We start from the raw sequence: 72,089 nt of genomic DNA on the forward strand, positions 1-72,089 counted from the left end.
AGTAAGTGATGCTTATCTATCTCAAACAGAAAAGGGTGAATAACAGAAGGGGCTTGCTCCGGTACAAACCCCCCCCCCCCAAACTTGTAGAGCCCATCCAAGCCCATATCCAAAACCATGTATAGGTATACAGATCCACGCATAGGCGTGATGTAGTCTTCAATCTCTGTCCCGCACATAGCCCTGAGCCGCCCAACCTCGCCGCTGTCGACCGTCGTGCTTCTTAACTGCGGTCTGCCCGCATCGTCATCTCCCATCGCCGCCGGTCGCACAAGCAGCCAGACATGTCCGGCAACAAGTCCGGCAGCAAGTCCGGCAATTTTTTTTTGCTCATACTTATCCGACAACAAGTCTGGCAACTCCCACTAGCCCACATTAAAATTTCGTCGCCCGGAACTATCGCCGGACATGTATCCGGACTGTCCGTCGCGTCAACGCGCCGCCGCCATGCCGTGCCGCCGCCCTGCGCGCATTCGACCCTTGCCGGCACACAGCTACACGGCTATTCTGAGGTACGTGCTGGCCGGATCCACCTCGGAGTGCATAGTGCCTGGCCAGCACCACCACCGCCACCAGTCCGCCGCCGCGACCATCGCCAGCGATAAACTGGTGTACGTATGTACTAGTATACATACATATGATAGAAAGGCGTATAATTTAGTTGGGCTATACGGGTTTTGTAGTATTAATTATGAAGGGGTATCGGGCAATCTCAGCCGTTCTTGTGTTTGAGTTTGCCTAAGTTTGGGTTGAGTTTGAGGGGAGGGGGTTGTACCGGAGCAAACGCCGTAACAGAATCTTGATAGAGTTCTAAGTTGAAACCACATATTAACATTGATTTTCCCTGGAGCTATACAGATTGATCGATCCTTGAGCTTTACCCAGCGAAGAAAGTTAAGATCTGGTTCTCCAAATCCTCAGGGATGTACTTTACATATTGTGTGAAATTCCGGCCTTAGCCCTTCTGCCTTGGTATACCTGAAAGGTCTGCTGGAATGAGCTTCTTTGAGATAGAAATCCTCAACTCCCTTGTAGATCAGAAGACGCGAGATTAAAGAAGCCCAACAAAGGGGAGCATAACTAATCTTCGGCAAGCTAAGTACAACTAGTGTTGAATATTGTTATAAAGGCGACAAGCAAATAACGAAGAACGAAACAAGAACACACGCAGGGGACACAAGATTTAACGTGGAAAACCCCTTCCAACACAGAAAGGGAAAAACCACGGGCGCCAGCCAGCAAAACTTCACTATATCGGGAGGTGTTTACAAACGCCGTGGGTTATCTTATAATCTGATAAACCCTAGCCGGCGGCTTACAAGATGTATATATAGGCGGTGCCAACGATCCGTACCGTACGCTTCGGCCCAAGCCTCCGGCGACGGGCCTCGCTCCGCTCGTCAGAAGTTAGCCTCCCTTTAGTATATGAATTTGGATCACAATGCAACAAATATATAAGTAAATGACCATATGACTCGAATAAACAATATATAGACAAAGCATGATCATAAAATAGTAATTAAATTAATCATGCAAACTTACATAAAAGATAAACAGATTATATCTAAACATGATAAAACGATGACATCTCGAAGCGCTAGAGCAAAAACTCTAGCAAGATCTGAAGGAGATAAGACAATGTCACAAACAATGCAGTATGAGCCGCGGCAGCAGCAGAATTCGCATTGATGATGTCACCCATGTTGCCGAAGAGGTACGTTATCGATGTTACAGAAGAAGTAATCGTCCGGGAAGGAGTCGTAAGATGACGTGATGTTGTCAGTAGTTACGTCAGAGCACTCCCCATAAACTTGGTCGTGAGAGAGGTAGGGTTTCGGAGGCCTACTGTCATTTCCATCGATGTACGCTGGTAGATGGGATGGGGAAGACGTTGGAGAGTGTGCAAGGCTCGCTTCTGTTAATGAATCATGAATTAATAAATGATTAATTTCCCGAATAGAAAAATATAACCAACATGCATAGGTATGAGATTGGCATGTCGTGACGAGGCGGGTGGAGGGAGGAGGGGTGTGTAAGGACTTACTCTCTTCTTGCACCTTAGTGAGAATAGAAAATCTCACCTTAGAAATTACTCCAACTCTTTCCCAACTAAAAATATGAAACTAAACTTTAGTCCATCTAGTACAGCCATGCATAATTGAGCCATATGAGAATTTTGGAATTTTATATTGGACTATAGGACAAGTCCCAAGTGCCAAATTCCTACAACTAGAGCCAGTAGGTTCAACTTGTGCCTGAGTAAATTACAGATTAATGTGTATACGGTAGTATCCGCTCAAAAAGAAAAGTGTATACGGCAGGTCAGGTATACACCATAACCATAGTATTATGTGCTCTCAAATTTATTTTGCTAAATTTATTGTTTACATATTTTAATGTATCAAGAAACATAGAAAAAACTTTGTAGTACTAGAGTTTTCTCGGCCTATAGAGTTGCTAGGTCATGTGTTGTTCCATTTAGGACAATGGCGGAGCCATATACGGAGGAAGAAAGGTGCTAACTTATCTATCTATTATTATATACTAAAAGCAAAATACAGGTTTTAAATAGAGACACGAGGTTAATCCACATGTACTGAATTAATTTGATTCATCGATCTTAATTACAACGGTTAAAATTTAAAGCGAGAAAGAATTACGTAAATAAGAGTTACATACAACCTGTCACGTATGTGCAATAAAAAAAACTGCCGATTGGCCTGAGTCTGCTCCACAACATGTACGTCCTGATTGAACCTACCATGTAAAACATGTACGTTTCAAAAATTAAAACTGCAAAACATTGTCACGCTAAAAAGACAACTTCATGGGATACATGAGATACAGACTGGATAGAATAAATGAAAGAAAAGAGATTGCATATATACACCGTTTGACACATTAGCATGTTAATTTTCATAGGACTCTAGACATACCCGTTGATTAAAACTTAGATTTCTCTAGAAAATAGAAGTTACCTAACAGTCTAATTTTGTTTGACACGTTGACATGTTAATGTTCAGATGACTCTATAAATGCCCGTTGAACAAAAACAAATAAAAACTAGCGTGGTCGCTAGGTGCGTCCATTAAGCACGAAAAAAAAATTCATCATGCCAAGTGCGTCCATTCAACGAAATGGAAAAAATCAACGTCTGGTGCATCCTTTCAGATTTCCCAGAGATGGTGCGACCAATCCTGATAATATCTCGAGAGATCAAGGCAAAACCGCGAGATGATTTTTGAGATGCCGATTTCTAGAGATCTGTAATTTGTCACAAGACGATTGAAGATGGCGCAAGAAGAATCTTATGAAATCTCACACGGAGATGGATAGGAAAATTGTGTCCGGTGTAGGAAAAGAAAACTAGAATCTGTCCAGCTGATCAAAGGAATTACACATAAACGATATTTAATTAGAGAAAAAAGGCTGAATTTTAGTGACGAAATAAGAAAATTACTTTAAAAGTCAATGATAAAATAGTTATGAATGTCCGTTAATCTTTTTCAGCTTATATTACTTTGGGCACAAAAAAAGAACATATATACGACAGTTATTTCAAAGGTTGTTTTTTTTCTCACATTTGCATGTGCTGCTCTTTTGCGAGAGAATAATACTGAATTTCGATGTTGATAGAAGGGTTTAGTTTAACAAGTACAAATTTTATTGGGAAGAAAAAAATTAAGAGTGTCTGATGATTTTTTTAGCTAATAAGAAGCACGGTCGCAGTAGATTGAAAATATGATGATAAAAAAATGCTAATATGAAGTTGTACAGTACATATATACTCAATCCACATATACACTCCTTTCATATAAGTAGCAAAATAATTCGGGCAATGCTTCGCATGTAGCTGGATATGTCATTGTTCCAAACTATTGAGGATAAGACAGAAACTTATATTCTTAAAAAAGATAAGCTCAAAATTACCATGTTAATAACTACTATATTATAGGGCAACCAACTTCTTTTTTCTTAAAATTTTGAGGTCTGCTGTGAATTAATCTGTGTATACTTTTGATGCTCTCTAAGATTTTTGAGAGTGGGAAACACCTATGCAGTTCTTTTCCTTTTCTTCAACGGGTGGCTGTACCATTTTTACACATAGTCAAAGCCGGTGAGCCGCTTAACTCTGCATCGGTTCTCGATTCCCCACCCCTCCTATCTTCTCTCTGTCCGGGCCTGCTCCTCTCGGCCTCTCCCAAATAGGCACATCCAGAGCCGCCGCCGTCGGCTCAGTCATCGGGGCAGTTGACGCTGACCTAGCCGCCTCAGGAGATCGGGAGGGAATTGGGTGGCGGCGCCGTACACGGCATGGAGGCGGGACATCGAGCAGGCAGCGCAGAGGAGGTGACGCCCATGTCGACCACGGGTCTGGAGGTCACTAGCGGCTATGCGGCGCGTCGGTATCGCCTAGCCGCTCCTTATCCATCGACATGTCCTCTCTCTCTCCGTGCATCACCTCCTCTGCCCAGTCACCTCCGTTGCTTCTCGAGCTTCTCCATGGATGTTGGCAAGGACGAGCACATGCGGGAAACAGCATGCCGCCCGTGTGGGTCGCTGAGATCGGCGCCACCACTCTTCATCGCACGATGGTCGCTGCACAGGGGGTAGCGACCCGCCACTAATGGTGGCAAGGATGAGCACATGCGGGGAAATGGCAGGCCGCCGTGTGGGTGCTGAAGATTGATGCCGCCTCTCTTCAGCGTGCGATGATGGTGGTCGGAGCTTCGCCGTCTCCAGCTCCGGCTCAAATTCGCCACGCACGGAAGCCATCCGAGTTCAGCCCCCTCCACCCCACCCCTCTTCTTCGCGCACAAATCTGGGAGGGCCGAATTCGTCTTCTGGACTAGCTCAAATTCGTCACGCACGGAAGCCATCCGAGTTCAGCCTCCTCCACCCCACCCCTCTTCTTCGCGCACAAATCTGGGAGGGCTGAATTCGTCTTCTGGACTACAGGTATGGCCAGGTACGGCCCGATCCCCACCCACGCACAAAAATGTTAGTCTTCCATTTGGTCATGATTATGTATCATAACGCTCTTCTTCTTTTTTTTTCAGAAATTTGGAGTTAGCAGCCAACGTTGGCTGAATGCGGAAATTCATTGGCATCCTCTCTCGGTCTCCTCCTTCATACAAGAAATTTGATTTCCCTGGAAGATTTTGTTAGTTTTACTCATATGCAATTGTAAAGATTTTCTGGTCAATATTATATGATATATGGCTCAAATGTCGACTGACTTACATAGTTAACATCTGCACATGGATGCAAATTCATTTGATATAACTCAGATTTAGCTGGCAGAATCACGGAGTACCAATATATCTTGCTATATTTTTAAAATAATATGTGGCATTCAGTTGAGATGGAGGAGCATGGAGATGGCTCCTATTTTTTTCACCCACTAAAAAAATCAGTTTTAAACGTGCTTTGTTGATTGTTTTCTTCCTCTGGATGTTTATTGTCTATAGGTCACATACTGTAGAAGATAAAAATAACCTTTTAGGTAATTTCTCCTTCTATTGACAATTAAAGTTATTAATTTTGTGGTGGTGATCATAATCACTTAATAATCAAAATACATGCCTCTTGCATTATTGTCGTTGTCAACATGAGCACTATTCTTTTTTTTTCCTGTGTACTTATCTGCAGATGTTGAGGTGTGACCCCGAGTGCTTAGGTTTAAGTGGAAGATTTTTACGCCGTCGTTGACAAGGTTTCAGTGATTGACTAGGTGTGTTGCAGGTGTGCTCCGATCCTGTTCACCTTGCTTCTATTTTTTAGGAATTCGTAGATATCATAGGTTATCCCGAGCGCTTCACTGAATAGCTCCTCTGTTTGACACCCTCATATGAATCCTATTGCAGAGTAATATTTATTGTCTGTGTCTTTGCATAAGAACTGGATTATTTCTTCCTATTTTTAGATTTATTTTTTGAGTGGTGTGGCTGAATAGTCCCTTCTTGATAGCTGGCCATTCAAGCTTCATGTCCAATTTCTTGTCTTTCTCTTTATATGTGATGGTCCATTTTTAGTTGAGCCATATGTCATTCTTGTGGTCCAATTGCATGTTATACAATGAACATTCCGAGTATGAAGGCTAAATGGAGTATCCCATATTTTTCAGATAATTGATCATATTGTTGTGCACGTGTTTCATTGGAGTTGTGGTTCCCAAATTGAATCATACATGCAGGCATTGCCTTCCAATTTTGTATCATTATCTATCCAGTTAGCGTCCACTTATTTTGCACTTGGTGAAAATCACATAGATAAAAGTTGGTTTATGCACGCCTACTGATTTTGTATATTCAGCGGTTGGTTATCTCAAGGAAATATGGCTTAGTTTAAGGTTCCCGATTTTGATTTATTTAGTGTTCCAGTAGCCCTATTTAATCCATGTAAGGTAAGCATGCATTTATTTATTTATTTAGTGTTCGTCGAGGTGTGATTCTTACTAAAGATAACCTTGTAAAGCGCAACTGGCAAGGCTGTACGAAATGTGTGTTTTGTCACGAGGAAGAGACAATAAAACACCTTTTATTCAACTGTCGAGTTGCTAGATCTATATGGTCAATCATTCAGATAGGTTCTACCTTATACCCTCCCCGTAGCATTGCAAACATTTTTGGCAATTGGCTTAATGGGGTGGATTCTAGGTACAAAACGATTATCAGAGTGGGAGCGATTGCGGTTGCATGGTCTCTTTGGCTATGTAGAAATGACAAGGTTTTTAATGACAAAAATTCTACTCTTATGCAGGTAATCTACCGGTGTACGGCTTTGCTCCGTTCATGGTCACCACTTCAGCGTTTGGAGGATCGCGACCTCTTTATGGAGGTGTCTACACGATTGGAGAACACGGCCACGGAGTTTATATCCCAACATGGGTGGCTGCATAGTCGGAGGATTGAAGCCAACGGAGCGTCATAGTAGTTGGCTTTTATCTTTTTTTGTATCGCTCTTTGATGGATCCTAGACTACTGAACGGCTGTGTGCATCCTGGTTATGCAGAGGCTGGGTGTAATGCTTAAAACTTTTTGAGTAATAAAGCGCCCTTTATCGAAAAAGCATGCATGTATATGTAGTTTTGCATCCAAAGAAAATGTGAGCCCATTACAAAAATAGATCTGGTTGTGCCCCCTAATTATCTTTTCTTATTTCCTTTTGTATATCTATACAAGTAGTGTCCTGATAGTACCAACTTGGGAAATAAACTGGTGCATGTACAACAATTTTTTTACAAATAGGTGGCTTGCTGAGTTACAGTTATCTATTTTGAATATTATTTTCGTGCTCGGATTTGGTTTTGTAGATTGACTGATTGAGTTAGATTTACAGTATGCAACATGTAAGTTTTTCCTACAGGTACTCTCCTCTATTTTGGAGCAGTCCTCTCCATTCAATGTTGTCATTTTGAAAAAAAAATTATCCATCTTGCACAAATAATGTCTTTTTCACATTGTTTCGCTTACAACTCACTGTTAAGCTTTGGGACCAGGACATCTGTTCTATAGCTACTGCCTGCCATTATTTACAGGAAATGTAGGTTTGTCGTTTCTTTCTACCAAATGCAAGAGATACTGTATTATTGGATTTTCATAATGATTCTTCTCCGGCCACTGTACTTAGCTGGTGTTCTTTTTAGTTTCTAGCTGCATTTGAAAGTAAGAAACGGATAGAACAGCGCAACCATTTTAAATTTTAGTTTACACTATAATTGGAGAAAGTGGAGATTCTAGGATTCTTGGTGATGAAATAATGTTGTAGTGATCAAGGTTGGTTTTTGACTCCAGATTGCTACTTCTAAATATATTTGATCACCAATACGGTTGTAAATATAGCTCTACGTATGGAAAGATCCTCAAGGAAGTTATACATGCTTAATCAGTACTCTAGCTATTTCCTTTACATATGCATTCTAGATTATCTATTTTAATTTGTTTACTCAGCTTTTATATTGATACGTGAGTCCTCTATGCTGCACAAGGATATAAATATGCCAATTGGGAGGTGTATATATCTTATTATATTCGGATTCCATTTAATGAAAATCACCATAACACCAGCTACTCTGTTTTTCTGCAGGTTATCCACTCCTCATCAAACTCTTTGTTGTGCTGATCAAACTTAGTTATACTAGCAAGCAACAGCCTCAGCTTTTGTCATTCCTAATTGAAAGGTGAACGAGCCATCGTCTCCTACATGTCTTCTGTGTATTTGTGTACATGCAACTTTGCATGTTTCTGTTTTCTTGCCATATGTTATTTGGTCGCTGACAAAATTTGTGTTTTTCTACGCAGGTAGGATTTGGTTCAGGGTCTTGCCTGTCCCGGTTGAACTGTTGACCTGGAAGGCTGACGACCCTGAATATCATAAGCGAGCCAACATGGCAGTGAAGTGGACTTGCTTGGTACCAACGACGCTAGGTATCTTCTCCATCTCAAGTACTCTATCCCAATATGGATTGTTGCATGCTAATTCTTCAGAATGAACAAAGGTAGACAGTACCATTACTGTGTTTATTTTGCAGTTTATCATTTTTACCTCTTAATTCGCAACTTTACTGCAGGAAAAATGCCATTTTCTTCGCATTGTACATAACAAGATCTTCCCCTCTGACCTCAGGCTAACTGTTGACCTGCTGCTCCCGGGCAGTTTTATCTAGCTATGGCATGCCATGATATATCCAGAGCTGCTAACAGTTTGTGCTTACTTAGTTCAGTAGCTTTGATGTTTATATTATGGAGTTTGCCTGCTGTTTTCGTATTGAGTAATAAAGTTGCCCATAGCTGTAGGAGATGCATTTTTCATTGATAAGCAAGTTGAGTGTTTTTTTACTGGTTGTGTAGCTCCATATGCGACGACTATGTCCAGATCATGCTTCAACTACCTTCACATTAAGACCACGACGCAGGTGCCTGCCTTAGACATTATAATGGAATACACCACATTTTTACTATTTGCATGTTTTTATTTTGCTTTTAGAATTTTTGGTCACCGTCTTTTGTACTTTCCACTTTTCATGTGTAGTAGTTTTTTTTTTGCTTCAATTGACAGCCAATTGACAAGCATATACACCACTTAAAACTCTCCAGATGAGTTCACAAATTATCCTCTCTTTTGTTCCTTATGTGGGCTACCTACTTAACATGCATACACTATCCGAAATCTCAGATATGTATTGATGGAAATGGCCTTCGATTCATTGGCTGCTATATTTTCCGCCCTAGGCTGTAATCTTGCAAAGAAAATTCTTTCGCTTGCAGACCATGACATGCAGTTTTCCAAGCCCCTGGATGGTGTCTGGAAGCTTCACAACCTTTTGTTTGCTCTTGCGAATTACAAATCATGTCGTCTTCTTGCTCCATTGATACTGCCAGTGTGTTAGAGATCACTTGACCAATAGTATATGCTGCACATGTTTGCCGCTTGCAAATATTCTGGATTTTAAAACAACGACCTACATTCATGAAGCGCATGCTAACATGTTCTATTATATTGTATTGCATGGCTAAGCATGTGCCTGGATATGGTTATTTACCTCATGCACCTACATCCAACTTTGTATTAACTATCTTTCAAACTTAATAATATTTCCGATTATGGTATAATTTTAGTGGAAATTTTCATATACCGGTGACAACTTTCGCGATGTACTGATCATGTTCTTCAAGTAGAGGCCACTTAGAAGGAGAAAACTTAGCTTACCGTGGCCAGTTCTTGGGAGGAACGTAGGAACCTACAAAAATTTATGAACTTGATTATTCTCGGAGCTTTAGACTGAAACCATTTGTACTTTTTAAGTGTTCAAACCTTAATAGCTTGTGTTTGACATTCTTTTATGGTTATTTAGCACGACAACATTGGCAATGTGGTACGGGTTGCTAAAAGCTCTCACAATTTTGTGTTGTGCATGGTATGAATTTCTCACAAGTCTACAAGAATTTTGAAATAATCTTTGTTTTATAGTTCTTACTCTAAATCTACTAAGCAAGCATTCTTCTATCAGTTATACATGCATTTTAGATTGAACTGCTTGACAACAAATTGTTTCACTTAATCCTTCTTTTTTGCATTACTTCCTCTGCATCGAACAGAGCAAGCGTCGACAATACCCAGCTGTTACTATTCAGACAACACTATTAGATATAAGCAATCCCTTGGTCATGGCATCCACTACATATGCATTTAACATTCAGCTATTTCGCAGGACAATTTTGTATAGAAGTTGTACTTTTTTTAATTTTTGCAATATTTATTAATAGAATTATAGTTTAAGTTGCATCTTACTATCCATTCACTGGCTGCAGCGGAACACATAAGAAGAAAAGGGCAATAGCCTGGTCAAACTCAAGATTTATTTGAATCAAATAGGATAAATATTTGTAGACCAAATTAGCATTGCTTTTATAATGTTTACAATTAGCAATGTGGTGTATGCTCCAAGATACATACTGGCTTAACATGCCAAGAATTCAGAGGTATTTTTAGACCTATTACCATCAAAGATACACATCTTCTGCAGACATCGAAATCAACTAAAGGACATGACGTGGTGTTTGTGGAAATAGGATTATCAGTTTCATGCCTTGGATCTTCCGTGAGTTTTATCACATTGCATATCATCCATTTACTATCAGACCTCCACATCACATCCTTAATTTAACATGATTTAAAACATCCCTTATTATTTAACTTAAGGCTAGCGCGGCGTGCCGCCGCGCCTATCCTTGCTAGTCTACATAATATGGATACAAATTCAGCATAAGACGTTCATGGAAGTGAAATTTTAAATCCCACTGTTTTCCAAACAAATTATTCACGTGTGTTACTTCATATTTGAGCTTTCCGATATCAGTACAAACTAAAGCCATGGAGAGAGATATAATTCTCTTAAATCTCATAGTGCCTAAAAAGTTGGTTGGCATTGCTGTTTATCCTGGATCAGCACCGGTCAGTTCTCTAGCAACATTATCTATAACAGAAATAATACATTGTAGTTAAAATGCATGTAAGATTTCACTTTTGGTAGGTAAGACCATACATAAACTATATTCAGGCTTGGACAAATTTTAAAACTCATGCTGAAGGAGTAAGCTAAAACAACAACCGATGATAAAAACAGGTAGAAGAAGGAAAACTGAAGTGTGAGCACAAACAAATCTGTGCTTTCGGTTCAAGCAATGAGTAGCACCGTACAATTAATATGCTCGATATTTTCTTTAGGTTAAAACACGTTAAATACGGAAAATTACTCTTGAGTAATTCCGATCAGTGTAAATCCCTATGTATGGATATGCCAGGTCCCAGATTTTCAACCATACAGTGGCTTGGGCCAAGGGATTCTCCAAAAACTAAATACTAGGAGTTTTTTCTACTATCACACTTCCTTTGAAAGGCAAATTTTCAAGTTGTGAAAATCTTCAAGACTATATCTATGTCTAAAATGCCATATATTTCAAAATGAACGATACAAATTTCATGTATATTTATATGATTGGAGTAAAGAGAGGAAGAAATTTGTGGATGAGCAAAAAAAATGAAAATTTCATTATTTAGTTACCCTACCTATAATGTTGTGTGTTTTAGATGTCATATATCTTATCAGAAAATTTGTTGATCTGATATTTATTCATTACACACTATATATATCATGCATAAGATCAACAAAATGGAAATTCAGGGATGCACACAACAAATAAATTAAAAAGGAAAATAATAGCAGAAACATTAGTCAGTGATCTTAAACTTAAAACCCTCTTTCGACAACATCCTAACGATACAATGGTCTTCCAAAGCAACATTTTCTAATATGAATTGCACACACGTCCTCTGTTGTTGGATCCATCTACTGAATTATATATAGGACATCCACTCATATGATATGGTTATATAACCGTTTTATCTTTTTTATGATGCTCTCGCAATTGCGAGGGCCACTGTGCTAGTTTGCATACAAAAACATAAACATATATCAAAAAATCAATTTGCTTTTGGGCCCCTGATGGATGCCATCATCCGTATTAATTTCAAAGTATATTTTCCCGGTCACTAAATTTTGCTGAATGCATTTTGTTCTTTTCTGTTTGAGATGGGTATACAAAAGAGAAGAAGGGTCTTCTGCGAAGCGGAGGCAGAAAAATCGAGGCGTCGCGGCCTCGTGAATAGCTTGAGCGACTCGTAGACAATGGCTATGGGTGCTGCACGAGGTTTTACCTATTTGTGCAATTCTCAATAAAAAAAAACCCGTATTTGAGCTGAACGCCTAGTAGATGTTAGCTTGGGAAAGGATGCTCACCAGGCCTAGCTCCATCGCTGATTTAGGAAAAACAAATAGAGAAATTTCTAATAAAAATTATATGAATGTATATATGTGTTCTTGTTCTTTTTTGTGTTCCCTGTACTGGTTTTTTTTTTTTGAGAACACAGTACAACGTAGACGCTCACAAACACGCACATACAAACACCCCTATGAATGCACGCACGCACACACCCTACTCTTATGAGCACCTCCGAGGGACTGAGCCGGTATTTATCCCTCTTGTTTTTGTTTTTCCAACCGGGCTTTCCACCCCTTTCCATTGCATTCAACGGAAATACCAAGTTCGAATTACAATACAACCAAGAAAAGGGGGTAGGAGAAAGGAAGCGAGTTGGCCCAATATCGTGGATAACATCCACTATGGGGCAAAAACCTGATATCACAAACCGAAACTCTGTCACAAGTATTCCCAGGAAAAACACACAAACCTAAGGAAGATTTAACAGGTCCCAAAGACAACAGGAGACTAACAGACACAAAAGTCATCACTAGTTTTGCGATACTCCAGGGGCTTCAACAGACCAAAACAGCTTCAGGTGGCGTTGATTAGCAGCATCTGCCTGTTGCCAGCAGCGAATGGAGCAGAGAAGGCGATCGTCGCGGAGTGCATCAGCTTTTTAGCGCCTCCAGTCAGCTGCTCCTTGTCCACCTCCTTTTGAAGACCTGCCCAGTACAATAACATCGAAATAGTGTAGAAGATGTCTCACTAGGTGATCTGAAAATATGCTTCTCGAAAGTAACTTTATTCCTAACAGATCAAATCGCCCAACAAGCAGCAGCAATAAGAACCACATAGAAACGTTCCATGCGAGGGATGAACGAATGAAACCAGGCCATAGCTTGCCAAAACGAATTTGGCACACAACGAGCACCAATAGACATTCCCCGAATTCCCCACACAATGAATTCCCTCTTGTTTTTGTGGATAACATATGACTGTTTCGTAGAATTTTCGCTATTAATTGTTATCGCACAAAATCATGTCCAAAATTAAGGGACGATGTAGTTGCACACAAGCTCGCTTAGAACTTTCTCTTGAATATAACAGCAGCTTCTTATTATATGATCTAGCTATCTCAATCTTGGTAAATCCAAGAAGAGAGCAAGCTGCATGAACAGAACATCAGCTTCTTATTGTATGATCTAGCACTATCTCAAACTTGGTAAATCCAAGAAGAGAGCAAGCTGCATATATATACGCCACTCGGTGAACTCGCAAAGCTAGCCGACCCTGGGGACCTCGGCAACAGTGTCAACGAAGAGGCGTACACGATCGATGCGGTAGTCCAAGGTGACCGGTGACCCCGCCGGCACCACGACGATCTGCGGCTCAGGCTTGTCCTTCAAAATCACATTCGTCGCCTCCTCCACGGACATCCCCACCACCTCCGGCCACGATGTCTTGTTGCCACCAGTGGCAGTGCTCCCTTGGACAGGGCTGCACATGTCGGAACTCATCTTTGCTGATTAACTCCTAAATCAAAATAAATTATAAAAATAGTCAAACGAGAGCACTTTGAAGAATCTCGGTAATCAAATTAAATAATGAGAAGTCCCACACTAACCTGGTAATGAAACCGAGGACCAACTCGTCTGATTGAAGATGTTGAACTCATCAGCTTAATCTGAATATATAGGCCATCAAGCTGTAGGTTACTTAATGTGTACACAATGTAAGTGAATACGTGCTAGATTCACATGGGTGGTGGCAACGTGACGGAAAGATATCACATTTTTCTTTAGTTAGTACTACGTGCCTACACATCACCAGATAAGGTGATGCTTATCTATCTCAAGCAGAAAAAGGGTGAATGGGTTTTAGCACGGCAAAGACTTTGTCGTGTTTCGGAGAAGATACACACGCCAAAGGTCAGTTTCTGCGTCAATTTGTGCTGCGAGACCTATGTCGTGTGCAGACACACGGCAAAATCTTTGCCATGTTCCGAAACTCGATTTCCGGTCGTGAGATTGATGGTGGCAATGTGGCAAAAGATACCCTTTTGTCCTTAGTTAGTACTACGTGCCTAGACATCACCAGATAAGGTGATGCTTATCTATCTCAAGCAGAAAAAGGGTGAATGGTTTTTGTGGGTAACATTTGGATAGTTTTGTACTACATTCATGACTATTTCGCAAAATTGTTTCTATTAATTGTTATTGTTTCTATTAATTGTTATCACACAAAATCCTGTCCAAAAACCAAGTTCGAATTACAATACAACTAAGAAAAGGGGGTAGGAGAAAGGAAGCGAGTTGGCGCAAGATCGTGAAAACCCACCGTGGATAACATCCACTATGGGGCAAAAACCTGATATCACAAACCGAAACTCCATCACAAGTATTCCCGGAAAAACACACAAACCTAAGGAAGATTTAACAGTCCCAAAGACAACAGGAGACTAACAGACACAAAAGCCATCACTAGTTTTGGGATACTCCAGGGGCTTCAACAGACCAAAACAGCTTCAGGGGGCGTTGATTAGCAGCATCTGTCTGTTGCCAGAAGCAGCGGATGGAGCAGAGAAGGCGATCGTCGCGGAGTGCATCGGCTTTTTAGCGCCTCCAGTCAGCTGCTCCTTGTCCACCTCCTTTTGAAGACCTGCCCAGTACAATAACATCGAAATAGTGTAGAAGATGATCTCACTAGGTGATCTGAAAATATGCTTCTCGAAAGTAACTTTATTCCTAACGTACCAAATCGCCCAACAAGCAAGCAGCAATAAGAACCACATAGAAACGTTCCATGCGAGGGATGAACGAATGAAACCAGGCCATAGCTTGCCAAAACGAATTTGGCACACAACGAGCACCAATAGACATTCCCCGAATTCCCCACACAATGAATTCCCTCTTGTTTTTGTGGATAACATATGACTCGTTTCATAGAATTTTCGCTATTAATTGTTATCGCACGTAATCCTGTCCAAAAATTAAGGGACGATGTAGTTGCACACAAGCTCGCTTAGAACTTTCTCTTGAATATAACAACGAGCTTCTTATTATATGATCTAGCTATCTCAATCTTGGTAAATCCAAGAAGAGAGCAAGCTGCATGAACAGAACATCGGCTTCTTATTGTATGATCTAGCACTATCTCAAACTTGGTAAATCCAAGAAGAGAGCAAGCTGCATATATATACGCCAGCTCGGTGAACTCGCAAAGCTAGCCGACCTCGGGGACCTCGGCATACGATGTCAACGAAGAGGCGTACACGATCGATGCGGTAGTCCAAGGTGACCGGTGACCCCGCCGGCACCACGACGATCCGCGCCTCGAGGCTTGTCCTTCAAAATCACCTTCGTCGCCTCCTCCACGGACATCCCCACCACCTCCGGCCACGATGTCTTGTTGCCACCGGTGGCAGTGCTCCCTTGGACAGGGCTGCACATGTCGGAACTCATCTTTGCTGATTAACTCCTAAATCAAAATAAATTATAAAAATAGTCAAACGAGAGCACTTTGAAGAATCTGGTAATCAAATTAAATAATGAGAAGTCCCACACTAACCTGGTAATGAAACCGAGGACCAACTCGTCTGATTGAAGATGTTGAACTCATCAGCTTAATCTGAATATATAGGCCATCAAGCTGTAGGTTACTTAATGTGTACACAATGTAAGTGAATACGTGCTAGATTCACATGGGTGGTGGCAACGTGACGGAAAGATATCACATTTGTCTTTAGTTAGTACTACGTGCCTACACATCACCAGATAAGGTGATGCTTATCTATCTCAAGCAGAAAAAGGGTGAATGGATTTTAGCACGGCAAAGACTTTGTCGTGTTTCGGAGAACATACACACGCCAAAGGTCGGTTACGCGTCAATTTGTGCTGCGAGACCTATGTCGTGTGCAGAAACACGGCAAAATCTTTGCCATGTTCCGAAACTCGATTTCCGGTCGTGAGATTGATGGTGGCAATGTGGCAAAAGATACCCTTTTGTCCTTAGTTAGTACTACGTGCCTAGACATCACCAGATAAGGTGATGCTTATCTATCTCAAGCGTAAAAAGGGTGAATGGTTTTTGTGGGTAACATTTGGATAGTTTTGTACTACATTCATGACTATTTCGCAAAATTGTTTCTATTAATTGTTATTGTTTATATTAATTGTTATCACACAAAATCCTGTCCAAAAACCAAGTTCGAATTACAATACAACTAAGAAAAGGGGGTAGGAGAAAGGAAGCGAGTTGGCGCAGTATCAGAAAACCCACCGTGGATAACATCCACTATGGGGCAAAAACCCGATATCACAAACCGAAACTCCGTCACAAGTATTCCCAGGAAAAACACACAAACCTAAGGAAGATTTAACGAGTCCCAAAGACAACAGGAGACTAACGAGACACAAAAGTCATCACTAGTTTTGCGATACTCCAGGGGCTTCAACAGACCAAAACAGCCTTCGAGTGGCGTTGATTAGCAAGCATCCGCCTGTTGCCGTAAGCGAGCGAATGGAGCAGAGAAGGCGATCGTCGCGGAGTGCATCAGCTTTTAGCGCCTCCAGATCAGCTGCTCCTTGTCCACCTCCTTTTGAAGACCTGCCCAGTACAATAACATCGAAATAGTGTAGAAGATGATCTCACTAGGTGATCTGAAAATATGCTTCTCGAAAGTAACTTTATTCCTAACGGACCAAATCGCCCAACAAGCAGCGAGCAATAAGAACCACATAGAAACGTTCCATGTGAGGGATGAACGAATGAAACCAGGCCATAGCTTGCCAAAACGAATTTGGCACACAACGAGCACCAATAGACATTCCCCGAATTCCCCACACAATGAATTCCCTCTTGTTTTTGTGGATAACATATGATCTGTTTCGTAGAATTTTCGCTATTAATTGTTATCGCACAAAATCATGTCCAAAATTAAGGGACGATGTAGTTGCACACAAGCTCGCTTAGAACTTTCTCTTGAATATAACGACAGCTTCTTATTATATGATCTAGCTATCTCAATCTTGGTAAATCCAAGAAGAGAGCAAGCTGCATGAACAGAACATCGGCTTCTTATTGTATGATCTAGCACTATCTCAAACTTGGTAAATCCAAGAAGAGAGCAAGCTGCATATATATACGCCAGCTGGTGAACTCGCAAAGCTAGCCGACCCTGGGGACCTCGGCAACAGTGTCAACGAAGAGGCGTACACGATCGATGTGGTAGTCCAAGGTGACCGGTGACCCCGCCGGCACCACGACGATCTGCGCCTCAGGCTTGTCCTTCAAAATTACATTCGTCGCCTCCTCCACGGACATCCCCACCACCTCCGGCCACGATGTCTTGTTGCCACCGGTGCAGTGCTCCCTTGGACAGTGGCTGCACATGTCGGAACTCATCTTTGCTGATTAACTCCTAAATCAAAATAAATTATAAAAATAGTCAAACGAGAGCACTTTGAAGAATCTGGTAATCAAATTAAATAATGAGAAGTCCCACACTAACCTGGTAATGAAACCGAGGACCAACTCGTCCGATTGAAGATGTTGAACTCATCAGCCTTAATCTGAATATATAGGCCATCAAGCTGTAGGTTACTTAATGTGTACACAATGTAAGTGAATACGTGCTAGATTCACATGGGTGGTGGCAACGTGACGGAAAGATATCACATTTGTCTTTAGTTAGTACTACGTGCCTACACATCACCAGATAAGGTGATGCTTATCTATCTCAAGCAGAAAAAGGGTGAATGGGTTTTAGCACGGCAAAGACTTTGTCGTGTTTCGGAGAAGATACACACGCCAAAGGTCGGTCTCGCGTCAATTTGTGCTGCGAGACCTATGTCGTGTGCGTGACACACGGCAAAATCTTTGCCATGTTCCGAAACTCGATTTCCGGTCGTGAGATTGATGGTGGCAATGTGGCAAAAGATACCCTTTTGTCCTTAGTTAGTACTACGTGCCTAGACATCACCAGATAAGGTGATGCTTATCTATCTCAAGCAGAAAAAGGGTGAATGGTTTTTGTGGGTAACATTTGGATAGTTTTGTACTACATTCATGACTATTTCGCAATTTTTTTTCTATTAATTGTTATTGTTTCTATTAATTGTTATCACACAAAATCCTGTCCAAAAACCAAGTTCGAATTACAATACAACTAAGAAAAGGGGGTAGGAGAAAGGAAGTGAGTTGGCGCAGTATCAGAAAACCCACTGTGGATAACATCCACTATGGGGCAAAAACCTGATATCACAAACCGAAACTCCATCACAAGTATTCCCAGGAAAAACACACAAACCTAAGGAAGATTTAACAGGTCCCAAAGACAACAGGAGACTAACAGACACAAAAGCCATCACTAGTTTTGGGATACTCCAGGGCTTCAACGGACCAAAACAGCTTCAGGGGCGTTGATTAGCAAGCATCCGTCTCGTTGCCAGAAGCAGCGGATGGAGCAGAGAAGGCGATCGTCGCGGAGTGCATCAGCTTTTTAGCGCCTCCAGTCAGCTGCTCCTTGTCCACCTCCTTTTGAAGACCTGCCCAGTACAATAACATCGAAATAGTGTAGAAGATGATCTCACTAGGTGATCTGAAAATATGCTTCTCGAAAGTAACTTTATTCCTAACAGACCAAATCGCCCAACAAGCAGCAGCAATAAGAACCACATAGAAACGTTCCATGCGAGGGATGAACGAATGAAACCAGGCCATAGCTTGCCAAAACGAATTTGGCACACAACTAGCACCAATAGACATTCCCCGAATTCCCCACACAATGAATTCCCTCTTGTTTTTGTGGATAACATATGACGGTTTCGTAGAATTTTCGCTATTAATTGTTATCGCACAGAATCCTGTCCAAAAATTAAGGGACGATGTAGTTGCACACAAGCTCGCTTAGAACTTTCTCTTGAATATAACAGCAGCTTCTTATTATATGATCTAACTATCTCAATCTTGGTAAATCCAAGAAGAGAGCAAGCTGCATGAACAGAACATCAGCTTCTTATTGTATGATCTAGCACTATCTCAAACTTGGTAAATCCAAGAAGAGAGCAAGCTGCATATATATACGCCAGCTGGTGAACTCGCAAAGCTAGCCGACCCTGGGGACCTCGGCAACAGTGTCAACAAAGAGGCGTACACGATCGATGCGGTAGTCCAAGGTGACCGGTGACCCCGCCGGCACGACGACGATCTGCGCCTCAGGCTTGTCCTTCAAAATCACCTTCGTCGCCTCCTCCACGGACATCCCCACCACCTCCGGCCACGATGTCTTGTTGCCACCAGTGGCAGTGCTCCCTTGGACAGGGCTGCACATGTCGGAACTCATCTTTGCTGATTAACTCCTAAATCAAAATAAATTATAAAAATAGTCAAACGAGAGCACTTTGAAGAATCTGGTAATCAAATTAAATAATGAGAAGTCCCACACTAACCTGGTAATGAAACCGAGGACCAACTCGTCTGATTGAAGATGTTGAACTCATCAGCTTAATCTGAATATATAGGCCATCAAGTTGTAGGTTACTTAATGTGTACACAATGTAAGTGAATACGTGCTAGATTCACATGGGTGGTGGCAACGTGACGGAAAGATATCACATTTGTCTTTAGTTAGTACTACGTGCCTACACATCACCAGATAAGGTGATGCTTATCTATCTCAAGCAGAAAAAGGGTGAATGGGTTTTAGCACGGCAAAGACTTTGTCGTGTTTCGGAGAAAATACACACGCCAAAGGTCAGTTCGCGTCAATTTGTGCTGCGAGACCTATGTCGTGTGCAGAAACACGGCAAAATCTTTGCCATGTTCCGAAACTCGATTTCCGGTCGTGAGATTGATGGTGGCAATGTGGCAAAAGATACCCTTTTGTCCTTAGTTAGTACTACGTGCCTAGACATCACCAGATAAGGTGATGCTTATCTATCTCAAGCAGAAAAAGGGTGAATGGTTTTTGTGGGTAACATTTGGATAGTTTTGTACTACATTCATGACTATTTCGCAAAATTGTTTCTATTAATTGTTATTGTTTCTATTAATTGTTATCACACAAAATCCTGTCCAAAAACCAAGTTCGAATTACAATACAACTAAGAAAAGGGGGTAGGAGAAAGGAAGCGAGTTGGCGCAAGATCGAGAAAACCCACCGTGGATAACATCCACTATGGGGCAAAAACCTAATATCACAAACCGAAACTCCGTCACAAGTATTCCCGTGAAAAACACACAAACCTAAGGAAGATTTAACAGGTCCCAAAGACAACAGGAGACTAACGGACACAAAAGCCATCACTAGTTTTGGGATACTCCAGGGGCTTCAACAGACCAAAACAGCTTCAGGGGGCGTTGATTAGCAGCATCTGCCTGTTGCCAGAAGCAGCGGATGGAGCAGAGAAGGCGATCGTCGCGGAGTGCATCAGCTTTTTAGAGCCTCCAGTCAGCTGCTCCTTGTCCACCTCCTTTTGAAGACCTGCCCAGTACAATAACATCGAAATCGTGTAGAAGATGATCTCACTAGGTGATCTGAAAATATGCTTCTCGAAAGTAACTTTATTCCTAACAGACCAAATCGCCCAACAAGCAGCAGCAATAAGAACCACATAGAAACGTTCCATGCGAGGGATGAACGAATGAAACCAGGCCATAGCTTGCCAAAACGAATTTGGCACACAACGAGCACCAATAGACATTCCCCGAATTCCCCACACAATGAATTCCCTCTTGTTTTTGTGGATAACATATGACTGTTTCGTAGAATTTTCGCTATTAATTGTTATCGCATAGAATCCTGTCCAAAAATTAAGGGACGATGTAGTTGCACACAAGCTCGCTTAGAACTTTCTCTTGAATATAACATCAGCTTCTTATTATATGATCTAGCTATCTCAATCTTGGTAAATCCAAGAAGAGAGCAAGCTGCATGAACAGAACATCAGCTTCTTATTGTATGATCTAGCACTATCTCAAACTTGGTAAATCCAAGAAGAGAGCAAGCTGCATATATATACGCCAGCTGGTGAACTCGCAAAGCTAGCCGACCCTGGGGACCTCGGCAACAGTGTCAACGAAGAGGCGTACACGATCGATGCGGTAGTCCAAGGTGACCGGTGACCCCGCCGGCACCACGACGATCTGCGCCTCAGGCTTGTCCTTCAAAATCACCTTCGTCGCCTCCTCCACGGACATCCCCACCACCTCCGGCCACGATGTCTTGTTGCCACCAGTGGCAGTGCTCCCTTGGACAGGGCTGCACATGTCGGAACTCATCTTTGCTGATTAACTCCTAAATCAAAATAAATTATAAAAATAGTCAAACGAGAGCACTTTGAAGAATCTGGTAATCAAATTAAATAATGAGAAGTCCCACACTAACCTGGTAATGAAACCGAGGACCAACTCGTCTGATTGAAGATGTTGAACTCATCAGCTTAATCTGAATATATAGGCCATCCAGCTGTAGGTTACTTAATGTGTACACAATGTAAATGAATACGTGCTAGATTCACATGGGTGGTGGCAACGTGACGGAAAGATAGCACATTTGTCTTTAGTTAGTACTACGTGCCTACACATCACCAGATAAGGTGATGCTTATCTATCTCAAGTAGAAAAAGGGTGAATGGGTTTTAGCACGGCAAAGACTTTGTCGTGTTTCAGAGAAGATACACACGCCAAAGGTCGGTTCGCGTCAATTTGTGCTGCGAGACCTATGTCGTGTGCAGACACACGGCAAAATCTTTGCCATGTTCCGAAACTCGATTTCCGGTCGTGAGATTGATGGTGGCAATGTGGCAAAAGATACCCTTTTGTCCTTAGTTAGTACTACGTGCCTAGACATCACCAGATAAGGTGATGCTTATCTATCTCAAGCAGAAAAAGGGTGAATGGTTTTTGTGGGTAACATTTGGATAGTTTTGTACTACATTCATGACTATTTCGCAAAATTGTTTCTATTAATTGTTATTGTTTCTATTAATTGTTATCACACAAAATCCTGTCCAAAAACCAAGTTCGAATTACAATACAACTAAGAAAAGGGGGTAGGAGAAAGGAAGCGAGTTGGCGCAGTATCAGAAAACCCACTGTGGATAACATCCACTATGGGGCAAAAACCTGATATCACAAATCGAAACTCCGTCACAAGTATTCCTAGGAAAAACACACAAACCTAAGGAAGATTTAACAGGTCCCAAAGACAACAGGAGACTAACAGACACAAAAGCCATCACTAGTTTTGGGATACTCCAGGGGCTTCAACAGACCAAAACAGCTTCAGGGGGCGTTGATTAGCAGCATCTGCCTGTTGCCAGAAGCAGCGGATGGAGCAGAGAAGGCGATCGTCGCGGAGTGCATCAGCATTTTAGCGCCTCCAGTCAGCTGCTCCTTGTACACCTCCTTTTGAAGACCTGCCCAGTACAATAACATCGAAATAGTGTAGAAGATGATCTCACTAGGTGATCTGAAAATATGCTTCTCGAAAGTAACTTTATTCCTAACGGATCAAATCGCCCAACAAGCAAGCAAGCAATAAGAACCACATAGAAACGTTCCATGCGAGGGATGAACGAATGAAACCAGTGCCATAGCTTGCCAAAACGAATTTGGCACACAACGAGCACCAATAGACATTCCCCGAATTCCCCACACAATGAATTCCCTCTTATTTTTGTGGATAACATATGATCTGTTTCGTAGAATTTTCGCTATTAATTGTTATCGCACGTAATCCTGTCCAAAAATTAAGGGATGATGTAGTTGCACACAAGCTCGCTTAGAACTTTCTCTTGAATATAACAATGAGCTTCTTATTATATGATCTAGCTATCTCAATCTTGGTAAATCCAAGAAGAGAGCAAGCTGCATGAATAGAACATCAGCTTCTTATTGTATGATCTAGCACTATCTCAAACTTGGTAAATCCAAGAAGAGAGCAAGCTGCATATATATACGCCAACTAGGTGAACTCGCAAAGCTAGCCGACCCTGGGGACCTCGGCAACAGTGTCAACGAAGAGGCGTACACGATCGATGCGGTAGTCCAAGGTGACCGGTGACCCCGCCGGCACCACGACGATCTGCGCCTCAGGCTTGTCCTTCAAAATCACCTTCGTCGCCTCCTCCACGGACATCCCCACCACCTCCGGCCACGATGTCTTGTTGCCACCAGTGGCAGTGCTCCCTTGGACAGGGCTGCACATGTCGGAACTCATCTTTGCTGATTAACTTCTAAATCAAAATAAATTATAAAAATAGTCAAACGAGAGCACTTTGAAGAATCTGGTAATCAAATTAAATAATGAGAAGTCCCACACTAACCTGGTAATGAAACCGAGGACCAACTCGTCTGATTGAAGATGTTGAACTCATCAGCTTAATCTGAATATATAGGCCATCAAGCTGTAGGTTACTTAATGTGTACACAATGTAAGTGAATACGTGCTAGATTCACATGGGTGGTGGCAACGTGATGGAAAGATATCACATTTGTCTTTAGTTAGTACTACGTGCCTACACATCACCAGATAAGGTGATGCTTATCTATCTCAAGCAGAAAAAGGGTGAATGGGTTTTAGCACGGCAAAGACTTTGTCGTGTTTTGGAGAACATACACACGCCAAAGGTCGGTTTCGCGTCAATTTGTGCTGCGAGACCTATGTCGTGTGCGTAAACACGGCAAAATCTTTGCCATGTTCCGAAACTCGATTTCCGGTCGTGAGATTGATGGTGGCAATGTGGCAAAAGATACCCTTTTGTCCTTAGTTAGTACTACGTGCCTAGACATCACCAGATAAGGTGATGCTTATCTATCTCAAGCAGAAAAAGGGTGAATGGTTTTTGTGGGTAACATTTGGATAGTTTTGTACTACATTCATGACTATTTCGCAAAAAAATTTCTATTAATTGTTATTGTTTCTATTAATTGTTATCACACAAAATCCTGTCCAAAAACCAAGTTCGAATTACAATACAACTAAGAAAAGGGGGTAGGAGAAAGGAAGCGAGTTGGCGCAAGATCGAAAAACCCACTCGTGGATAACATCCACTATGGGGCAAAAACCCGATATCACAAACCGAAACTCCGTCACAAGTATTCCCAGGAAAAACACACAAACCTAAGGAAGATTTAACGAGTCCCAAAGACAACAGGAGACTAACGGACACAAAAGCCATCACTAGTTTTGGGATACTCCGGGGCTTCAACAGCACCAAAACAGCTTCATGGGGCGTTGATTAGCAAGCATCCGCTCGTTGCCGTAAGCGGCGGATGGAGCGAGAGAAGGCGATCGTCGCGGAGTGCATCAGCATTTTAGCGCCTCCAGTCAGCTGCTCCTTGTACACCTCCTTTTGAAGACCTGCCCAGTACAATAACATCGAAATAGTGTAGAAGATGATCTCACTAGGTGATCTGAAAATATGCTTCTCGAAAGTAACTTTATTCCTAACAGATCAAATCTCCCAACAAGCAAGCAAGAATAAGAACCACATAGAAACGTTCCATGCGAGGGATGAACGAATGAAACCAGGCCATAGCTTGCCAAAACGAATTTGGCACACAACGAGCACCAATAGACATTCCCCGAATTCCCCACACAATGAATTCCCTCTTGTTTTTGTGGATAACATATGACTGTTTCGTAGAATTTTCGCTATTAATTGTTATCGCACATAATCCTGTCCAAAAATTAAGGGACGATGTAGTTGCACACAAGCTCGCTTAGAACTTTCTCTTGAATATAACAGCAGCTTCTTATTATATGATATAGCTATCTCAATCTTGGTAAATCCAAGAAGAGAGCAAGCTGCATGAATAGAACATCAGCTTCTTATTGTATGATCTAGCACTATCTCAAACTTGGTAAATCCAAGAAGAGAGCAAGCTGCATATATATACGCCAGCTGGTGAACTCGCAAAGCTAGCCGACCCTGGGGACCTCGGCAACAGTGTCAACAAAGAGGCGTACACGATCGATGCGGTAGTCCAAGGTGACCGGTGACCCCGCCGGCACCACGACGATCTGCGCCTCAGGCTTGTCCTTCAAAATCACCTTCGTCGCCTCCTCCACGGACATCCCCACCACCTCCGGCCACGATGTCTTGTTGCCACTGGGGCGGTGCTCCCTTGGACAGAGGCTGCACATGTCGGAACTCATCTTTGCCGATTAACTCCTAAATCAAAATAATTATAAAAATAGTCAAACGAGAGCACTTTGAAGAATCCGGTAATCAAATTAAATAATGAGAAGTCCCACACTAACCTCGGTAATGAAACCGAGGACCAACTCGTCTGATTGAAGATGTTGAACTCATCAGCTTAATCCGAATATATAGGCCATCAAGCTGTAGGTTACTTAATGTGTACACAATGTAAGTGAATACGTGCTAGATTCACATGGGTGGTGGCAACGTGATGGAAAGATATCACATTTGTCTTTAGTTAGTACTACGTGCCTACACATCACCAGATAAGGTGATGCTTATCTATCTCAAGCGTAAAAAGGGTGAATGGGTTTTAGCACGGCAAAGACTTTGTCGTGTTTCGGAGAACATACACACGCCAAAGGTCGGTTTCGCGTCAATTTGTGCTGCGAGACCTATGTCGTGTGCGAGACACACGGCAAAATCTTTGCCATGTTCCGAAACTCGATTTCCGGTCGTGAGATTGATGGTGGCAATGTGGCAAAAGATACCCTTTTGTCCTTAGTTAGTACTACGTGCCTAGACATCACCGGATAAGGTGATGCTTATCTATCTCAAGCGTAAAAAGGGTGAATGGTTTTTGTGGGTAACATTTGGATAGTTTTGTACTACATTCATGACTATTTCGCAAAATTGTTTCTATTAATTGTTATTGTTTCTATTAATTGTTATCACACAAAATCCTGTCCAAAAACCAAGTTCGAATTACAATACAACTAAGAAAAGGGGGTAGGAGAAAGGAAGCGAGTTGGCGCGAGTATCGAGAAAACCCACTCGTGGATAACATCCACTATGGGGCAAAAACCTGATATCACAAACCGAAACTCCGTCACAAGTATTCCCAGGAAAAATACACAAACCTAAGGAAGATTTAACAGGTCCCAAAGACAACAGGAGACTAACAGACACAAAAGCCATCACTAGTTTTGGGATACTCCAGGGGCTTCAACAGACCAAAACAGCTTCAGGGTGCGTTGGTTAGCAGCATCTGCCTGTTGCCAGAAGCAGCGGATGGAGCAGAGAAGGCGATCGTCGCGGAGTGCATCAGCTTTTTAGAGCCTCCAGTCAGCTGCTCCTTGTCCACCTCCTTTTGAAGACCTGCCCAGTACAATAACATCGAAATCGTGTAGAAGATGATCTCACTAGGTGATCTGAAAATATGCTTCTTGAAAGTAACTTTATTCCTAACGTACCAAATCGCCCAACAAGCAACGAGCAATAAGAACCACATAGAAACGTTCCATGCGAGGGATGAACGAATGAAACCAGGCCATAGCTTGCCAAAACGAATTTGGCACACAACGAGCACCAATAGACATTCCCGAATTCCCCACACAATGAATTCCCTCTTGTTTTTGTGGATAACATATGATCTGTTTCGTAGAATTTTCGCTATTAATTGTTATCGCACGTAATCCTGTCCAAAAATTAAGGGACGATGTAGTTGCACACAAGCTCGCTTAGAACTTTCTCTTGAATATAACAACGAGCTTCTTATTATATGATCTAGCTATCTCAATCTTGGTAAATCCAAGAAGAGAGCAAGCTGCATGAACAGAACATCAGCTTCTTATTGTATGATCTAGCACTATCTCAAACTTGGTAAATCCAAGAAGAGAGCAAGCTGCATATATATACGCCAGCAGGTGAACTCGCAAAGCTAGCCGACCCTGGGGACCTCGGCAACAGTGTCAACGAAGAGGCGTACACGATCGATGCGGTAGTCCAAGGTGACCGGTGACCCCGCCGGCACCACGACGATCCGCGCCTCGAGCTTGTCCTTCAAAATCACCTTCGTCGCCTCCTCCACGGACATCCCCACCACCTCCGGCCACGATGTCTTGTTGCCACCAGTGGCAGTGCTCCCTTGGACAGGGCTGCACATGTCGGAACTCATCTTTGCTAATTAACTCCTAAATCAAAATAAATTATAAAAATAGTCAAACGAGAGCACTTTGAAGAATCCGGTAATCAAATTAAATAATGAGAAGTCCCACACTAACCCGGTAATGAAACCGAGGACCAACTCGTCCGATTGAAGATGTTGAACTCATCGGCTTAATCTGAATATATAGGCCATCCAAGTTCGTAGGTTACTTAATGTGTACACAATGTAAGTGAATACGTGCTAGATTCACATGGGTGGTGGCAACGTGACGGAAAGATATCACATTTGTCTTTAGTTAGTACTACGTGCCTACACATCACCGGATAAGGTGATGCTTATCTATCTCAAGCAGTAAAAAGGGTGAATGGATTTTAGCACGGCAAAGACTTTGTCGTGTTTCGGAGAAGATACACACGCCAAAGGTCGGTTCTGCGTCAATTTGTGCTGCGAGACCTATGTCGTGTGCAGACACACGGCAAAATCTTTGCCATGTTCCGAAACTCGATTTCCGGTCGTGAGATTGATGGTGGCAATGTGGCAAAAAATACCCTTTTGTCCTTAGTTAGTACTACGTGCCTAGACATCACCAGATAAGGTGATGCTTATCTATCTCAAGCAGAAAAAGGGTGAATGGTTTTTGTGGGTAACATTTGGATAGTTTTATACTACATTCATGACTATTTCGCAAAATTGTTTCTATTAATTGTTATTGTTTCTATTAATTGTTATCACACAAAATCCTATCCAAAAACCAAGTTCGAATTACAATACAACTAAGAAAAGGGGGTAGGAGAAAGGAAGCGAGTTGGCGCAGTATCAGAAAACCCACTGTGGATAACATCCACTATGGGGCAAAAACCTGATATCACAAACCGAAACTCCGTCACAAGTATTCCCAGGAAAAACACACAAACATAAGGAAGATTTAACAGGTCCCAAAGACAACAGGAGACTAACGAGACACAAAAGCCATCACTAGTTTTGGGATACTCCGGGGGCTTCAATGCGACCAAAACAGCCTTCGGGGCGTTGATTAGCAGCATCCGCTCTGTTGCCGTAAGCGGCGGATGGAGCGGAGAAGGCGATCGTCGCGGAGTGCATCAGCTTTTAGCGCCTCCAGTCAGCTGCTCCTTGTACACCTCCTTTTGAAGACCTGCCCAGTACAATAACATCGAAATAGTGTAGAAGATGATCTCACTAGGTGATCCGAAAATATGCTTCTCGAAAGTAACTTTATTCCTAACGGACCAAATCGCCCAACAAGCAGCAGCAATAAGAACCACATAGAAACGTTCCATGCGAGGGATGAACGAATGAAACCAGGCCATAGCTTGCCAAAACGAATTTGGCACACAACGAGCACCAATAGACATTCCCCGAATTCCCCACACAATGAATTCCCTCTTGTTTTTGTGGATAACATATGACCACTGTTCAAAAACTAGGCCGATTCAACGATTACTAGGCCGATTAATCGCTACTAGGGGTCTGACCGTGTCGATTACCATTAATCTCTTATGTTAATCCTTTAGTCCGATTAATCAGTCTTAATGTCCGATTACTAGGTATATTTCCGATTAACTACTACACTTGCTAAAAAAATTACAAAATTTTCAATGCATATCTCTAATACAGGCACTACCCCTCCCCAATTAAGTAGGTTTTGCAAAGCTCCTGCTTGATTGCAGCCTCCGTTAGCTTGATTTCCACAATTGCCAAATAGTTCCTAGACCTCCCAGACCAGTTACTCGCAGTTGCCCAGACCTCAGATACAGGAGCTCGACCACCTTAAGGAGCTTGTCTAGGAGCTTGAGGACGCCTTCAATAGGCTAGGTGGTTGAGGGGTAAGTGGGGTCGTACCCTAGGTAGGTGGTGGGAAAAGATAAACTTCAGAGCTGAGAGGAGAAGAAGTGGAAGGAAGGAACGCGGCTTCGGCTAATGGATCCTGATTCACCCGTGACCTGTTCAAGGTCACGGAGGAGAAGCGTACATGTTTTTCTAGGATTTTAGGCTCTAGAGAAGTAGGGACAGACATATAGAGGCTCATATACTATTATTTTTCTTATATAAACTGTTTTAAGTGCTAATTTGTGTTGATTGCACCGATTAATAGCCGACCGATTAAATCAGTTAATCGCCCGAATTCCGATTAATCGCTACTCCCAAGCCGACCGAGCAGTTAACGATTACCGATTTCCTTAACATTGCATATGACTGTTTCGTAGAATTTTCGCTATTAATTGTTATCGCACAGAATCCTGTCCAAAAATTAAGGGACGATGTAGTTGCACACAAGCTCGCTTAGAACTTTCTCTTGAATATAACAGCAGCTTCTTATTATATGATCTAGCTATCTCAATCTTGGTAAATCCAAGAAGAGATCAAGCTGCATGAATAGAACATCAGCTTCTTATTATATGATCTAGCACTATCTCAAACTTGGTAAATCCAAGAAGAGAGCAAGCTGCATATATATACGCCAGCTGGTGAACTCGCAAAGCTAGCCGACCCTGGGGACCTCGGCAACAAGTGTCAACGAAGAGGCGTACACGATCGATGCGGTAGTCCAAGGTGACCGGTGACCCCGCCGGCACCACGACGATCCGCGCCTCGGGCTTGTCCTTCAAAATCACCTTCGTCGCCTCCTCCACTGGACATCCCCACCACCTCCGGCCACGATGTCTTGTTGCCACCGCGTGGCAGTGCTCCCTTGGACAAGGCTGCACATGTCGGAACTCATCTTTGCTGATTAACTCCTAAATCAAAATAAATTATAAAAATAGTCAAACGAGAGCACTTTGAAGAATCTGGTAATCAAATTAAATAATGAGAAGTCCCACACTAACCCGGTAATGAAACCGAGGACCAACTCGTCCGATTGAAGATGTTGAACTCATCGACTTAATCTGAATATATAGGCCATCAAGCTGTAGGTTACTTAATGTGTACACAATGTAAGTGAATACGTGCTAGATTCACATGGGTGGTGGCAACGTGACGGAAAGATATCACATTTGTCTTTAGTTAGTACTACGTGCCTACACATCACCAGATAAGGTGATGCTTATCTATCTCAAGCGTAAAAAGGGTGAATGGGTTTTAGCACGGCAAAGACTTTGTCGTGTTTCGGAGAACATACACACGCCAAAGGTCGGTTTCGCGTCAATTTGTGCTGCGAGACCTATGTCATGTGCAGACACACGGCAAAATCTTTGCCATGTTCCGAAACTCGATTTCCGGTCGTGAGATTGATGGTGGCAATGTGGAAAAAGATACCCTTTTGTCCTTAGTTAGTACTACGTGCCTAGACATCACCAGATAAGGTGATGCTTATCTATCTCAAGCAGAAAAAGGGTGAATGGTTTTTGTGGGTAACATTTGGATAGTTTTGTACTACATTCATGACTATTTCGCAAAATTGTTTCTATTAATTGTTATTGTTTATATTAATTGTTATCACACAAAATCCTGTCCAAAAACCAAGTTCGAATTACAATACAACTAAGAAAAGGGGGTAGGAGAAAGGAAGCGAGTTGGCGCAGTATCAGAAAACCCACTGTGGATAACATCCACTATGGGGCAAAAACCTGATATCACAAACCGAAACTCCGTCACAAGTATTCCCAGGAAAAACACACAAACCTAAGGAAGATTTAACGAGTCCCAAAGACAACAGGAGACTAACAGACACAAAAGCCATCACTAGTTTTGGGATACTCCAGTGGGCTTCAACAGACCAAAACAGCTTCGTGGGCGTTGATTAGCAAGCATCCGCTCGTTGCCGAAGCGCGGATGGAGCAGAGAAGGCGATCGTCGCGGAGTGCATTAGCTTTTTAGCGCCTCCAGTCAGCTGCTCCTTGTCCACCTCCTTTTGAAGACCTGCCCAGTACAATAACATCGAAATAGTGTAGAAGATGATCTCACTAGGTGATCTGAAAATATGCTTCTCGAAAGTAACTTTATTCCTAACGGACCAAATCGCCCAACAAGCAAGCAGCAATAAGAACCACATAGAAACGTTCCATGCGAGGGATGAACGAATGAAACCAGGCCATAGCTTGCCAAAACGAATTTGGCACACAACGAGCACCAATAGACATTCCCCGAATTCCCCACACAATGAATTCCCTCTTGTTTTTGTGGATAACATATGACTGTTTCGTAGAATTTTCGCTATTAATTGTTATCGCACATAATCCTGTCCAAAAATTAAGGGACGATGTAGTTGCACACAAGCTCGCTTAGAACTTTCTCTTGAATATAACAACGAGCTTCTTATTATATGATCTAGCTATCTCAATCTTGGTAAATCCAAGAAGAGAGCAAGCTGCATGAACAGAACATCGCCTTCTTATTTTATGATCTAGCACTATCTCAAACTTGGTAAATCCAAGAAGAGAGCAAGCTGCATATATATACGCCAGCTCGGTGAACTCGCAAAGCTAGCCGACCCCGGGGACCTCGGCAACAAGTGTCAACGAAGAGGCGTACACGATCGATGCGGTAGTCCAAGGTGACCGGTGACCCCGCCGGCACCACGACGATCCGCGCCTCAGTGCTTGTCCTTCAAAATCACCTTCGTCGCCTCCTCCACGGACATCCCCACCACCTCCGGCCACGATGTCTTGTTGCCACCAGCGGCAGTGCTCCCTTGGACAGGGCTGCACATGTCGGAACTCATCTTTGCCGATTAACTCCTAAATCAAAATAAATTATAAAAATAGTCAAACGAGAGCACTTTGAAGAATCTGGTAATCAAATTAAATAATGAGAAGTCCCACACTAACCTGGTAATGAAACCGAGGACCAACTCGTCTCGATTGAAGATGTTGAACTCATCAGCCTTAATCTGAATATATAGGCCATCAAGCTGTAGGTTACTTAATGTGTACACAATGTAAGTGAATACGTTCTAGATTCACATGGGTGGTGGCAACGTGACGGAAAGATATCACATTTGTCTTTAGTTAGTACTACGTGCATACACATCACCAGATAAGGTGATGCTTATCTATCTCAAGCAGAAAAAGGGTGAATGGGTTTTAGCACGGCAAAGACTTTGTCGTGTTTCGGAGAACATAAACACGCCAAAGGTCGGCTCGCGTCAATTTGTGCTGCGAGACCTATGTCGTGTGCAGACACACGGCAAAATCTTTGCCATGTTCTGAAACTCGATTTCCGGTCGTGAGATTGATGGTGGCAATGTGGCAAAAGATACCCTTTTGTCCTTAGTTAGTACTACGTGCCTAGACATCACCAGATAAGGTGATGCTTATCTATCTCAAGCAGAAAAAGGGTGAATGGTTTTTGTGGGTAACATTTGGATAGTTTTGTACTACATTCATGACTATTTCGCAAAATTGTTTCTATTAATTGTTATTGTGTCTATTAATTGTTATCACACAAAATCCTGTCAAAAAACCAAGTTCGAATTACAATACAACTAAGAAAAGGGGGTAGGAGAAAGGAAGCGAGTTGGCGCAGTATCAGAAAACCCACTGTGGATAACATCCACTATGGGGCAAAAACCTGATATCACAAACCGAAACTCCGTCACAAGTATTCCCAGAAAAACACACAAACCTAAGGAAGATTTAACAGGTCCCAAAGACAACAGGAGACTAACAGACACAAAAGCCATCACTAGTTTTGGGATGCTCCAGGGGCTTCAACAGACCAAAACAGCTTCAGGGGGCGTTGATTAGCAGCATCTGCCTGTTGCCAGAAGCAGCGGATGGAGCAGAGAAGGCGATCGTCGCGGAGTGCATCACCTTTTTAGCGCCTCCAATCAGCTGCTCCTTGTCCACCTCCTTTTGAAGACCTGCCCAGTACAATAACATCGAAATAGTGTAGAAGATGATCTCACTAGGTGATCTGAAAATATGCTTCTCGAAAGTAACTTTATTCCTAACGGACCAAATCGCCCAACAAGCAAGCAAGCAATAAGAACCACATAGAAACGTTCCATGCGAGGGATGAACGAATGAAACCAGGCCATAGCTTGCCAAAACGAATTTGGCACACAACGAGCACCAATAGACATTCCCCGAATTCCCCACACAATGAATTCCCTCTTGTTTTTGTGGATAACATATGATCGTTTCGTAGAATTTTCGCTATTAATTGTTATCGCACGTAATCCTGTCCAAAAATTAAGGGACGATGTAGTTGCACACAAGCTCGCTTAGAACTTTCTCTTGAATATAACGACAGACTTTCTTATTATATGATCTAGCTATCTCAATCTTGGTAAATCCAAGAAGAGAGCAAGCTGCATGAACAGAACATCAGCTTCTTATTGTATGATCTAGCACTATCTCAAACTTGGTAAATCCAAGAAGAGAGCAAGCTGCATATATATACGCCAGCTGGTGAACTCGCAAAGCTAGCCGACCCTGGGGACCTCTCGCAATGGTGTCAACGAAGAGGCGTACACGATCGATGCGGTAGTCCAAGGTGACCGGTGACCCCGCCGGCACCACGACGATCTGCGCCTCAGGCTTGTCCTTCAAAATCACCTTCGTCGCCTCCTCCACGGACATCCCCACCACCTCCGGCCACGATGTCTTGTTGCCACCAGTGGCAGTGCTCCCTTGGACAGGGCTGCACATGTCGGAACTCATCTTTGCCGATTAACTCCTAAATCAAAATAAATTATAAAAATAGTCAAACGAGAGCACTTTGAAGAATCTGGTAATCAAATTAAATAATGAGAAGTCCCACACTAACCTGGTAATGAAACCGAGGACCAACTCGTCCGATTGAAGATGTTGAACTCATCGCCTTAATCTGAATATATAGGCCATCAAGCCGTAGGTTACTTAATGTGTACACAATGTAAGTGAATACGTGCTAGATTCACATGGGTGGTGGCAACGTGACGGAAAGATATCACATTTGTCTTTAGTTAGTACTACGTGCCTACACATCACCGGATAAGGTGATGTTTATCTATCTCAAGCGTAAAAAGGGTGAATGGGTTTTAGCACGGCAAAGACTTTGTCGTGTTTCGGAGAAGATACACACGCCAAAGGTCGGTTTCGCGTCAATTTGTGCTGCGAGACCTATGTCGTGTGCAGACACACGGCAAAATCTTTGCCATGTTCCGAAACTCGATTTCCGGTCGTGAGATTGATGGTGGCAATGTGGCAAAAGATACCCTTTTGTCCTTAGTTAGTACTACGTGCCTATACATCACCAGATAAGGTGATGCTTATCTATCTCCAGCAGAAAAAGGGTGAATGGTTTTTGTGGGTAACATTTGGATAGTTTTGTACTACATTCATGACTATTTCGCAAAATTGTTTCTATTAATTGTTATTGTTTCTATTAATTGTTATCACACAAAATCCTGTCCAAAAACCAAGTTCGAATTACAATACAACTAAGAAAAGGGGGTAGGAGAAAGGAAGCGAGTTGGCGCAGTGATCGAAAAACCCACTGTGGATAACATCCACTATGGGGCAAAAACCTGATATCACAAACCGAAACTCCGTCACAAGTATTCCCAGGAAAAACACACAAACCTAAGGAAGATTTAACAGGTCCCAAAGACAACAGGAGACTAACAGACACAAAAGCCATCACTAGTTTTGGGATACTCCAGGGGCTTCAACAGACCAAAACAGCTTCAGGGGGCGTTGATTAGCAGCATCTGCCTGTTGCCAGAAGTAGCGGATGGAGCAGAGAAGGCGATCGTCGCGGAGTGCATCAGCTTTTTAGCGCCTCCAGTCAGCTGCTCCTTGTCCACCTCCTTTTGAAGACCTGCCCAGTACAATAACATCGAAATAGTGTAGAAGATGATCTCACTAGGTGATCTGAAAATATGCTTCTCGAAAGTAACTTTATTCCTAATGGACCAAATCGCCCAACAAGCAGCAAGCAATAAGAACCACATAGAAACGTTCCATGCGAGGGATGAACAAATGAAACCAGGCCATAGCTTGCCAAAACGAATTTGGCACACAACGAGCACCAATAGACATTCCCCGAATTCCCCACACAATGAATTCCCTCTTGTTTTTGTGGATAACATATGACTCGTTTCGTAGAATTTTCGCTATTAATTGTTATCGCACGTAATCCTGTCCAAAAATTAAGGGACGATGTAGTTGCACACAAGCTCGCTTAGAACTTTCTCTTGAATATAACAAGCAGCCTTCTTATTATATGATCTAGCTATCTCAATCTTGGTAAATCCAAGAAGAGAGCAAGCTGCATGAACAGAACATCGGCTTCTTATTGTATGATCTAACACTATCTCAAACTTGGTAAATCCAAGAAGAGAGCAAGCTGCATATATATACGCCAGCTGGTGAACTCGCAAAGCTAGCCGACCCTGGGGACCTCGGCAATAGTGTCAACGAAGAGGCGTACACGATCGATGCGGTAGTCCAAGGTGACCGGTGACCCCGCCGGCACCACGACGATCCGCGCCTCGAGCTTGTCCTTCAAAATCACCTTCGTCGCCTCCTCCACGGACATCCCCACCACCTCCGGCCACGATGTCTTGTTGCCACCAGTGGCAGTGCTCCCTTGGACAGGGCTACACATGTCGGAACTCATCTTTGCTGATTAACTCCTAAATCAAAATAAATTATAAAAATAGTCAAACGAGAGCACTTTGAAGAATCTGGTAATCAAATTAAATAATGAGAAGTCCCACACTAACCTGGTAATGAAACCGAGGACCAACTCGTCTGATTGAAGATGTTGAACTCGTCAGCTTAATCTGAATATATAGGCCATCAAGCTGTAGGTTACTTAACGTGTACACAATGTAAGTGAATACGTGCTAGATTCACATGGGTGGTGGCAACGTGACGGAAAGATATCACATTTTTCTTTAGTTAGTACTACGTGCCTACACATCACCAGATAAGGTGATGCTTATCTATCTCAAGCAGAAAAAGGGTGAATGGGTTTTAGCACGGCAAAGACTTTATCGTGTTTCGGAGAAGATACACACGCCAAAGGTCAGTTCCGCGTCAATTTGTGCTCGCGAGACCTATGTCGTGTGCGGACACACGGCAAAATCTTTGCCATGTTCCGAAACTCGATTTCCGGTCGTGAGATTGATGGTGGCAATGTGGCAAAAGATACCCTTTTGTCCTTAGTTAGTACTACGTGCCTAGACATCACCAGATAAGGTGATGCTTATCTATCTCAAGCAGAAAAAGGGTGAATGGTTTTTGTGGGTAACATTTGGATAGTTTTGTACTACATTCATGACTATTTCGCAAAATTGTTTCTATTAATTGTTATCACACAAAATCCTATCCAAAAACCAAGTTCGAATTACAATACAACTAAGAAAAGGGGGTAGGAGAAAGGAAGCGAGTTGGCGCAGTATCAGAAAACCCACTGTGGATAACATCCACTATGGGGCAAAAACCTGATATCACAAACCGAAACTCCGTCACAAGTATTCCCGGAAAAAACACACAAACATAAGGAAGATTTAACGAGTCCCAAAGACAACAGGAGACTAACGGACACAAAAGCCATCACTAGTTTTGGGATACTCCAGGGGCTTCAACGGACCAAAACAGACTTCGGGGCGTTGATTAGCAAGCATCCGCTCGTTGCCGAAGCAGCGGATGGAGCAGAGAATGCGATCGTCGCGGAGTGCATCAGCTTTTTAGCGCCTCCAGTCAGCTGCTCCTTGTCCACCTCCTTTTGAAGACCTGCCCAGTACAATAACATCGAAATAGTGTAGAAGATGATCTCACTAGGTGATCTGAAAATATGCTTCTCGAAAGTAACTTTATTCCTAACAGACCAAATCGCCCAACAAGCAGCAGCAATAAGAACCACATAGAAACGTTCCATGCGAGGGATGAACGAATGAAACCAGGCCATAGCTTGCCAAAACGAATTTTGCACACAACGAGCACCAATAGACATTCCCGAATTCCCCACACAATGAATTCCCTCTTGTTTTTGTGGATAACATATGACTGTTTCATAGAATTTTCTCTATTAATTGTTATCGCACAGAATCCTGTCCAAAAATTAAGGGACGATGTAGTTGCACACAAGCTCGCTTAGAACTTTCTCTTGAATATAACAGCAGACTTCTTATTATATGATCTAGCTATCTCAATCTTGGTAAATCCAAGAAGAGAGCAAGCTGCATGAACAGAACATCAGCTTCTTATTGTATGATCTAACACTATCTCAAACTTGGTAAATCCAAGAAGAGAGCAAGCTGCATATATATACGCCAGCTGGTGAACTCGCAAAGCTAGCCGACCCTGGGGACCTCGGCAATAGTGTCAACGAAGAGGCGTACACGATCGATGCGGTAGTCCAAGGTGACCGGTGACCCCGCCGGCACCACGACGATCTGCGCCTCAGGCTTGTCCTTCAAAATCACCTTCGTCGCCTCCTCCACGGACATCCCCACCACCTCCGGCCACGATGTCTTGTTGCCACCAGTGGCGTGCTCCCTTGGACAGGGCTACACATGTCGGAACTCATCTTTGCTGATTAACTCCTAAATCAAAATAAATTATAAAAATAGTCAAACGAGAGCACTTTGAAGAATCGGTAATCAAATTAAATAATGAGAAGTCCCACACTAACCCGGTAATGAAACCGAGGACCAACTCGTCCGATTGAAGATGTTGAACTCGTCAGCTTAATCTGAATATATAGGCCATCAAGTCTGTAGGTTACTTAACGTGTACACAATGTAAGTGAATACGTGCTAGATTCACATGGGTGGTGGCAACGTGACGGAAAGATATCACATTTGTCTTTAGTTAGTACTACGTGCCTACACATCACCAGATAAGGTGATGCTTATCTATCTCAAGCAGAAAAAGGGTGAATGGGTTTTAGCACGGCAAAGACTTTATCGTGTTTCGGAGAAGATACACACGCCAAAGGTCGGTTTCGCGTCAATTTGTGCTGCGAGACCTATGTCGTGTGCAGACACACGGCAAAATCTTTGCCATGTTCCGAAACTCGATTTCCGGTCGTGAGATTGATGGTGGCAATGTGGCAAAAGATACCCTTTTGTCCTTAGTTAGTACTACGTGCCTAGACATCACCGAGATAAGGTGATGCTTATCTATCTCAAGCGAGAAAAAGGGTGAATGGTTTTTGTGGGTAACATTTGGATAGTTTTGTACTACATTCATGACTATTTCGCAAAATTGTTTCTATTAATTGTTATTGTTTCTATTAATTGTTATCACACAAAATCCTATCCAAAAACCAAGTTCGAATTACAATACAACTAAGAAAAGGGGGTAGGAGAAAGGAAGCGAGTTGGCGCAGTATCAGAAAACCCACTGTGGATAACATCCACTATGGGGCAAAAACCTGATATCACAAACCGAAACTCCGTCACAAGTATTCCCAGGAAAAAACACACAAACATAAGGAAGGTTTAACAGGTCCCAAAGACAACAGGAGACTAACAGACACAAAAGCCATCACTAGTTTTGGGATACTCCAGGGGCTTCAACAGACCAAAACAGCTTCAGGGGGCGTTGATTAGCAAGCATCCGCTCGTTGCCGAAGCGACGGATGGAGCGAGAGAATGCGATCGTCGCGGAGTGCATCAGCTTTTAGCGCCTCCAGTCAGACTGCTCCTTGTCCACCTCCTTTTGAAGACCTGCCCAAGTACAATAACATCGAAATAGTGTAGAAGATGATCTCACTAGGTGATCTGAAAATATGCTTCTCGAAAGTAACTTTATTCCTAACAGACCAAATCGCCCAACAAGCAGCAGCAATAAGAACCACATAGAAATGTTCCATGCGAGGGATGAACGAATGAAACCAGGCCATAGCTTGCCAAAACGAATTTTGCACACAACGAGCACCAATAGACATTCCCCGAATTCCCCACACAATGAATTCCCTCTTGTTTTTGTGGATAACATATGACTGTTTCATAGAATTTTCTCTATTAATTGTTATCGCACAGAATCCTGTCCAAAAATTAAGGGACGATGTAGTTGCACACAAGCTCGCTTAGAACTTTCTCTTGAATATAACAGCAGCTTCTTATTATATGATCTAGCTATCTCAATCTTGGTAAATCCAAGAAGAGAGCAAGCTGCATGAACATAACATCAGCTTCTTATTGTATGATCTAGCACTATCTCAAACTTGGTAAATCCAAGAAGAGAGCAAGCTGCATATATATACGCCAGCTGGTGAACTCGCAAAGCTAGCCGACCCTGGGGACCTCGGCAACAGTGTCAACGAAGAGGCGTACACGATCGATGCGGTAGTCCAAGGTGACCGGTGACCCCGCCGGCACCACGACGATCTGCGCCTCAGGCTTGTCCTTCAAAATCGCCTTCGTGGCCTCTTCCACGGACTTCCCCACCAACTCCGGCCATGAAGTCTTGTTGCCACCGGTGGCAGTGCTCCCTTGGACAGGGCTGCACATGTCGGAACTCATCTTTGCCGATTAACTCCTAAATCAAAATAAATTATAAAAATAGTCAAACGAGAGCACTTTGAAGAATCTGGTAATCAAATTAAATAATGAGAAGTCCCACACTAACTCTGGTAATGAAACCGAGGACTAACTCGTCCGATTGAAGATGTTGAACTCATCGGCTTAATCTGAATATACGGGCCATCAAGCCGTAGGTTACTTAATGTGTACACAATGTAAGTGAATACGTGCTAGATTCACATGGGTGGTGGCAACGTGACGGAAAGATATCACATTTGTCTTTAGTTAGTACTACGTGCCTACACATCACCAGATAAGGTGATGCTTATCTATCTCAAGTAGAAAAAGGGTGAATGGGTTTTAGCACGGCAAAGACTTTGTCGTGTTTCGGAGAACATACACACGCCAAAGGTCAGTTTCTGCGTCAATTTGTGTTGCGAGACCTATGTCGTGTGCAGACACACGGCAAAATCTTTGCCATGTTCCGAAACTCGATTTCCGGTCGTGAGATTGATGGTGGCAATGTGGCAAAAGATACCCTTTTGTCCTTAGTTAGTACTACGTGCCTAGACATCACCGGATAAGGTGATGCTTATCTATCTCAAGCGTAAAAAGGGTGAATGGTTTTTGTGGGTAACATTTGGATAGTTTTGTACTACATTCATGACTATTTTGGAAAATTGTTTCTATTAATTGTTATTGTTTCTATTAATTGTTATCACACAAAATCCTGTCCAAAAACCAAGTTCGAATTACAATACAACTAAGAAAAGGGGGTAGGAGAAAGGAAGCGAGTTGGCGCAGTATCAGAAAACCCACTGTGGATAACATCCACTATGGGGCAAAAACCTGATATCACAAACCGAAACTCCGTCACAAGTATTCCCAGGAAAAACACACAAACCTAAGGAAGATTTAACAGGTCCCAAAGACAACAGGAGACTAACAGACACAAAAGCCATCACTAGTTTTGGGATACTCCAGGGGCTTCAACAGACCAAAACAGCTTCAGGGGGCGTTGATTAGCAGCATCTGCCTGTTGCCAGAAGCAGCGGATGGAGGAGAGAAGGCGATCGTCGCGGAGTGCATCAACTTTTTAGCGCCTCCAGTCAGCTGCTCCTTGTCCACCTCCTTTTTAAGACCTGCCCAGTACAATAACATCGAAATAGTGTAGAAGATGATCTCACTAGGTGATCTGAAAATATGTTTCTCGAAAGTAACTTTATTCCTAACAGACCAAATCGCCCAACAAGCAGCAGCAATAAGAACCACATAGAAACGTTCCATGCGAGGGATGAACGAATGAAACCAGGCCATAGCTTGCCAAAACGAATTTGGCACACAACGAGCACCAATAGACATTCCCCGAATTCCCCACACAATGAATTCCCTCTTGTTTTTGTGGATAACATATGACTGTTTCGTAGAATTTTCGCTATTAATTGTTATCGCACAAAATCCTGTCCAAAAATTAAGGGACGATGTAGTTGCACACAAGCTCGCTTAGAACTTTCTCTTGAATATTGATGACCCACAAGTATAGGGGATCGCAACAGTCTTCGAGGGAAGTATTACCCAATTTATTGATTCGACACAAGGGGAGGTAAAGAATACTTATAAGCCTTAACAACCGAGTTGTCAATTCAGCTGCACTGGAAAAGCACTAGCAACAGGGGTGATGTGAAAGTAGCGATGATATGAGAGCAATAGTAACAGTAACACGACAACGAGTAGTAGTAATATGAGAGCAATGGTACCGAGAAAATAGTTGACATGTAGAACGAGTATATGATGATGAAAGATGGACCGGGGTTCCCAGCTATCTACACTAGTGGCAACTCTCCAATAACAAGTGTTGGGTGAACAAATTACAGTCGGGCAATTGATAGGATTGAAATAGCATTAAGACAGAATATCAAGTCTATTAATCATGTAGGCATGTTTCCCATATATAGTCATACGTGCTCGCAATGAGAAACTTGTACAACATCTTTTGTCCTACCAGCCGGTGGCAGCCGGGCCTCTAGGGAAACTACTGGATATTAAGGTACTTCTTTTAATAGAGCACCGGAGCAAAGCATTAACACTCCGTGAAAACATGTGATCCTCACATCACTACCACCCCCTCCGGTTGTCCCGATTTCTGTCACTTCGGGGCCATTGGTTCCGGACAGTGACATGTGCATACAACTTGTAGATACAATCTAAGCAATAAGTATAGAGCTCAAATCTAAGATCATGCCACTCGGGCCCTAGTGACAAGCATTAAACACAACAAGATTGCAACAACAATAACTTCATAAACTTTGTAGATAGACAATCATAACGTAACAATCCATCGGATCCCGACAAACACAACACCGATTACATCGGATGAATCTCAATCATGTAAGGCAGCTCATGAGATCATTGTATTGAAGTACATGGGGGAGAGAATACCAACTAGCTACAGGCTAGAACCCGTAGTCCATGGGGGAACTACTCACGGAGCATGATGGAGGCGATGGCGTTGATGGAGATGGCTTCCGGGGGCACTTCCCCGTCCCGGCAGGGTGCCGGGACAGAGACTTCTGTCCCCCGAATTGGAGTTTCGCGATGGTGGCGGCGCCCCTGGAGTCTTTCTGGAGTTTCGTCAAGTGGTACGGTGTTTTTAGGTCGAAAGGGATTTTATAGGCGAAGAGGCGGCGCAGGGGGGACTCGGGGCTCCCCACCACGAGCCGGCGCGGGCCCGGGCCGGGCCGCGCCGCCCTATGGTGTGGTGGCCCTCCGGCCCCTCTCCGACTCTCCTTCGGTGTTCGGAGCCTTCCGGGAAAAATAGGAGGTTTGGTCTTCGTTTCGTCGAATTCGAGAATATTGCCCGAACAGCCTTTTCGGAACCAAAAACAGCAGAAAACGAGAACCGCACTCGTGGCATCTTGTTAATAGGTTAGTTCCGGAAAACGCATAAAAACATCATAAAGTGCAAGCAAAACATGTAAGTATTGTCATAAAACAAGCATGAAACGACATAAATTATGGATACGTCGGGGACGTATCAGCATCCCCAAGCTTAGTTCTCGCTCGTCCCGAGCGGGTAAACGATAAAAAGAATAATTTCTGTAGTGACATGCTACTTACATAACCTTGATCATACTATTACAAAGCATATGAAATGAATGAAGTGACTCAAGGCAATGATCTATAGTTGCTAACAAATAGATAACATATAGCAAAACTTTTCATGAAGAGTACTTTCAGGACAAGTATCAAAAGTTTTGCACAAGAGTTAACTCATAAAGCAATAAGTTCAAAGTAAAGGCATCGAAGCAACACAGGGAAGATATAAGTTTCAGCGGTTGCTTTCAACTTGTAACATGCATATCTCATGGATAATTGTCAACACAAAGTAATATGATGAATGCAAATAAGCAAGTATGTAAGAATCAATGCACAGTTGACACAAGTGTTTGCTTCTAAGATGGAAGGAAGTAGGTAAACTGACTCAACATAAAGTAAAAGAATGGCCCTTCAAAGAGGAAAGCATCGATTGCTATATTTGTGCTAGAGCTTTGGTTTTGAGAACATAAAGAGAGCATAAAAGTAAAATTTTGAGAGGTGTTTGTTGTTGTCAACGAATGGTAGTGGGCACTCTAACCCCCTTGCTAGACAAACCTTCAAGAGCGGCTCCCATGAATTATTTTTATTTTTGGGTGGCACTCCTTCCAATCTTTCTTTCACAAACCATGGCTAACCGAATCCTCGGGTGCCTGCCAACAATCTCATACCATGAAGGAGTGCCTTTTTATTTTAGTTTTATTATGATGACACTCCTCCCCACCTTTTCTTTCTCAAGCCATGGCTAACCGAATCCTTCGGGTGCCGTCCAACAATCACATACCATGGAGGAGTGTCTATTTTTGTTAATTAATTTGGGACTGGGAATCCCATTGCCAGCTCTTTTTGCAAAATTATTGGATAAGCGGATGAAGCCACTAGTCCATTGGTGAAAGTTGCCCAACAAGATTGAAAGATAAACACCACATATTTCCTCATGAGCTATAAAACATTGACACAAATCAGAGGTAATAAATTTTGAATTGTTTAAAGGTAGCACTCAAGCAATTTACTTTGGAATGGCGAGAAAATACCACATAGTAGGTAGGTATGGTGGACACAGATGGCATAGGTTTTGGCTCAAGGTTTTGGATGCACGAGAAGTATTCCCTCTCGATACAAGGCTTAGGCTAGCAAGGTTGTTTGAAGCAAACACAAGTATGAACCGGTACAGCAAAACTTACATAAGAACATATCGCAAGCATTATAATACTCTACACTGTCTTCCTTGTTGCTCAAACACTTTTACCAGAAAATATCTAGACCTTAAGAGAGATCAATTATGCAAACCAATTTCAACAAGCTCTACAGTAGCTCTCCACTAATAGGCTTAGACTACATGAAAAAAAACTTAATCATGATCTACTTGAGAGCTCAAAACAATTGCCAAGTGTCAGATTATCCAAGACATGATGACGCATTATCTGTTTTCAACCAAATACCAATAAGTATTGTAGCTTCCAACTTTTATCATTGAACATTAAAAGTAAAACGAAGAACAAGTGTTCATATGAAAAAGCGGAGCGTGTCTCTCTCCCAAACAAGGATTGGTAGGATCCATCTTTATTCAAACACAAACAAAAATAAAAACACACAGACGCTCCAAGTAAAGCACACAAGATGTGACCGAATAAAAATATAGTTTCAATAGAAGAAACTTGATAAGTTGATGAAGAAGGGGATGCCTTGGGCATCCCCAAGCTTAGACGCTTGAGTCTCCTTGAAATATGCAGGGATGAACCACGGGGGCATCCCCAAGCTTAGACTTTTCACTCTTCTTGATCATATATCATCCTCCTCTCTTGACCCTTGAAAACTTCCTTCACACCAAACTTCTCATAAACTTCATTAGAGGGGTTAGTACTCAAAAAAAAAATTGAATCCACCTTGGTCCTGTAGTGGCACATTGCAAGAACTCAATAAAACATTAGCTACAGCTCTCCACGTCTAGAAAGCCTCACATAAAGTCCACAAGAGACAATGCAAAAAACAGAGACAGAATCTGCCAAAACAGAACAGCCAGTAAACACGAATTTTAAAATGGTACTTCCGTTGCTCAAATCAGAAAACTCAAAACTAACGAAAGTTGCGTACATATCTGAGGAACACGCACGTAAATTGGCTTAATTTTCTGAGTTACCTACAGAGAAAACAGTCCAGATTCGTGACAGATAGAAATCTGTTTCTGCGCAGAAATCCAAATCTAGTATCAACCTTCGATTAGAGGCTTCACTTGGCACAACAAAACACAAAACTAAGATAAGGAGAGGTTGCTACAGTAGTAAACAACTTCCAAGACACAAATATAAAACAAATTACTGTATCAAAATAACACATGGGTTATCTCCCAAGAAGTTCTTTCTTTATAGCCGTTAAGATGGGCTCAGCAGTTTTAATGATGCACTCGCAAGAAACAAGAGTAGAGGTAAAAGAGAGCATCAAAAAGCAAATCCAAAACACATTTAAGTCTAACATGCTTCCTATGTAAAGGAATCTTGTAAATAAACAAGTTCATGAAAAGCAAAGTAACAAGCATAGGAAGATAAAACAAGTGTAACTTCAAAATTTTAAGCATATAGAGAGGTGTTTTAGTACCATGCAAATTTCTACTACCATATTTTCCTCTCTCATAATAATTTTCAGTAGCTTCATGAATAAACTCAACAATATAACTATCACATGCAGCATACTTTTCATGATTTCCAAACACATAATTTTTATCAAGTTCAAGAATAGTGGAATTAAAACTTTCAAACTTACTTTTATTAATAATATAACAAGGTAGGTGATCAATCTCAATAGATATGGGACTCATAGAATAAGTCAAGAAATCTCCAATACCATTTTCATTAGTAGTACAATTAATATTATCAAGTAACATAGGACCATCATCTAGAGCTTTATCATAAACATTTGCCAAGCAAAATTCTTTAGTACCATGCATTTCGACATCAGGCACAAACAAAGCATTATCATAAGATTTATCAAAGTAGCATGGATTATCATAAATAACAGTAGCATAATCATTCTCACAAGTATTACTCATAGGAAATATTTCAAGAGAATCCACAGGAACATAACATTCAACCTCTTTCGGTAAGCATGGAGGACAATCAAATAGTGTAAGAGATAAAGAGTTACTCTCATTAGAAGGTTGGCATGGGTAGCTAATCCATTCTTCCTCCTTTTGTTCATCGCTCTCCTCTTCTTTTTCATCCAATGAGCTTTCAGGTTCATCAATTTCTTCTTCCACCGGTTCCTGCAAATTGTGAGTGCATTCTTGTGCATTAATGTGTCTCTCTTTATAATCAAGGATATAAGGATTCCTATTGTAGCATTCTATGCATGAATTAAGGATAGTAGAGACATAATCTTTAAGGTCTTTACAAATAGCACAAGTTTCATAATTCTCAACCATGAAGGATTCTATCTCGGAGGCTCCCATAAATAAGACAAATTGTTCTACCTCTTCGAACCCAAAATGAATATAGCAATTCCGGTTATAGTTATTAATACAAAATTCCTCACTAAAGCCACATTGAAATTTAAGATGTTTAGTATCCTGTTGAGAGCAACGAGTTTATATCATGGCGTCTAAGCAAGATTCTAGCCATTGTATTTAATTTCTCTATCATAGCACTCATTATTTTACCAGTTCTTGATTCTCTATAATTATTATAACATTCTATAAGCTCCAAGTAGGTTGTAGGTTCTCCCATAACAACAGTTTTTAATTTTTTGGTTTTTCAAATTTTTATGGATTTTTGGGTATATGAGACAAATAAAACAAGACAAAAATAAACTAAGAAAAAGTAAACTACGCAAACTAATACTAGACAGAAATAAACTAAGCACAAATAAACCAGACAGAAGTAAACTAAGCAAAACAAAATAAAATAAAATAGAGAGAGAGGTAGAGTGTACTCCCCAGGTGAACTTATGAGTAGAGCTATGCCTCCCCGTCAACGGCGCCAGAAAATAGTCTTGATGACCCACAAGTATAGGGGATCGCAACAGTCTTCGCGAGAAGTATTACCCAATTTATTGATTCGACACAAGGGGAGGTAAAGAATACTTATAAGCCTTAACAACTGAGTTGTCAATTCAGCTGCACCTGGAAAAGCACTAGCAACAGGGGTGATGTGAAAGTAGCAGTGATATGAGAGCAATAGTAACAGTAACACAGCAGCAGTAGTAGTAATATGAGAGCAATGGTACCAGAAAATAGTTGACATGTAGAACGAGTATATGATGATGAAAGATGGACCGGGGTTCCCAGCTATCTACACTAGTGGCAACTCTCCAATAACAAGTGTTGGGTGAACAAATTACAGTCGGGCAATTGATAGGATTGAAATAGCATTAAGACAGAATATCAAGTCTATTAATCATGTAGGCATGTTTCCCATATATAGTCATACGTGCTCGCAATGAGAAACTTGTACAACATCTTTTGTCCTACCAGCCGGTGGCGGCCAGGGCCTCTAGGGAAACTACTTGGATATTAAGGTACTCCTTTTAATAGAGCACCGGAGCAAAGCATTAACACTCCGTGAAAACATGTGATCCTCACATCACTACCATCCCCTCCGGTTGTCCCGATTTACGTCACTTCGGGGCCATTGGTTCCGGACGGTGACATGTGCATACAACTTGTAGATACAATCTAAGCAATAAGTATAGAGCTCAAATCTAAGATCATGCCACTCGGGCCCTAGTGACAAGCATTAAACACAACAAGATTGCAGCAACAATAACTTCATAAACTTTGTAGATAGACAATCATAACGTAACAATCCATCGGATCCCGACAAACACAACACCGATTACATCAGATGAATCTCAATCATGTAAGGCAGCTCATGAGATCATTGTATTGAAGTACATGGGGGAGAGAATACCAACTAGCTACGGCTAGAACCCGTAGTCCATGGGGGAACTACTCACGGAGCATGATGGAGGCGATGGCGTTGATGGAGATGGCTTCGGGGCACTTCCCCGTCCCGGCGAGGGTGCCGGGACGAGACTTCGTCCCCCGAGTTGGAGTTTCGCGATGGTGGCGGCGCCCACGGAGTCTTTACGGAGTTTCGTCAAGTGGTACGGTGTTTTTAGGTCGAAAGGGATTTTATAGGCGAAGAGGCGGCGCGGGGGGGCACTGGGGGCTCCCCACCACGGGCCGCGCGGGCCCGAGCCAGGCCGCGCCGCCCTATGGTGTGGTGGCCCTCCGGCCCCTCTCCGACTCTTCTTCGGTGTTCGGAGCCTTCCGGGAAAAATAGGAGGTTTGGTCTTCGTTTCGTCGAATTCGAGAATATTGCCCGAACAGCCTTTACGGAACCAAAAACGGCGAAAACGAGGACCGGCATCTGTGGCATCTTGTTAATAGGTTAGTTCCGGAAAACGCATAAAAACATCATAAAGTGCAAGCAAAACATGTAAGTATTGTCATAAAACAAGCATGGAACGACAGAAATTATGGATACGTCGGGGACGTATCAAATATAACAGCAGCTTCTTATTATATGATCTAGCTATCTCAATCTTGGTAAATCCAAGAAGAGAGCAAGCTGCATGAACAGAACATCAGCTTCTTATTGTATGATCTAGCACTATCTCAAACTTGGTAAATCCAAGAAGAGAGCAAGCTGCATATATATATGCCAGCTGGTGAACTCGCAAAGCTAGCCGACCCTGGGGACCTCGGCAATAGTGTCAACGAAGAGGCGTACACGATCGATGCGGTAGTCCAAGGTGACCGGTGACCCCGCCGGCACCACGACGATCTGCGCCTCAGGCTTGTCCTTCAAAATCACCTTCGTCGCCTCCTCCACGGACATCCCCACCACCTCTGGCCACGATGTCTTGTTGCCACCAGTGGCGGTGCTCCCTTGGACAGGGCTGCACATGTCGGAACTCATCTTTGCTTGATTAACTCCTAAATCAAAATAAATTATAACAATAGTCAAACGAGAGCACTTTGAAGAATCTGGTAATCAAATTAAATAATGAGAAGTCCCACACTAACCTGGTAATGAAACCGAGGACCAACTCGTCCGATTGAAGATGTTGAACTCATCGGCTTAATCTGAATATATAGGCCATCAAGTCGTAGGTTACTTAATGTGTACACAATGTAAGTGAATACGTGCTAGATTCACATGGGTGGTGGCAACGTGACGGAAAGATATCACATTTGTCTTTAGTTAGTACTACGTGCCTACACATCACCAGATAAGGTGATGCTTATCTATCTCAAGCAGAAAAAGGGTGAATGGGATTTAGCACGGCAAAGACTTTGTCGTGTTTCGGAGAAGATACACACGCCAAAGGTCAGTTTCTGCGTCAATTTGTGTTGCGAGACCTATGTCGTGTGCAGACACACGGCAAAATCTTTGCCATGTTCCGAAACTCGATTTCCGGTCGTGAGATTGATGGTGGCAATGTGGCAAAAGATACCCTTTTGTCCTTAGTTAGTACTACGTGCCTAGACATCACCAGATAAGGTGATGCTTATCTATCTCAAGCGAGAAAAAGGGTGAATGGTTTTTGTGGGTAACATTTGGATAGTTTTGTACTACATTCATGACTATTTCGCAAAATTGTTTCTATTAATTGTTATTGTTTCTATTAATTGTTATCACACAAAATCCTGTCCAAAAACCAAGTTCGAATTACAATACAACTAAGAAAAGGGGGTAGGAGAAAGGAAGCGAGTTGGCGCAGTATCAGAAAACCCACTGTGGATAACATCCACTATGGGGCAAAAACCTGATATCACAAACCGAAACTCCGTCACAAGTATTCCCAGGAAAAACACACAAACCTAATGTAACATCCCAAATTTTAAAAACAAACAGAAAATGAAATTCCTTTTTCCAAAAATGAGAACCAACAAAAACTTTTCCTACATAGAGTGCTATGCATAGTACTCATACCTATTACTTGTGTTTTTGCCATGATAAGTGTATTTATGCTTATGTGATAAACCCTAAAACCTCAAAGTGATCAAGTGAAGATCACAAACTAAATAAAAATGAACGAGAGAAAGAAATCAAATAAGAAAAACCCTAAACCCAAACCTTCTCAAAAATATTTTGGATCTATTTTGAGAAACTTAAAATAAAGAAAAAAAAGACATAGGTGGGCCTATAGCCTTAATGTGTAACCCTTGAACCCTACCTTTTCTTACCTTGCTAAAAGGTGGTAAACCCCACTAAACCTAAAACCTCATTTCCTCTTGTCATCAATCTTTGAAAAATAAAATAAAAAGAAAAGATCTTATTTAAGAAAAAAGCATATGCAAGCCTATGGCTACTTTTTGAAAATGATCAGCTTTGCCTTGTCTACCTTGAGTAGATGAATGGAAATACCTCAACACACTCAACCAAGCACCTACCAACCCATTCAAGTGAGAAACAAAATGAAATCAAACATATGCATAGAGGCATATGTGGCACTTAGCCAAATTATCAAATATGGACCTAGCCACTTCCATTACCCCAAAATGGTTTGAACCTTTCACCTAACTCAATCTAACACCAAATCAATCTCACTCATGTCAAAATGAAGCAAAAGAAAAATAAAAGAATAAAGGTGAGAAATTCACAAAACCCTCCCATATGGTTTATGCCATTTTTATAAATCTTTGACCTAGACCACTTTGGTCTTCACCAATAGTTGTGATATGATAATAAACACTTATTACAACTTTTGAGGTCAAAGAAACACAAATCAAATGCTTTTCAAACTCAAAATGTGAGCACATGTGATTATGGCCAAATCTGCCATTTCTAGTCTGATCACTACTTTGAGCCCCTGCATTTCGAAATTTTTAAAATAAAATTTCTCAACTCTTTGCATGTCATCCAAGAGGACATCAAGATGAACACTTTTTGTAAAGACCACCATGCCAAATTATTTTTAGATCAAATGCTATGCTCATGCAAAGTTAGAACTTTTTAATATTAGGAACAATCTCACACTTAGCATTTTTTTGCAAATCTTTGAAATGGAAAATGGCACCACCACCTCTCATCATCTCTGGTCTTTTCTGACTCAAATAAACACACACAATTCAAATTGGTCAACCATTTGAATTTAATCAAATTTGGATAAATTTCACAAATTTCAAATAGGGAACTATTTGACACTATTTCAAATAGTGTCCTACACCCAACCCTAAGTCCCAAAACCCCTCTATCCTGTCCCCTTGTCCCCTCTCTGCCTCACCACCCACAGAAACCCTAAGGGGACAATTAAAACCTAGCATGTGCATGGCCATGCCGGCCATGTCACACACCATGCCGGCCATGTCCCCCTCCCTCTCTTCTCCTTCATCCCCAGCCCTGGCCCCCTTGCCAAATGAGGTCACCACACCCTACTGAGCTCGCCTAGCATTGCCACTGCAGTAGAAGAGCACCCCACGCGCCAGACACGGACACGCCCGTGGCGCCCAGACCATGCCGATCACGGCGTGGGCGCGCCCACGAGCACGCCACGGCCACCCGTCGCCCGACGCTCTGCGCCACCCCCGGACCCCCTGCGAACACGCCGAGCATCGCCGTGCCACCGCGGACACGCCGGACACGCGCGCGACACGAACCACCGGCCCGCCGCCGGCGGCAACGACGAGCGAATCCCGCCGCAGCCACGGACATGCACGGAAGCAACGCGACCCAATCCGACGCCGCCCGACCACGCGGTCGCCTCCAAACGCCTCACCCGGACACGGCTGAACAGATCCCCGCCAACCTCTAGCTCGCTAGACCGCCGGAGCCGCCGCGCGCATGTCGCCACCTTCACGGCACCACAGCACCCTCGCCCATCTATAAAAGGAGCGCCTCCCCGAGCTATCCAAGCACGCCGTTGTCTTCTCCACTCTCTTCTGATCCTCCTCGACCATCTCTCTCCCTCAATTGCTCACCGGAGCCGCCCAATTGATCGCCGGAGCCTGCGGCGGAGCTGAGATCGCCGCCGACGAATACGAGCACCATCGGCGACGCCACCGGTACCAGGCGACTCCCCTTCGTCGACAACGTCGCCTCGCATCATCGCCGACCCTCTCCGGAGCCCCAGCTCGCCGCCGACCCCCTACCTCCGCCGCGGCAGCAACCCTTTCTCCCCGACGGCAACGACGACGCACGGCCGCCCGATCTGCTTCTGATCCAACGGCTCACGATCAAGGTACCGCTTCGGCGTTTAACACTCGCTGACACGCGGGACCCGTTGTCAGCGCGCCGCGCGTCCCTGGACCGTGACTGGGCTGGCTTGGGCCGTTCAGTTTGAATCTGGCCCAGTAGTTTTTCCCGCCGGCCTTTTTAATTCAAACTCGATTTAATTAATTCCAAACGATTTTGAATACTGCTGCCACTTTGAAATTCAATAGAATTTGTTTGGCTTGGCCAAATTTAGCAAACTTTATATGGTTGGAAAGCTAGTAAAAATATCTACAATATGCCACTGGTCTCATGACCAGATTCGTCGTAAAATTAATTCGATAAAAATAACAAGGCAGGGACTTTTCCTTATTCAAATAATTATTAAAAATCAAATAAAATAGATATTAAGTTAATTCCAACTCTACTAGCTCACATTTGACTTACACCAATTGAATATGCAATAAAATGGTGTGGTCACTTTGCATGATCATGCCCTAGTTAAAATAATGGACAATATGGCTATTTTATTAAAGTAGTATTGTCCAAAAATATTAGGTAAATCCTATGAAGTATTATGCTTCATTTAAATCTTGTCTCAAATGCATTCATATGAAGTGGGACCCCTGGTCAAATGACATCATATGAAGTGCTTGGAGATATTAAATCATCATAGGCATTATTAAATGGTATGAGGTACTCTACCTCATTTAAATCATTTTCTCAAATAATGAGGATGAAGGGTTGACTTAGGTCAATCTAAACTCATGCAGGAGTATTTGAGAAATTAAATCTTAAGAAGATTAAATGAGAGGAAATTATTCTTCAAGGACAAAAGGGAACTATCATTTACATATATAATGAGAGGAAATTATTTTTCTTAAGAATAAAACAATACCAACCAACATGATGGCAAGGTGTTACCCCTAGAATAATTTGTGTGATCTATGTGTGTGCTTAGTATATCTCTTGATCTATTGAGTGATTGTATCCTCGTATTCGTGTATAGACGCTAGTACTGGAGAATACCAGGAAGAGGAAGGATTCTACCCCGAAGAAGAAGAGAACTTTGACCACATCAACAACCAAGGCAAGCTAACACTACTGCAAGCTCTATGGTTGCAAGCTAATATTCTTGCAAGTGCAAGTCCTACCAAGGACAAGGCACTCTCATCCTTTCTTATGAAGCATCAGCCTATCCCAAGTTTTACTACAAGTTTTATTTGCCAGTTTTATTGCTTTGGGTTATCAAAGTACTTTTTGATTCATGATTCAATGAGGTTAATGTTAGATTAGTACAAGAGTATCAAAGTTAGCCTAGAAGCAAAGCAATATACTTAGCACCCCTCATATCTAGATGCTAGTGCTAAATTAAAAATGACTACTCTAGATGGGAACATGTGTGGTGAAATAATGATGATGATGAAATTGATGAAATGAATTTTGAAGGTGAATATGACCAAGAGAAGATAGTGATTTTTGAATAAAAGCTGATATTTGGTTTGGATGCGATACCTTTCCAATTTTTGAGTACCCCCACAATACACTGATTATGGGTAAGGGCTTAACTAGCAATTTATGTATCTTAGTATGGGTTCCCTCTGAACACACGTCATAGGGGTTATGCTTGAGGCTGCCTCCGTTGTTGAGAAATGATGTGAATTGAGGTGAATTTTACGGCCAAGCCCTGTGCAGTTCCCAGGTTGACAGTTGGTCTTCACTGGGAGGCCAAGCTCATGGGGAGAGGTGCTCATACTAGGATTTGTAAATGAAAGGTTATGGTTGATGATCCGCGTCTTGTGTTACGATGATTCGGGGTTATCCCGACGGATGAAATCAAATGTTGTGGCACAAGTGTGCAACCTCTGCAGAGTGTAAACCTATTCGAATAGCCGTGTCCACGGTTACGGACGGTTGGAAAGGCCATACTGTTACCAGTGTCAGGTTCTTTGAAAATAGTGATGCAATGAATGGTGAATTGGTGACTTGTTTTTGAAACACAACTTGAGTTGTGGGAATGACACTAATGTTCCCACTTGAGTAGTTAGTACATGAAGAGTCTTTCTTTCCAATACTTGTGAACTCAAAATTGGCTTTATGCAAAAGAAACTAGAGCTTAGTACCCCTTTACTAGAATTGATAGTACTTACACTAGTATTAGTTTGCGATTACTTTAAAGTACTCACGAGCTGTGTCCCCGGCTATTCAAATGGCCGGACTATGAAGAGGCGCAGACGAGTATGAAGATGATGGACAGCAGGACGTCTACGACAACTAGGACTACTCCCGACGTCAAGCGTTGGCTCGTGGACTATAGAGTCCTTGTATCTTACGCTTCCGATATGAACTTATGTTTGTTCGTTGATCAGTTCGTTGATCACTAGATCAACTATTTGTGTAATATGGATCATGTGATTCCAAGTTGTAAGACTTTATGATTTGTAATGAATGATGACTTATGATATTCAACTGTTATGTCTCGCAACAACAATATTCCCGGGATTGCGATGTATGGCATAACAGGCACCTGGACTTAAAACCCGGGTGTTGACAAGTTGGTATCAGAGCCATTGTTTGACCTTAGGAGACCCTAGTTAGAATGGACGTCGGCAAAACTTAGTTTCAAAAACCAATGAAATGAATAATTGTGAAAACTTATTCTCACCCTTATCTTTGAGATCTTTTTCAAAAATGAGAAATCTATGCTCTGCTTTTCTTTGCAAGCCTACATAAAATTTTGCACACTTGACTACTTCTTTAACTTACTTATCCTAATTGCTCACAGATGGAGTACCAATGGGAATTCTATCAGCTTGGTCCCGGAGGCGGCCTGAGGTTCGAAAAGGATTTGAAGCAACTAGTGGAATATCTAGGCCACCCGTATCCCGAGTTCTTCGGAATACCCCTCAAAAACCACTCCGGAGAACCACCTAGGTGGGAAGTTTCTACTCGATCTACGAAGAAAGATTGGAGCCCCGGTATGGGAAACCATCTGGTTTTCACGTAACGGGAAACACTTGGAAGGAAGGACTAGTCGGTGCTATGCAAGAAGCCATTGCCCGTCTGTGCGGACAAAATGAGAACAAGATAAAAAACACTCGCTTCATCTACTACCCAAGACATGACTCCATGGGAAGACCGATGACCATACCCCCGCACACGGAGATGAACCCCTATGTAGCACACCAGGACTTTAGGCAGTACAAAACCCGCATGGATTTGGACCACGCCCTCGCCTCTCGCCAAGCACATCACCTGTGAAGACGAAGAATCCACCCAGAAGAGTAGTATCACTCCAGCACTTAAGTAGGTGTGAGTTGTATCAGGATCCCCTTGTATCGTAGAGCGAATGAATGGTTCTTCAAACCAACGGTGTGTTAGATTTGTAATGTGTGATGTTTGGTATGAATGAAAAAGTGTTGTTGGTTTTACCCCTTCAACACTACTCAAGTTTTCAAGTTTTGAACCTTTGAAACTGTTTGAACTTTAACTCAAACAAACCATAGAAAATTCCCTCTTATCTTATCATCTACCTCAATCTTCAGATGGCCCCACCAACCCGCAGCGCCAACCAAGACGCCATGATGCAGATGCTAGAGATGATGATGGCAGACCGGGAAGCCGATAGAGCTGAACGCCAAGCCAACATTGCTGAACTGCAGCAGATCGCTCAGAACAACAACGGCCATGGAAACTATGACCACCCAGGGTCAAAGCTCAAGAACTTTCGAACACCAACCCACCTATTTTCAGCAAGACTGAAGAGCCACTAGACGCTGATGACTAGCTCCAGACAATGGAGAACAACTTGGAAGTTGCAGGAGTTGAAGCCGCCGAGAAAGTACTGTTCGCCACCCACTACCTGTCAGGACCTGCATGAGCCTGGTGGACGAGTGCCCGCGCAATGAATGCGGGACAAATGATGACCTGGGAAGACTTCAAGCTGAAGTTTAGCAAGTATCACGTGCCCCAAGGACTGATCAAGAAGATGAGAGACGAGTTCCGCGAACTCAAGCAAGGCGAGAATGTCGGTGGTAGAATACCGCGACGGATTCCTCACTCTGTCAAGGTACGCCCGGATGAAACCGACACCAACGAGAAGAGGAAGGAAAGATTTCTAAACGGACTGCACGACGAGATGCAAACCGTATTGGTCAACATTCCCTTTGCTGATCTAGAAGCCCTGGTGGACTCAGCCATCCAGATGGAAGGGAAGCTTCACCAAGCCAATGAGAACCGCAAACGCCGGATGATGAACCAGCATGGGTCCAGCAATACCCGGAAGTACCGCAACAACTCATCCGGAGGATTTACTCCAAAATACAACAAGCCCACTGCCCAGACTTACCGCCCAAACTACACCAATAACCAGGGAGGACCCCCGAAGCCCGGAGGCAACAACAACAACAACAACAACAACAACAACAACAACAATCCCACCAGCAACAACAACCCCAACACCAACAACAACGGGAACAACAACAACAGCAACAACAACACTGGCCCTAGGACTGGAAGCAACGCCATCCCCGTCGCCAACAAGGACAAGGCCACCATCACTTGTTATGAGTGTGGAGTGGTTGGGCATTACTCCAATGAGTGCCCCAAGAGACTCACCAAGATTGCCGCCAACACCGCTGCACCTGCTCAGAACCAACGCCGCTTCGCCGCAAGAAAGAACCAGAACCACAACGGCCGCTACTACAACCTGACTGCCACCGAAGCTCAAGAAGCACCTCAGAACATGCCAAGTATGTCTTCCTGTTAAATCATATCGCCCAATCTCTCTTAGGAACCTAACTTTTCTTAAAATCTCGGGACGAGATTTGTTTAAGGGGGAAGGGTTTGTAACATCCCAAATTTTAAAAACAAACGAGAAAATGAAATTCCTTTTTCCAAAAATGAGAACCAACAAAAACTTTTCCTACATAGAGTGCTATGCATAGTACTCATACCTATTACTTGTGTTTTTGCCATGATAAGTGTATTTATGCTTATGTGATAAACCCTAAAACCTCAAAGTGATCAAGTGAAGATCACAAACTAAATAAAAATGAACAGAGAAAGAAATCAAATAAGAAAAACCCTAAACCCAAACCTTCTCAAAAATATTTTGGATCTATTTTGAGAAACTTAAAATAAAGAAAAAAAAGACATAGGTGGGCCTATAGCCTTAATGTGTAACCCTTGAACCCTACCTTTTCTTACCTTGCTAAAAGGTGGTAAACCCCACTAAACCTAAAACCTCATTTCCTCTTGTCATCAATCTTTGAAAAATAAAATAAAAAGAAAAGATCTTATTTAAGAAAAAAAGCATATGCAAGCCTATGGCTACTTTTTGAAAATGATCAGCTTTGCCTTGTCTACCTTGAGTAGATGAATGGAAATACCTCAACACACTCAACCAAGCACCTACCAACCCATTCAAGTGAGAAACAAAATGAAATCAAACATATGCATAGAGGCATATGTGGCACTTAGCCAAATTATCAAATATGGACCTAGCCACTTCCATTACCCCAAAATGGTTTGAACCTTTCACCTAACTCAATCTAACACCAAATCAATCTCACTCATGTCAAAATGAAGCAAAAGAAAAATAAAAGAATAAAGGTGAGAAATTCACAAAACCCTCCCATATGGTTTATGCCATTTTTATAAATCTTTGACCTAGACCACTTTGGTCTTCACCAATAGTTGTGATATGATAATAAACACTTATTACAACTTTTGAGATCAAAGAAACACAAATCAAATGCTTTTCAAACTCAAAATGTGAGCACATGTGATTATGGCCAAATCTGCCATTTCTAGTCTGATCACTACTTTGAGTCCCTGCATTTCGAAATTTTTAAAATAAAATTTCTCAACTCTTTGCATGTCATCCAAGAGGACATCAAGATGAACACTTTTTGTAAAGACCACCATGCCAAATTATTTTTAGATCAAATGCTATGCTCATGCAAAGTTAGAACTTTTTAATATTAGGAACAATCTCACACTTAGCATTTTTTTGCAAATCTTTGAAATGGAAAATGGCACCACCACCTCTCATCATCTCTGGTCTTTTCTAACTCAAATAAACACACACAATTCAAATTGGTCAACCATTTGAATTTAATCAAATTTGGATAAATTTCACAAATTTCAAATAGGGAACTATTTGACACTATTTCAAATAGTGTCCTACACCCAACCCTAAGTCCCAAAACCCCTCTATCCTGTCCCCTTGTCCCCTCTCTGCCTCACCACCCACAGAAACCCTAAGGGGACAATTAAAACCTAGCATGTGCATGGCCATGCCGGCCATGTCACACACCATGCCGGCCATGTCCCCCTCCCTCTCTTCTCCTTCATCCCCAGCCCTGGCCCCCTTGCCAAATGAGGTCACCACACCCTACTGAGCTCACCTAGCATTGCCACTGCAGTAGAAGAGCACCCCACGCGCCAGACACGGACACGCCCGTGGCGCCCAGACCATGCCGATCACGGCGTGGGCGCGCCCACAGGCACGCCACGGCCACCCGTCGCCCCGACGCTCTGCGCCACCCCTGGACCCCCTGCGAGCACGCTGAGCATCGCCGTGCCACCGCAGACACGCCGGACACGCGCGCGACACGAACCCTGGCCCGCCGCCGACGGCAACGACGAGCGAATCCCGCCGCAGCCACGGACATGCACGGAAGCAACGCGACCCAATCCGACGCCGCCCGACCACGCGGTCGCCTCCAAACGCCTCACCTGGACACGCTGAACAGATCCCCGCCAACCTCTAGCTCGCTAGACCGCCGGAGCCGCCGCGCGCATGTCGCCACCTTCACGGCACCACAGCACCCTCGCCCATCTATAAAAGGAGCGCCTCCCCGAGCTATCCAAGCACGCCATTGTCTTCTCCACTCTCTTCTGATCCTCCTCGACCATCTCTCTCCCTCAATTGCTCACCGGAGCCACCCAATTGATCGTCGGAGCCTGCGGCGGAGCTGAGATCGCCGCCGACGAATACGAGCACCATCGGCGACGCCACCGGTACCAGGCGACTCCCCTTCGTCGACAACGTCGCCTCGCATCATCGCCGACCCTCTCCGGAGCCCCAGCTCGCCGCCGACCCCTACCTCCGCCGCGGCGGCAACCCTTTCTCCCCGACGGCAACGACGACGCACGGCCGCCCGATCTGCTTCTGATCCAACGGCTCACGATCAAGGTACCGCTTCGGCGTTTAACACTCGCTGACACGCGGGACCCATTGTCAGCGCGCCGCGCGTCCCTGGACCGTGACTGGGCTGGCTTGGGCCGTTCAGTTTGAATCTGGCCCAGTAGTTTTTCCCGCCGGCCTTTTTAATTCAAACTCGATTTAATTAATTCCAAACGATTTTGAATACTGCTGCCACTTTGAAATTCAATAGAATTTGTTTGGCTTGGCCAAATTTAGCAAACTTTATATGGTTGGAAAGCTAGTAAAAATATCTACAATATGCCACTGGTCTCATGACCAGATTCGTCGTAAAATTAATTCGATAAAAATAACAAGGCAGGGACTTTTCCTTATTCAAATAATTATTAAAAATCAAATAAAATAGATATTAAGTTAATTCCAACTCTACTAGCTCACATTTGACCTACACCAATTGAATATGCAATAAAATGGTGTGGTCACTTTGCATGATCATGCCCTAGTTAAAATAATGGACAATATGGCTATTTTATTAAAGTAGTATTGTCCAAAAATATTAGGTAAATCCTATGAAGTATTATGCTTCATTTAAATCTTGTCTCAAATGCATTCATATGAAGTGGGACCCCTGGTCAAATGACATCATATGAAGTGCTTGGAGATATTAAATCATCATAGGCATTATTAAATGGTATGAGGTACTCTACCTCATTTAAATCATTTTCTCAAATAATGAGGATGAAGGGTTGACTTAGGTCAATCTAAACTCATGCAGGAGTATTTGAGAAATTAAATCTTAAGAAGATTCAATGAGAGGAAATTATTCTTCAAGGACAAAAGGGAACTATCAATTACATATATAATGAGAGGAAATTATTTTTCTTAAGAATAAAACAATACCAACCAACATGATGGCAAGGTGTTACCCCTAGAATAATTTGTGTGATCTATGTGTGTGCTTAGTATATCTCTTGATCTATTGAGTGATTGTATCCTCGTATTCGTGTATAGACGCTAGTACCGGAGAATACCAGGAAGAGGAAGGATTCTACCCCGAAGAAGAAGAGAACTTTGACCACATCAACAACCAAGGCAAGCTAACACTACTGCAAGCTCTATGGTTGCAAGCTAATATTCTTGCAAGTGCAAGTCCTACCAAGGACAAGGCACTCTCATCCTTTCTTATGAAGCATCAGCCTATCCCAAGTTTTACTACAAGTTTTATTTGCCAGTTTTATTGCTTTGGGTTATCAAAGTACTTTTTGATTCATGATTCAATGAGGTTAATGTTAGATTAGTACAAGAGTATCAAAGTTAGCCTAGAAGCAAAGCAATATACTTAGCACCCCTCATATCTAGATGCTAGTGCTAAATTAAAAATGACTACTCTAGATGGGAACATGTGTGGTGAAATAATGATGATGATGAAATTGATGAAATGAATTTTGAAGGTGAATATGACCAAGAGAAGATAGTGATTTTTGAATAAAAACTGATATTTGGTTTGGATGCGATACCTTTCCAATTTTTGAGTACCCCCACAATACCTGATTATGGGTAAGGGCTTAACTAGCAATTTATGTATCTTAGTATGGGTTCCCTCTGAACACACGTCATAGGGGTTATGCCGAGGCTGCCTCCGTTGTTGAGAAATGATGTGAATTGAGGTGAATTTTACGGCCAAGCCCTGTGCGGTTCCCGGGTTGACGAGTTGGTCTTCACTTGGGAGGCCAAGCTCATGGGGAGAGGTGCTCATACTAGGATTTGTAAATGAAAGGTTATGGTTGATGATCCGCGTACTTGTGTTACGATGATTCGGGGTTATCCCGACGGATGAAATCAAATGTTGTGGCACAAGTGTGCAACCTCTGCAGAGTGTAAACCTATTCGAATAGCCGTGTCCACGGTTACGGACGGTTGGAAAGGCCATACTGTTACCAGTGTCAGGTTCTTTGAAAATAGTGATGCAATGAATGGTGAATTGGTGACTTGTTTTTGAAACACAACTTGAGTTGTGGGAATGACACTAATGTTCCCACTTGAGTAGTTAGTACATGAAGAGTCTTTCTTTCCAATACTTGTGAACTCAAAATTGGCTTTATGCAAAAGAAACTAGAGCTTAGTACCCCTTTACTAGAATTGATAGTACTTACACTAGTATTAGTTTGCGATTACTTTAAAGTACTCACGAGCTGTGTCCCTGGCTATTCAAATGGCCGGACTATGAAGAGGCGCAACGAGTATGAAGATGATGGACAGCGGGACGTCTACGACAACTAGGACTACTCCCGACGTCAAGCGTTGGCCTGTGGACTATAGAGTCCTTGTATCTTACGCTTCGATATGAACTTATGTTTATTCGTTGATCAGTTCGTTGATCACTAGATCAACTATTTGTGTAATATGGATCATGTGATTCCAAGTTGTAAGACTTTATGATTTGTAATGAATGATGACTTATGATATTCAACTGTTATGTCTCGCAACAACAATATTCCTGGGATTGCGATGTATGGCATAACAGGCACCTGGACTTAAAACCCGGGTGTTGACAAGTTGGTATCAGAGCCATTGTTTGACCTTAGGAGACCCTAGTTAGAATGGACGTCGGCAAAACTTAGTTTCAAAAACCAATGAAATGAATAATTGTGAAAACTTATTCTCACCCTTATCTTTGAGATCTTTTTCAAAAATGAGAAATCTATGCTCTGCTTTTCTTTGCAAGCCTACATAAAATTTTGCACACTTGACTACTTCTTTAACTTACTTATCCTAATTGCTCACAGATGGAGTACCAATGGGAATTCTATCAGCTTGGTCCCGGAGGCGGCCTGAGGTTCGAAAAGGATTTGAAGCAACTAGTGGAATATCTAGGCCACCCGTATCCCGAGTTCTTCGGAATACCCCTCAAAAACCACTCCGGAGAACCACCTAGGTGGGAAGTTTCTACTGATCTACGAAGAAAGATTGGAGCCCCGGTATGGGAAACCATCTGGTTTTCTGTAACGGGAAACACTTGGAAGGAAGGACTAGTCAGTGCTATGCAAGAAGCCATTGCCCGTCTGTGCGGACAAAATGAGAACAAGATCAAAAACACTCGCTTCATCTACTACCCAAGACATGACTCCATGGGAAGACCGATGACCATACCCCGCACACGGAGATGAACCCCTATGTAGCACACCGGGACTTTAGGCGGTACAAAACCCGCATGGATTTGGACCACGCCCTCGCCTCTCGCCAAGCACATCACACCGTGAAGACGAAGAATCCACCCGGAAGAGTAGTATCACTCCGGCACTTAAGTAGGTGTGAGTTGTATCGGGATCCCCTTGTATCGTAGAGCGAATGAATGGTTCTTCAAACCAACGGTGTGTTAGATTTGTAATGTGTGATGTTTGGTATGAATGAAAAAGTGTTGTTGGTTTTACCCCTTCAACACTACTCAAGTTTTCAAGTTTTGAACCTTTGAAACTGTTTGAACTTTAACTCAAACAAACCATAGAAAATTCCCTCTTATATTATCATCTACCTCAATCTTCAGATGGCCCCACCAACCCGCAGCGCCAACCAAGACGCCATGATGCAGATGCTAGAGATGATGATGGCAGACCGGGAAGCCGATAGAGCTGAACGCCAAGCCAACATTGCTGAACTGCAGCAGATCGCTCAGAACAACAACGGCCATGGAAACTATGACCACCCAGGGTCAAAGCTCAAGAACTTTCAGAACACCAACCCACCTATTTTCAGCAAGACTGAAGAGCCACTAGACGCTGATGACTGGCTCCAGACAATGGAGAACAACTTGGAAGTTGCAGGAGTTGAAGCCGCCGAGAAAGTACTGTTCGCCACCCACTACCTGTCAAGACCTGCACGAGCCTGGTGGACGAGTGCCCGCGCAATGAATGCGGGACAAATGATGACCTGGGAAGACTTCAAGCTGAAGTTTAGCAAGTATCACGTGCCCCAAGGACTGATCAAGAAGATGAGAGACGAGTTCCGCGAACTCAAGCAAGGCAGAATGTCCGTGGTAGAATACCGCGACAGATTCCTCACTCTGTCAAGGTACGCCCCGGATGAAACCGACACCAACGAGAAGAGGAAGGAAAGATTTCTAAACGGACTGCACGACGAGATGCAAACCGTATTGGTCAACATTCCCTTTGCTGATCTAGAAGCCCTGGTGGACTCAGCCATCCAGATGGAAGGGAAGCTTCACCAAGCCAATGAGAACCGCAAACGCCGGATGATGAACCAGCATGGGTCCAGCAATACCCAGAAGTACCGCAACAACTCATCTGGAGGATTTACTCCAAAATACAACAAGCCCACTGCCCAGACTTACCGCCCAAACTACACCAATAACCAGGGAGGACCCCCGAAGCCCGGAGGCAACAACAACAACAACAACAACAACAACAATCACACCAGCAACAACAACCCCAACACCAACAACAACGGGAACAACAACAACAGCAACAACAACACCGGCCCTAGGACTGGAAGCAACGCCATCCCCGTCGCCAACAAGGACAAGGCCACCATCACTTGTTATGAGTGTGGAGTGGTTGGGCATTACTCCAATGAGTGCCCCAAGAGACTCACCAAGATTGCCGCCAACACCGCTGCACCTGCTCAGAACCAACGCCGCTTCGCCGCAAGAAAGAACCAGAACAACAACGGCCGCTACTACAACATGACTGCCACCGAAGCTCAAGAAGCACCTCAGAACATGCCAAGTATGTCTTCCTGTTAAATCATATCGCCCAATCTCTCTTAGGAACCTAACTTTTCTTAAAATCTCGGGACGAGATTTGTTTAAGGGGGAAGGGTTTGTAACATCCCAAATTTTAAAAACAAACAGAAAATGAAATTCCTTTTTCCAAAAATGAGAACCAACAAAAACTTTTCCTACATAGAGTGCTATGCATAGTACTCATACCTATTACTTGTGTTTTTGCCATGATAAGTGTATTTATGCTTATGTGATAAACCCTAAAACCTCAAAGTGATCAAGTGAAGATCACAAACTAAATAAAAATGAACAGAGAAAGAAATCAAATAAGAAAAACCCTAAACCCAAACCTTCTCAAAAATATTTTGGATCTATTTTGAGAAACTTAAAATAAAGAAAAAAAGACATAGGTGGGCCTATAGCCTTAATGTGTAACCCTTGAACCCTACCTTTTCTTACCTTGCTAAAAGGTGGTAAACCCCACTAAACCTAAAACCTCATTTCCTCTTGTCATCAATCTTTGAAAAATAAAATAAAAAGAAAAGATCTTATTTAAGAAAAAAAGCATATGCAAGCCTATGGCTACTTTTTGAAAATGATCAGCTTTGCCTTGTCTACCTTGAGTAGATGAATGGAAATACCTCAACACACTCAACCAAGCACCTACCAACCCATTCAAGTGAGAAACAAAATGAAATCAAACATATGCATAGAGGCATATGTGGCACTTAGCCAAATTATCAAATATGGACCTAGCCACTTCCATTACCCCAAAATGGTTTGAACCTTTCACCTAACTCAATCTAACACCAAATCAATCTCACTCATGTCAAAATGAAGCAAAAGAAAAATAAAAGAATAAAGGTGAGAAATTCACAAAACCCTCCCATATGGTTTATGCCATTTTTATAAATCTTTGACCTAGACCACTTTGGTCTTCACCAATAGTTGTGATATGATAATAAACACTTATTACAACTTTTGAGATCAAAGAAACACAAATCAAATGCTTTTCAAACTCAAAATGTGAGCACATGTGATTATGGCCAAATCTGCCATTTCTAGTCTGATCACTACTTTGAGCCCCTGCATTTCGAAATTTTTAAAATAAAATTTCTCAACTCTTTGCATGTCATCCAAGAGGACATCAAGATGAACACTTTTTGTAAAGACCACCATGCCAAATTATTTTTAGATCAAATGCTATGCTCATGCAAAGTTAGAACTTTTTAATATTAGGAACAATCTCACACTTAGCATTTTTTTGCAAATCTTTGAAATGGAAAATGGCACCACCACCTCTCATCATCTCTGGTCTTTTCTAACTCAAATAAACACACACAATTCAAATTGGTCAACCATTTGAATTTAATCAAATTTGGATAAATTTCACAAATTTCAAATAGGGAACTATTTGACACTATTTCAAATAGTGTCCTACACCCAACCCTAAGTCCCAAAACCCCTCTATCCTGTCCCCTTGTCCCCTCTCTCGCCTCACCACCCACAGAAACCCTAAGGGGACAATTAAAACCTAGCATGTGCATGGCCATGCCGGCCATGTCACACACCATGCCGGCCATGTCCCCCTCCCTCTCTTCTCCTTCATCCCCAGCCCTGGCCCCCTTGCCAAATGAGGTCACCACACCCTACTGAGCTCGCCTAGCATTGCCACTGCAGTAGAAGAGCACCCCACGCGCCAGACACGGACACGCCCGTGGCGCCCAGACCATGCCGATCACGGCGTGGGCGCGCCCACAGGCACGCCACGGCCACCCGTCGCCCCGACGCTCTGCGCCACCCCTGGACCCCCTGCGAACACGCTGAGCATCGCCGTGCCACCGCAGACACGCCGGACACGCGCGCGACACGAACCCTGGCCCGCCGCCGACGGCAACGACGAGCGAATCCCGCCGCAGCCACGGACATGCACGGAAGCAACGCGACCCAATCCGACGCCGCCCGACCACGCGGTCGCCTCCAAACGCCTCACACGGACACGGCTGAACAGATCCCCACCAACCTCTAGCTCGCTAGACCGCCGGAGCCGCCGCGCGCATGTCGCCACCTTCACGGCACCACAGCACCCTCGCCCATCTATAAAAGGAGCGCCTCCCCGAGCTATCCAAGCACGCCATTGTCTTCTCCACTCTCTTCTGATCCTCCTCGACCATCTCTCTCCCTCAATTGCTCACCGGAGCCGCCCAATTGATCGCCGGAGCCTGCGGCGGAGCTGAGATCGCCGCCGACGAATACGAGCACCATCGGCGACGCCACCGGTACCAGGCGACTCCCCTTCGTCGACAACGTCGCCTCGCATCATCGCCGACCCTCTCCGGAGCCCCAGCTCGCCGCCGACCCCCTACCTCCGCCGCGGCAGCAACCCTTTCTCCCCGACGGCAACGACGACGCACGGCCGCCCGATCTGCTTCTGATCCAACGGCTCACGATCAAGGTACCGCTTCGGCGTTTAACACTCGCTGACACGCGGGACCCGTTGTCAGCGCGCCGCGCGTCCCTGGACCGTGACTGGGCTGGCTTGGGCCGTTCAGTTTGAATCTGGCCCAGTAGTTTTTCCCGCCGGCCTTTTTAATTCAAACTCGATTTAATTAATTCCAAACGATTTTGAATACTTGCTGCCACTTTGAAATTCAATAGAATTTGTTTGGCTTGGCCAAATTTAGCAAACTTTATATGGTTGGAAAGCTAGTAAAAATATCTACAATATGCCACTGGTCTCATGACCAGATTCGTCAGTAAAATTAATTCGATAAAAATAACAAGGCAGGGACTTTTCCTTATTCAAATAATTATTAAAAATCAAATAAAATAGATATTAAGTTAATTCCAACTCTACTAGCTCACATTTGACTTACACCAATTGAATATGCAATAAAATGGTGTGGTCACTTTGCATGATCATGCCCTAGTTAAAATAATGGACAATATGGCTATTTTATTAAAGTAGTATTGTCCAAAAATATTAGGTAAATCCTATGAAGTATTATGCTTCATTTAAATCTTGTCTCAAATGCATTCATATGAAGTGGGACCCCTGGTCAAATGACATCATATGAAGTGCTTGGAGATATTAAATCATCATAGGCATTATTAAATGGTATGAGGTATCTACCTCATTTAAATCATTTTCTCAAATAATGAGGATGAAGGGTTGACTTAGGTCAATCTAAACTCATGCAGGAGTATTTGAGAAATTAAATCTTAAGAAGATTCAATGAGAGGAAATTATTCTTCAAGGACAAAAGGGAACTATCATTTACATATATAATGAGAGGAAATTATTTTTTTTAAGAATAAAACAATACCAACCAACATGATGGCAAGGTGTTACCTGATACGCGTAGATGCACACGTCCGTTGGGAACCCCAAGTGGAAGGTATGATGCGTATAGAAGCAAGTTTCCCTCAGTATGAAACCAAGGTTTAATCGAACCAGTAGGAGCCAAGAAGCACGTTGAAGGTTGATGGTCGCGAAATGTGATGCGGCGCAACACCGAGGATTCCGGCGCCAACGCGGAACACTGCACAACACAACCCAAGTACTTTGTCCCAACGAAGCAGTGAGGTTGTCAATCTCACCGGCTTGCTGTAACAAAGGATTAAACGTATCGAGTGGAAGATGTTTGCAAAGAAAACGGTAAACACAATTGCGGTAGATTGTATGCTATGTAAAGAATAGGACCGGGGTCCACGGTTCACTAGAGGTGTCTCTCCCATAAGATAAAGCATGTTGGGTGAACAAATTACGGTCGGGCAATTGACAAATAGAGAAAGGCATAACAATGCATATACATGACATGGTAAATATAGTGAGATTTAATTGGGCATTACGACAAAGTACATAGACCGCCATCCAACTGCATCTATGCCTAAAAAGTCCACCTTCGAGGTTATCATCCGAACCCCCTCCGGTATTAAGTTGCAAAGCAACGGACAATTGCATTAAGTATGGTGCGTAATGTAATCAACAACTACATCCTTAGACATAGCATCAATGTTTTATCCCTAGTGGCAACAGCACATCCACAACCTTAGAACTTTACGTCATCTGTCCCAGATTCAATGGAGGCATGAACCCACTATCGAGCATAAATACTCCCTCTTGGAGTTAAGAGTAAAAACTTGGCCGAGCCTCTACTAATAACGGAGAGCATGCAAGATCATAAACAACACATGAACAATAGATTGATAATCACCATAATCATAGTACTCTCTATCCATCGGATCCCGACAAACACAACATATAGAATTACATATAGATGATCTTGATCATGTTAGGCAGCTCACAAGATCCAACAATGAAGCACAACAAGGAGAAGACGACCATCTAGCTACTGCTATGGACCCATGGTCCGGGGGTGAACTACTCACTCATCACTCCGGAGGCGACCATGGCGGTGTAGAGTCCTCCGGGAGATGAATCCCCTCTCCGGCAGGGTGCCGGAGGCGATCTCCAGAATCCCCCGAGATGGGATTCGCGGCGGCGGCGTCTGCGTAAGGTTTTCCGTAGCGTGGCTCTCGGTGCGGGGGTTTCGCGACGGAAGCTTTAAGTAGGCGGAGGGTCAACGCGGGGGCCACACGAGGGGCCCAGGGGTAGGTCGGCGCGGCCGGGGCCTGGGCCGCGCCGGCCTCCCTCCTGGCCTCCTCGTGGCCCCACTTCGTTAGGTCTTCGGTCTTCTGGAAGCTTCGTGCAAAAATAGGACCCTGGGCGAAAGTTTCGTCCAATTCCGAGAATATTTCTTTACTAGGATTTCTAAACCAAAAACAGCGAGAAAACAGCAAGCGGCTCTTCGGCATCTTGTTAATAGGTTAGTTCCGGAAAATGCATAAATATGACATATAATGTGCATAAAACATGTAGGTATCATCAATAAAGTAGCATGGAACATAAGAAATTATCGATACGTTGGAGACGTATCAGCATCCCCAAGCTTAGTTACTGCTCGTCCCGAGCGAGGTAAAACGATAACAAAGATAATTTCTGAAGTGACATGCCATCATAATCTTGATCATACTATTTGTAAACATATGTAATGAATGCAGCGATCAAAGCAAAGGTAATGACATGAGTAAACAACTGAATCATAAAGCAAAGACTTTTCATGAATAGTACTTCAAGACAAGCATCAATAAGTCTTGCATAAGAGTTAACTCATAAAGCAATAAATCGAAGTAAAGGTGTTGAAGCAACACATAGGAAGATTAAGTTTCAGCGGTTGCTTTCAACTTATAACATGTATATCTCATGGATATTGTCAACATAAAGTAATATAACAAGTGCAATATGCAAGTATGTAGGAATCAATGCACAGTTCACACAAGTGTTTGCTTCTTAAGGTGGAGGGAGATAGGTAAACTGACTCAACAATAAAAGTAAAAGAATGGTCCTTCAAAGAGGAAAGCATCGATTGTTGTATTTGTGCTAGAGCTTTTATTTTGAAAACATGAAACAATTTTGTCAACGGTAGTAATAAAGCATATGAGTTATGAAAATTATATTTTACAAGTTGCAGGCCTCACGCATAGTATACTAATAGTGCCCGCACCTCGTCCTACTTAACTTGGACTACCGGATCTTCGCATGCCATGTTTCAACCAAGTGTCACAAAGGGGTACCTCCATGCCGCTCTGTACAAAGGTCTAAGGAGAATGCTCGCATTTCGGATTTCTCGCTTTTGATTATTCTCAACTTAGACATCCATACCGGGACAACATGGACAACAGATAATGGACTCCTCTTAAATGCATAAGCATGTAGCAAAGTTATTATTCTCATATGAGATTGAGGTTATATGTCCAAAACTGAAACTTCCACCATGGTTCATGGCTTTAGTTAGCGGCCCAATGTTCTTCTCTAACAATTTTGCATGCTCCAACCACTAAAATGATAGATCCTTCAGACAAGACGGACATGCATATCAACTCACATGATATTCAACAATAGTTGATGGCGTTCCCCAGAAGCATGGTTATCGCACAACAAGCAACTTAATAAAATATAAAGTGCATAAGTACATATTCAATACTACGATAGTTTTTAAGGCTATTTTGTCCCATGAGCTATATATTGCAAAGGTGAATGATGGAATTTTAAAGGTAGCACTCAAGCAATTTACTTTGGAATGGCGGAGAAATACCATGTAGTAGGTAGGTATGGTGGACACAAATGGCATAGTAGTTGGCTCAAGGATTTTGGATGCATGAGAAGTATTCCCTCTCGATACAAGGTTTAGGCTAGCAAGGTTATTTGAAGCAAACTCAAGGATGAACAAGTGCAGCAAGACTCACATAAAAGACATATTGTAAACATTATAAGACTCTACACCGTCTTCCTTGTTGTTCAAAACTCAATACTAGATATTATCTAGACCTTAGAGAAACCAAATATGCAAATCAAATTTTAGCAAGCTCTATGTATTTCTTCATTAATGGGTGCAAAGCATATGATGCAAGAGCTTAAACATGAGCACAACAATTGCCAAGTATCACATTATCCAAGACATTTTAGAATTACTACATGTAGCATTTTCCAATTCCAACCATATAACAATTTAACGAAGAAGAAACTTCGCCTTGAACATTATGAGTAAAGCCTAAGGACACATGTGTCCATATGCAACAGCGGAGCGTGTCTCTCTCCCACAAAGTGAATGCTAGGATCCATCTTATTCAAACAAAAACAAAAACAAAAACAAACCGACGCTCCAAGCAAAGAATACAAGATGTGACTGAATAAAAATATAGTTTCGGGGAGGAACTCGATGATGTTGTCGATGAAGAAGGGGATGCCTTGGGCATCCCCAAGCTTAGACGCTTGAGTCTTCTTAAAATATGCAGGGGTGAACCACGGGGGCATCCCCAAGCTTAGAAGCTTTCACTCCTCTTGATCATAGTATATCATTCTCCTCTCTTGACCCTTGAAAACTTCCTTCACACCAAACTTCAAGCAAACTCATTAGAGGGTTAGTGCACAATTAATAATTCACTCATTCAGAGGTGACACAATCATTATTTTCACTTCTGGACATTGCATAATGCTACTGGACATTAGTGGATCAAAGAAATAAATCCAACATAGCAAAAGAGGCAATGCGAAATAAAAGGCAGAATCTGTCAAAAACAGAACAGTCCGTAAAGACGAATTTAAAGTTGGCACTAGACTTGCTCAAATGGAAAAACTCAAAACTAATGAAAGTTGCGTACATATCTGAGGATCACGCTCGTAAATTGGCAGATTTTTTCGAATTTTCTACAGAGAATTGTGCCCAGATTCGTGACAGACAGCAATGCTGTTTCTGCGCAGCGATCCCAAATATAACATCAACTTTGACATAGAAACTTTACTTGGCACAAAAACTTGATAAGGAGAGGTTGCTACAGTAGTAAACAACTTCCAAGACTCAACAAAACAAAAAATTGCTGTAGGTAAAAACATGGGTTGTCTCCCATAAGCGCTTTTCTTTAACGCCTTTCAGCTAGGCGCAGAAAGTGCAAATCAAGTAACATCGAGAGTAGAAGCATCAACATCATAGCTTGTTCTAATAATAGAATCAAAAGGCAACTTAATTCTCTTTCTAGGGAAGTGTTCCATACCTTTCTTGAGAGGAAATTGATATTTAATATTACCTTCCCTCATATCAATAACAGCACCAACAGTTCGAAGAAAAGGTCTTCCCAACACAATAGGACAAGATGCATTGCATTCGATATCCAAGACAACAAAATCAACGGGGACAAGGTTATTGTTAACCGTAATATGCACATTATCAATCCTCCCCAAAGGTTTCTTTTTAACATTATCGGTAAGATTAACATCCAAATAACAATTCTTCAATGGTGGCAAGTAAAGCATATCATAAATCTTTTTAGGCATAACAGAAATACTTGCACCAAGATCACATAAAGCATTACGTTCAAAGTCATTGAATTTCATTTTAATGATGGGCTCCCAACCATCCTCTAACTTTCTAGGAATAGAAGTCTCAAGTTTTAGTTTCTCTTCTCTAGCTTTTATGAGAGCATTTGTAATATGTTTTGTAAAGGCTAAATTTATAGCACTAGCATTAGGACTTTTAGCAAGTTTTTGTAAGAACTTTATAACTTCAGAGATGTGGCAATCATCAAAATC

The 72,089-nt window shown here is 42.7% G+C and overlaps 9 protein-coding genes across 9 annotated transcripts; all 9 read right to left on the bottom strand.

The window, feature by feature from the left end:
• Positions 1 to 13,546: 13,546 nt before the first annotated feature.
• On the bottom strand, positions 13,547 to 13,783 carry LOC124646482 (subtilisin-chymotrypsin inhibitor WSCI-like). The gene has a single exon (XM_047186588.1). It carries the CDS (start codon positions 13,781 to 13,783, stop codon positions 13,547 to 13,549), a length of 237 nt encoding a protein of 78 aa, XP_047042544.1.
• A 5,588-nt stretch (positions 13,784 to 19,371) lies between these two features.
• Positions 19,372 to 19,608, bottom strand: LOC124646483 (subtilisin-chymotrypsin inhibitor WSCI-like). Its single transcript, XM_047186589.1, has one exon. It carries the CDS (start codon positions 19,606 to 19,608, stop codon positions 19,372 to 19,374), a length of 237 nt encoding a protein of 78 aa, XP_047042545.1.
• Positions 19,609 to 21,308: 1,700 nt separating this feature from the next.
• On the bottom strand, positions 21,309 to 21,545 carry LOC124646488 (subtilisin-chymotrypsin inhibitor WSCI-like). Its single transcript, XM_047186593.1, has one exon. The coding sequence runs from the start codon at positions 21,543 to 21,545 to the stop codon at positions 21,309 to 21,311; it is 237 nt and encodes a 78-aa protein (XP_047042549.1).
• Positions 21,546 to 23,250: 1,705 nt separating this feature from the next.
• Positions 23,251 to 23,487, bottom strand: LOC124646486 (subtilisin-chymotrypsin inhibitor WSCI-like). The gene has a single exon (XM_047186591.1). It carries the CDS (start codon positions 23,485 to 23,487, stop codon positions 23,251 to 23,253), a length of 237 nt encoding a protein of 78 aa, XP_047042547.1.
• Positions 23,488 to 27,134: 3,647 nt separating this feature from the next.
• LOC124646476 (subtilisin-chymotrypsin inhibitor WSCI-like) lies at positions 27,135 to 27,371 on the bottom strand. The gene has a single exon (XM_047186579.1). It carries the CDS (start codon positions 27,369 to 27,371, stop codon positions 27,135 to 27,137), a length of 237 nt encoding a protein of 78 aa, XP_047042535.1.
• A 5,678-nt stretch (positions 27,372 to 33,049) lies between these two features.
• Positions 33,050 to 33,973, bottom strand: LOC124647019 (subtilisin-chymotrypsin inhibitor WSCI-like). Its single transcript, XM_047187024.1, has 2 exons — positions 33,766 to 33,973; positions 33,050 to 33,183 (listed from the first exon to the last, which is right to left on the bottom strand). The coding sequence occupies exons 1-2, from the start codon at positions 33,971 to 33,973 to the stop codon at positions 33,050 to 33,052; spliced, it is 342 nt and encodes a 113-aa protein (XP_047042980.1).
• A 1,717-nt stretch (positions 33,974 to 35,690) lies between these two features.
• On the bottom strand, positions 35,691 to 35,927 carry LOC124646472 (subtilisin-chymotrypsin inhibitor WSCI-like). The gene has a single exon (XM_047186575.1). It carries the CDS (start codon positions 35,925 to 35,927, stop codon positions 35,691 to 35,693), a length of 237 nt encoding a protein of 78 aa, XP_047042531.1.
• A 3,622-nt stretch (positions 35,928 to 39,549) lies between these two features.
• Positions 39,550 to 39,786, bottom strand: LOC124646480 (subtilisin-chymotrypsin inhibitor WSCI-like). The gene has a single exon (XM_047186586.1). It carries the CDS (start codon positions 39,784 to 39,786, stop codon positions 39,550 to 39,552), a length of 237 nt encoding a protein of 78 aa, XP_047042542.1.
• Positions 39,787 to 48,557: 8,771 nt separating this feature from the next.
• On the bottom strand, positions 48,558 to 48,794 carry LOC124646473 (subtilisin-chymotrypsin inhibitor WSCI-like). The gene has a single exon (XM_047186576.1). It carries the CDS (start codon positions 48,792 to 48,794, stop codon positions 48,558 to 48,560), a length of 237 nt encoding a protein of 78 aa, XP_047042532.1.
• Between the last annotated feature and the right edge of the window lie 23,295 nt (positions 48,795 to 72,089).

This window comes from Lolium rigidum, chromosome 4 (assembly GCF_022539505.1).
Source record: "Lolium rigidum isolate FL_2022 chromosome 4, APGP_CSIRO_Lrig_0.1, whole genome shotgun sequence".
NCBI classification, from domain to species: Eukaryota; Viridiplantae; Streptophyta; class Magnoliopsida; order Poales; family Poaceae; genus Lolium; species Lolium rigidum.

Excerpts from the sequence above, each read along its gene's own strand:
- LOC124646488 (XM_047186593.1), bottom strand. The coding sequence starts at position 21,545 with ATGAGTTCCGACATGTGCAGCCCTGTCCAAGGGAGCACTGCCACTGGT.
- LOC124646476 (XM_047186579.1), bottom strand. The coding sequence starts at position 27,371 with ATGAGTTCCGACATGTGCAGCCCTGTCCAAGGGAGCACTGCCACTGGT.
- LOC124646483 (XM_047186589.1), bottom strand. The coding sequence starts at position 19,608 with ATGAGTTCCGACATGTGCAGCCCTGTCCAAGGGAGCACTGCCACTGGT.
- LOC124646482 (XM_047186588.1), bottom strand. The coding sequence starts at position 13,783 with ATGAGTTCCGACATGTGCAGCCCTGTCCAAGGGAGCACTGCCACTGGT.
- LOC124646473 (XM_047186576.1), bottom strand. The coding sequence starts at position 48,794 with ATGAGTTCCGACATGTGCAGCCCTGTCCAAGGGAGCACCGCCACTGGT.
- LOC124647019 (XM_047187024.1), bottom strand. The coding sequence starts at position 33,973 with ATGTGCAGCCCTGTCCAAGGGAGCACTGCCACTGGTGGCAACAAGACA. Across the intron at positions 33,184-33,765 it reads CGTTGACACCATTGCGAGAG|GTCTTCAAAAGGAGGTGGAC; the intron begins GTCCCCAGGGTC and ends TGTACTGGGCAG.
- LOC124646486 (XM_047186591.1), bottom strand. The coding sequence starts at position 23,487 with ATGAGTTCCGACATGTGCAGCCCTGTCCAAGGGAGCACTGCCACTGGT.
- LOC124646472 (XM_047186575.1), bottom strand. The coding sequence starts at position 35,927 with ATGAGTTCCGACATGTGTAGCCCTGTCCAAGGGAGCACTGCCACTGGT.
- LOC124646480 (XM_047186586.1), bottom strand. The coding sequence starts at position 39,786 with ATGAGTTCCGACATGTGCAGCCCTGTCCAAGGGAGCACTGCCACCGGT.